The following is a 68780-nucleotide window of genomic DNA, read 5'->3' as shown; positions in this document are numbered from 1 at the left end:
CAGGCAGAGGGACAGACTCGTCCAGACCTCCCGCGGGGATGTCAGAGCCATGACCTGGAAGCTCAGCGCCGAGCAGGCATCCATGGCCCAGCCACCAAACCGCCAACGAGGAGTGTGGTGTTCACCGGGCCAGGGCGGCCCCGAGTGGCCCACAGAGCCTCAGACGAGGGTGGGGGTTCAGGAGGTCAGGCTGCGCTGGCCCGGGTTATGAAGGGTCAACACTGGGCTCCATCTTGAGGGTGACCCAGGCCCAGGACTCAGCATATTTGGGGAGGACCTGTGTGGCCACAGCGTAGAGAGGGCCGGGGGCAGAGCCAGCCCGGGGGCTAAGCAGTGAACAGACAGAGATGACCCGGCCTACATGAGGCAGGAGCTGGGGCCAGACGGGAGGAGGGCTCCTCTGGGGTCCCGGGGGTGCTGGCTCCCCTGAGGGCATCTGGGGACAAATCCTGGCAGCCACCAGGGAGATGTGTGGACAGCCATGGAGTCCTCAGCATCAGGCTGTCCTGGAGGCCGTTGGGGAGGGAGGGCTTGCCCAGGAGAGGGGCCCCCGAGGGACCAAGTGTAGCCCAGAGACCAGGCCTGGCTGCCTGCTGACCACAGGCAGCAGGGCCACAGAGGCCTCCATGTGGCCAGACAGAACGCACAGGGGTAAGCCTCCTCCATCCTCACAGATCGCAGGGCCCTCCGCTTCCTTGGGGTGCCGGTCAGAGCTCCCCAGTCCCCCAGCTGCAACCAGGGAAGGGAGTTTGGAGAGCCAGCAGACTTGTTTTGTGAGATCGAGGCCCACAGGGTTGGGGGAGGAGACCCGCTAAGCGCCGCTCGACTCCATGGCTCTGAGCCCCTGTCCGGGCCTGGGAGACTCCCACACTACGTGGTCTGACGTCGGTGAGCTGCTGTGAGGGCCCTGGGTGGGGGCTTGTCTCTGGGGAAGGACCTCGGCTGCGGGAATGCTGAGCAGGGCGGGCAGGGGGGAGCCAGCCCCCTGCCATCTCCGGGTGGGTCCTGCAGAGTCCATCCCCGCCAGCCCACCAGGCGTCCAGACACCGGAGGAAGGAACCCTCGAGTACAGGAACAGCATCCTCAGGGAGACGAGCCTCTCAGTGTCCAGGACAAGCCTGTGCAGCTGGGGGGAGGGGGCTTTCCGGAAGGTTCTGTCTGCTGTGGTCACCCCAGGGAGGCTCAAGGGGGAAGGGGGTGTCCAGTTCCTTGCCGGTGGCTCTCACCCGACCAGAGGCCACAGGGCTGCGGCATCACAAGTACCCCCAGGGCAGCGTCGCCACCGTTAGAAATTGCCTCATAAAAAGTCTAAAATGTACAGCATCTGGTCCCACAGCCACGTGTTCCTGAACCCCAGAAGCTGGCGTCCGGTAGACGGAAAGTATTTTATCCAGATCTTTTGTCTTGAACAGCTTAACAGATCTGAAAGTCATGTTACAGAGCCGGAGACCGCAAAGCGGGAAAGTACCGTTTCCCCTTCAGTTTAGGGAACAGACCGAGGCCACAGGCGACTCCAGGCCTGAGGTGTGTTAGGAAGGGGGCTTCCTGGGGTGAGGCCGGTGCTGCGAGGGGCGAGGCCCTCCCACCCCCTCCGAGGGCCGGTGGGGTCTACACTGGACACGTGATGGGCGCTGGGACTCTAGAGTTTGCTTTAATTCTAGAAGCCACGCTGAGCAACCAGGGGGCTGCTAAGGCCGGGGGTCTCGCCCCTCCCCACTGACACCAACTTCTGCAGCCTCCGTGACTGGGGTTGACATGCTGAGGGGCCCTAACACGGGTCCTGGGTCTTCTGACCCTCAGCGCCACCATAGGGACACGCCGGAGTGACCTGGGCAGCTCATCGATGGGATCGCATCCTCCACCCACAAAAGGGACACACAGAGACCCGACGCCCCAGCCCCCGGGGACATGCAGCCAGCCGTGTCCAGGAGCACCTGGCCCTGCAGCAGGCTACGATGGGGCCCCGCTGGAGTGGACTCTGCGTGTGCTGCCCGGACGCCCCTTCAGGGCCCGAGGGTGGGGAGGGACCCCAACCCCGGCCCTGGGGCTCCTGGCTGAGGGCACTGGGCTCTCTGCGGGAGGTGCCTCCCAGCAGGTGGTCTCCTTGGGAGAGGCCCTTCCCTGGCCTGGGGCCTGACCCACACACTCATCCATCCCCACCCAAGGAGGCCATGGAACCACAGAGGAAGCAGCTGTTCCCTGCACACCGCTGCCCCTTTCCCTCCCCTCTGCTCCCTGCCCTTCACTCCTGAGCCAGACCAGCTGAGCCAGGCCTTCTACAAGGCTACCCTGGCCCCAGGAGCTGCAGACACATCTGTGGGTGGGGCAGGAAGGTGCCGAGAGTACCTGCCTCTCACCCTCAAGTATGTAGGCAGGGGCGGGGCATGCTGAGCTGTCTGCCGGAAAGGACACAGAAAACGCAGTAACACAGGGCCTGGAGCAGGGGGGTGGGGCGGGGTGCAGTGGCTGCTTGGGGACTCTAGAGCTGGGACCCCAGGGACCAGCAGGAGTGGCTCTGCAGAATCCCAAAGGGGGCAGGGACGTACACAAGGGTGGGTGACCATGAGCTGGGGACGAGGCTGGCCCAGCGCAGCCCCAGCGAGGGGGCAGCAGCACCTCCTTGGGTCCAAGGCGCTGAGTGGCCTCCTGGTGGGTGGCCCTTTCATCCACCTCCGCCCAGCGCCCATCTCCGCAGTGAACCTCCCAGCTGCACAGCCAGCCCTGCCTGTTCCCTGCAGGGCGGCTCCCCTGCATGCCCGGACCCCCGTTGGCCGTCTCCCCTGGCTCCAGACCTCACACCCCGTGGCCCACAAGCCAGATACTGACCTCTGACCTCGGCTGCAGCAGGAGGCCCTTGAGCTCTCTTGCTTGGGTGGGAATCCTTGAACTCGGCTTCCAGGATTCCAGGTGAAGGCAAGGTCTCTGGGCTTTCCTCTGGCTCCAGGGGAGTTAGGGATCTTCTCGCTGCCTTGATTCTGCCCCAAACCGCCCCGAGGTCACATAGCCACCAGGGCTTGGAGAGGTGACTTACCGCTCACCCGGCAGGCAGCTTGGTCTCACATGTGACCCTCATTTCTCCATCGCTGAGCTCCTCTGAGCTGGATTGCTGTCTTCAGGCAAAGATCCTTGGTCCTGCCCGTGGTGGAGGCCACAGCCCCCACAGACAGGGGTGCAGGACAGAGGCCCGGCCCAGGCCCAGCCCTGCGGCAGACTGGGGGCTCCACAGAGCCGTCCTAGGGAGACATGAGGCCAGGGGCGCTGCCCCTCCGCAGAGGGGGCTTGGGGCCAGTTTACGAAGGTGGAGTCAGGGGAGGTTTCATCCGAAGCATGGAGGGCGTGCAGGGTTCCGGAATGTGGTTCGACAATCAAGTTTGGGGGCAGAAACGTGGTCAGAGACGGTTCACAGCCTCTCCCTCCCCTGGACATCAGCTCTGAGGAGGCCAGCCAGGGCCCGGGCCCTCAGACCTGCCGTCTCTGTCTCCGGGATCGAGGACCCTCACCCCAGAGGGACGGGCTGAGCAAACCCCGGCAGCTGATGGGGTACCCCCGCACCATACGAGCGAGAGCAGGGCTGGGCCCGCTGGACCTCGGGCACTCCCTGCTCAGCCTCGCAGCCCAGGCCTCACAGGGCCTCAGGGGAAGGAGGGGTGTGGGGCCCAGCACCCCAGGCCACGGGGGCTCAGCCCAGGCAGGCAGCACCCGGGCTCTGCGGCTCCGCCCTCACTCCTTCCAGAAGCAGGGCTGCCCGGGAGTGAGCACGCTCAGGGCCCAGCAGCAGGAGGGCCTTGGGCCAGGGCCACAGTGACAAGGTCCAGGCTGGCCCTTCCCTGCCCCGGGGCCGCACCCGCTTCCAGAAGAGACCCCCTCACCCCCCGGACACCCGCACCTTGAGGCACCCCTCCAGCGGCAGCGCCCCTAGAATTCCCCCAGGCAGGAGCTGGGGCACAAGCCTGGAGTGGTGGACAGATTTCATTAGGAAACTGGTTTTTCTTATTTCTGCCCACCTGTTCTCTCTCCTGCCTCCAGTGAGCGACGAAGGAGAGAAGGAGCTGGGGGCACTCACCCTGAAGCCCTCACCCTCCGAAGGATCTGCAGTGCTGCCCTTACCATCTTCAAGGGGGGGGTGGTGTTGAGAGCCGGCGGCAGGGTGGGGGCTGGCAGGGCCATTAGGGCACAGGGCTGTCCTCACGGGCAGTGAGAATGGACAATCCCCCGGGGGGCTCTGTGCCCGCGCCCACCCGCCTGCCCACGGCGCTATCTCTACTCTCCGTGGCGCCGTCCTGCCCAGTCCACTCGTAGGCCCGGGTCCCACCTGGGAGGGGACCCCACCTTTGTGACCGCATCAGCTCAGTGAAAGGAGGGACCACGTGTGTGTAGCTGTTGACAGCACCCGACACAAGGCGGGTTTGCTGAACTGCGGCAGAGGGGGGGCAGCTGCTGGAAGAAACTCTGGGGGCACCTCTCCTGGCAGCCCCTTCCCCACCTGGGCAGCTGGGAAGGTGACCCATCAGGAGCAAGTGCCCCAGGGCTAGCACCCTCCCGGCCTGGGTCAGGGGTGACCGTGGGAGAGGGGGCAGCTGAGGTAACTGACAGACTCTTGGGGAGACCCAGGTGCAGGTAGGGGTCTGGGAAATCATCACCAGCAGGCCCCAGGAGGGCGCCCAGAGGGTGGCCGTCGCCGCAGGGGGTGCTCCCAGCTGGCCAGGAGGGAGCGCTCTCCTGTCCGGGGCTCCCCGCCCGAAGGCCCCGCAGGGCAACGTCCCCCCTGCTGGTCCCCACCAGGCCCTTCCTGGGTGCGCAGCTCCTCCCCTGCCCTGCCCATTCCGGCTCAGAGGCCAGACAGACTCAGGGCCCTCCTCCCGCGCCCACAGTCCGTCCTTTGTTTTCACATCTTCAAAGCAAGCACAGGAAATGCCAGCCCTGCGTCCCTCCCTAACCCCCTGACATCTTGAACCACTTGGGGGATTCCAGCCCATCGCTCACATTCACTCCCTGAAGCCCCAGCTCCCCTCGAGCTGCTAAATATAGGGTGTGACCAGCCAGACCTGGATGGGTCCTGGGCTCTGTCCACCAACGCTGGGGAAGGAGCCCTCGGAGCTGTGCTGGGCCCGTCACCCACAGGAGCAGAATAAAGGAGCCTTGTCAGGGTGAAGGACCAGCGGTAAATACCCCCAAATGCCAGCCCTGCTGGTGCCAGGATGCTTGATTTTCTCTTCTGTCTTTTCCAGATGTTCTGTAGCCGTGTTTGTGTCACTTTTACAACAGGCAGGGGTACAGAAACACACACAGCGCTGCAGCGCTGAAGGGACACCACGGGTGGAGGCCTGGCATCGCCTGGGGCGCAGGAGGAGGCTGGTTGGGGAGGCTCAGAGCGCGCGGGGCCAGCTCTGCTGAGGGACGTCGGGGAGCCAGGGCCAAAAGACAGGTTCCCCGAGGGTCAGGGCCGGGCCAGCCAGGCCAGGGCATGGCCCACATCACAAAGCCCCGGGCCCGCTTCGTGCGCGCCCTGTGAGACCTCGGGCAGGCAGGCCAGGCGGGCACCCCCCCTCCACTTGTGTCCAGATGTCCTCCTGACAGGCCCTCCAGCCCCGGCCGCTCAGTCCTCCACAGACCCCTAGGAGACCCAGGCACTGTCCTCCAGCCACCTCTGCTCAGCCCCTGGGAGCCGGGAGCTCCAGCCGGGGCCTGCTCCCCAGACGCCCACCCCGCAGGGGCAGGACAGCTGGTGGCCTCAGGCCCCACCCTAGCCTGGAGTCCAGAAGGGGAGGCAGACTCACCCAATGTCCCCTCCAAGTCTGCCGAGGGGCGGGGGCAGCCAGGCTGGGACTCTGCTGAGAGCCCCTCTTCAGAGCCGTGGTCATGGTCAACTGTGGGCAGAGGGGGCAGGGAGGCTGTGGCGAGAGCTGCATGTGGTGTCAGGCCAGCTGGGGAGATGCCAGCTCATCGCTTTCCAGGTGGATCGCTCAGGCCAGAAGCTGGACCTCTCCAAACCCCGGCTGTGTCACGCAGTGGACAGCGCTGCTGGCTCTCGGGATCCAGTGAGGACTAAAGGAGTCGCTGTGTGCAAAGCCCCGCTCCCTCCCCAGCACCCGTGGCCCCGAGAAGCCACCACCATCCTGGCAGACTGCACCCACCGCGTCCCTCAGAGTCCTGACAGCCCGCCACGCCTAGCGCTGCGTGGGGCGCTTCGCAGGTGATAATAGCAGCTGTACAGACGCTGCTCGCTGCCCCCCACACCCACCCTCCCTCCACCCTCAGCATAGCACTCTGATTTTATGGGGCAGCAATGTAAAGGCAGCTCCCAGCCTCCTTGCAGCTCGAGGGACCCAACAAGATGGAAGCAAAAGTCATGCCGAAGGGCTTCCAGGAGAGCGCCAGAGAGAAGGCCAGCTCAACCCAGAAGGCCCCCATAGCCCTGGGCCTGTCCCTTCCTCTTACCTGGAATGCAGGCGTGAAGGACGGAGCCCCAGCAGCCATTTTCAACCATGGGGCAGCCATGAGCCTGGAAGCTCTGTGCTCAGGATGGCAGAGCAGCCCCACAGAGGAGCCCCGGCCGCTGATGAGACCTTGGAACTGCCACACGATCCCCAATTTCTGCTTGAGAAAATCATCCCCGAATGTTTTTGTCACCGTAGTCAGAGGTCCGTTACTAGCAGCCACGTGCAATTCCTAATGGATTCACTGTCTGAGAAGCCCTGACCCCAGGCCAGGCACGGCACCCCCTTTTCTCACGTGTACACATCATCCAATTGCCACTACCTCCCGAGACAGAGGAGGAAAGGGAAGTTCAGGTCCTGTGACTTGCCAGCGAGCCACAGCCAGGAGAGGGGCCAGCCCAGCCCGAGACTGTGGACCCCAGCTCTTGGCCGAGTGCACGCCAGGGGGAAGACGCAGCTAGAGTCGGGGTCTCAGTACCTCGGGGTCCCCCTGGCCAGGCCACACCCGGCCTTAGACACACAGGCTCCACAGGACAAGGCTGATCCTAAGTCTGAGGGACACGCAGGAGTGTGAGAATCTGTGGGTAACAGTGGAGGAAGGGGCTCGGGCTTCGGAGCCCCAGGTGGGATTCTGGGCCTGAGCCCACGTGCGATCACACCTGGCCCACAGGAGGTGCTCCCCACACGTTCCCAGGCCCTTTGGTCCACAGACTCGCAGCTCAGACGGTGCCAGGGGACAGGCGGACACACCTTGCCCCACACGCGCCCTACCTCCTTTCTCTGGTTTTAAAGCAAATACAGGAAATAAAGAAATTGCAAAAATGTATAATAGCAGAGAAAAAGATTAAAAGCCTCCAGAAATCGCCGTTAATACAATTTGGAAGATCTGTGATGATTCTAGTTAAAAATGAGACTGCACCATTTCTCACGCTGACGGCCACTGGCGCTCCTCCTGCGTGGACTCTGCCTGCGTCCGTCCCTGTTGCTGAAACACGGTGTGACTCTCCCTGTAGGACCCACTGCCTACAGTTCCTACAGGCCGCAAGTGTCCTTTCCCACTGGCAGTGACCTCATTCTGCTGACTTGTTTTCTGAAATACACGTTTATTAGAACATGTGGGTTTTCTAATCTAACTTCTTTGTCTCCCAGTTTCTTTAATTTTATGAAGTACTTTAGAAGTCCTTCCAGAAGTTTAAATGTTGCATTTCACGTCACCGCTAACACACATGTGGAAGCACAGAGACACAGAAATGGGAGGAGACTCAGACCCACCTCCCAAACCCTGAGCCATAGGAAGTGTCCCCCAACCTCCCAACACAGGGCAGCCAGGGCGTGATGAAGCGGGACCTGGCCAGGCCAGCCCTGTGTCCTGAGCTTGAGGACGGAGCCCTCGTTCACACCCTCCGAACTTCCTGCTGTGACAAAGTGGTCACGGCACATGCCGGCCTCCCACCCCCCCGAGGCTCTGGCCGCCGCGCAGCCGTGGGGCACGGCCAGCTGCACGGGCCATGGGTCTGAGACCGCTGTCCCTGCATCCTTTCAAAGGGACGTGGCTCCGAGGATGGCCCAGGTCCAAGGAGCCTGGTCTGGAAGATGAGGGGTGACCAGGCCGGTTTGGACAGCAGACACTGATGCCCGCCAACCCCCTGGGGAGGGTGGCCCCACTCAGGGGACAGTCTCACTTCCAGCACTACTCAGAGTTGGAAGCTCGACGAGACGCCAGCGCCCGCAGCTCCTCCCTCCAGAGCCCGGCACCTGGCTTCAGTGGACACCACACTCCATGAGATGCTCCCCTTCCTGGTACAAGCCGTGCTTGGGCACCACCCGGACAGCTGGCCTCGCGGACAGGAGAGGAGAGGGAGTGGCAGGAAGGACCAGGCGTGCTGTCCCCCAGCTGAGGCCACAAGAGCCGGAGACCCCTGCCCCAGGCCCCTTGCCCACTCTCCACACATGAGTTCCCTTCTTTGGCCTCCGTTTCTCCATCTGAGGACCGAGGGCAGCGGGTGGAGGGACCCGATATCAGAGGAGACGAGGGTCTGAATTGGTGGGGGCGGAGGCTAAGGCCAGGCAACGGGCAGGAGGCCCAGCCCTGGTCCCTGCGGGGCTGCACCCACACCTCTGCCCTCCAGACCCACAGCCCGAAGGTAGGGCTGTCGTGCCTGCCCAGACAGGGCCCAGCCCGGCCAGACCTAGGACGCAGGCATCTAAGGGGCCGGGCTGCGGGTGAGGGAGAAAGGCTGCAGCACGGGGGCTGAGCTGCCCTGCAAGTGCCTGGCTGCTGTCAGGCAACGAGACTGCCCCCGAGAAGGAGGGCGCCCCAGCCCCCGAGCACCACCCCTGCTCACGCCCACAGGCTGGAGGAGGTGCAGAGACCCTCCCTGGGGCGGGGGGGCGCGTGCTTCCTCAGGGCGCTGAGCCACTGCTGGGGCGGGGCAGGGGGTGGGTTGTCAGCCCGTCTGAGTGGACACTCCGAGGAGCACACACGCGGGGCCTCAAGTACACGTTTCAGGGAGTGGCCAGGGGACACTGTGTCTGCCCCAGAGGGGCCCCATGTGTGTGGATGTGGACGTCCCCCAGCCCTGAGCACACACACACACACACACACACACACACACACACACACACACACGGCTGTGTGGGGATAGCCACAGGCGCACAATATGTGCTCGTCTGACTACAGCACCCAAGGGTCTCTGAGACCCCCTGCCCACGGCCCCTCATCTGTAGACAATGACCTGAGGTGGCTGGGGTTCCTGGCTGGGTGAGTCCTGGGCCTCTGTCTGACTGCCCAGGGCAGGGCAATCACCTGCCATCTGGACGCCCTGCCTTGTGCGCAGCAGGGAGGCCAGAGGCTAACCCTGGGCGTGTGGAAGGGCTGGGAGGGAGGGGACACCAGGAGGGGCAGAGGCCTGGGCAGCAGGATGTCTGGGCGCCAGAGTCCCAGCCTCCAGCCTTAGAGAGGCTCAGGCCTGGAAGCTGAACATACACAGGCCTTTGATCCAGTCATTCTACCCACAGGGTGTTGCCAGCAGACAGCAGCACACGTGTCCCCTGTGCAGGGACAAGACGCTGGTAGCAGCCCCCGAGGGATGACAGGATACTGCCCCTGAGACACGCGTGTCCTAAGCCCCAGAACCTGTGACTGTGTCCCCTTACTGGAGAAAGGACATTGCCAATGGGATTAAGTGGAGGTCCTTGAGGTCCCACTGTTACCACGTGGGTCCTTGTAAGAGAGAGGCCGCTGGGTCAGAGAAGGAATCAGACGTGGGGTGAGGAGGCCACGAGCCAAGGGATGCAGGTGCCTCTAGAAACTGGAAACGGCCAGGAACGGATTCTCCCCTGGAGCTTCCAGAAGGAACCAGTCCTGCAGACCTCTGACCTCCAGAACTGGGAGAGAGCGAAAGTGTGTTGTTTTAGCCACTGACCTGGCGGGATTTGTCAGAGTAGGTGAGATGGAGGAGAAGCCAAAAGCCGGTGCTGTTTGTTTTTAATTAATTTATTTTTATTTATTTATTTTTGGCTGCACTGGGTCTTCGTTGCTGCGCGCGGGCTTTATCTAGTTGCAGTGAGCAGGGGCTACTCTTTGTTGAGGTGCGTGGGCTTCCCATTGCAGTGGCTTCTCTTGTTGCAGAGCACGGGCTCTAGGCGCATGGACTTCAGTAGTTGTGGCGTGTGGGCTCAGTAGTTGTGGCTCGCGGGCTCTAGAGCGCAGGCTCAGTAGTTGTGACACACAGGCTTAGTTGCTCCGCGGCATGTGGGATCTTCCCGGACCAGGGCTCAAACCCGTGTCTCCTGCATTGGCAGGTGGATTCTTAACCACTGCGCTACCAAGGAAGCCCGAGAGCTGGTGCTATTTGCTTCCCCTAAGTAAGTGCAGCCCAGAGAGCGGCGCACACCCCTGGGGGCCGGGGCGGCATCACCCGCGGGGGACAGGGCGTGCCTGGGAAGGGCTCAGCTGTGTTTAGCATCTCAATCTAGGTGCTGGTCTCACGGGTGTTTCCTGCTTGTGAAAACTCACCCACCGGACACGTCAATTTCACACCTCAGGAAAAGTGAGCGTAAGTTCAAGGCCAGAGAGGGATGGGGAGGCCGGGGGTGGGCGCAGGGGGCAGCTCAGCATGGTTTCTGACGGCCGGGAGGCTGACTAGGCACCTGGAGTCCGGGCATACCCCAGCTCCGCAAGGGCGCCCACTGCAGATGGACACAGGCTCCCACTTTGCACCTGCACGGCCTCCTGGATCACGAGGGACACATCCCCACCCTCAGTCAGGGACCCCGAGGCGCCGGCCCGCGGTACAGCCTGGAGCCCGTGGGCAGGGGTCTGGTTGCCTCCCAGAGGCTGCCCTGGGCACAGGAGTTTAATCAGAGCCGGGGGGGTCAGACGAGCCAAGTGGCTCAGGCAGAGTCTCCCCAGCAAAAGCGGACTCCACCCCTCACACCCCAGGGGCCCTCTGTGGGCAAGGCAGGGGCCCCAGGCCGAGGAGAAGGAGCTCCCCGAAGATGCGGCCCCCCCACCCCGCGCACCTGGGTCTCCCCTCTTCCAGAACCCCTCACCCTCAGCCTCACCTTTCAGCCTCACACCCGCGCGAGCCCACCTTCACCCGTCCTTCCTGGTCTCCCTGCCCTCCTGCCTCTTCGCAGCCTCTGCAGAGGGCATCCCTCATCCTGGGCTGGCTCAGCATCCCAGCCTCCGCCCCCCCTCTCGCCCCAGCTCTCAGGAAAGGGGGAGCCGGTGGGCAGCACCTGGAGGGAACGGGCAGCGTGGACGCAGCGCTATGCGTGTGAGTCCCCTGCGTGCACCACCACGGCTGGCACACGACACAGCGAGCACCTGAGATACAACTGGGGAGGGAGAAGAATCATACCATGATTTCCTTTGCTCTGTTATAAACTTCCTTCCAAAATGTGGAGCCCTCACAAGGCGGTGCACCTTGGGCACTCAGGAGCCGCGCGTCCAACTGATAAGATTTCTCTGTGCGCCGTTTTCAAGGAAGATTAAAATGACAGCTATTTCCAAAACACACAAAGTCGAAGTAACCCTGAGTAATTAAAGCGTCTGAGAGGTGGGAAACAATTCCCCATATCAAAGACGGAAAAAATTCAAGAAGAGATTTACAAAATGGCGTTTTAACACCCAATGTGATCTCTTGCTATGAAACTGCTCTTTTCCGTCAGATGCTGTGTTTTCTCTCTTGAATAAGGTAACCAAAATTCAGATTGGCTACGCACAGTTACTAATGCTTGCCCAGAGTACCTCCACACGCTGGGAGCTGTGACAGACTCTTCCTGGAGGACTTCTGGAAACGTGCGTCCAAAGTTCAAATATGCAGACCTCTGACCCTGCATTTCTGAGAATTTTTTTCTAAGGAAATAGCTGTGCAAGGATGCATATGGCAGGAACCTTTGTCATAAGGGTGAAAACCTAGCAGAAAAGCCACCAGAACCTGGCTGGTAGAGTGAATAAACGGTCCCCCCGTAGGGTGGGGTAGGTTCGGCCTGTGCACGTCTCCAGAGGAAGCTGCCCCTTGGTTCCAGAAGTTACAGCAAGATCTCAGTTGTGTCAGGACGTAGCAGCAGCTGTCAGCCAGGGACGGGTTCCCACCCGACTCACACAACCTGGGGACACGGCCACGTGTCCAGACAGCTGTGGATGTCACAATGTGACACGTGTGACTGTCACGACTCGGGTGCTCCTGGCGTCTGCTGGGCGGAGGGCAGGGGATCTGCTCACCACCCCGTGAAGCGCGGGTCGTCCCTACACAGAGAATGTCGACAGTGCCAAGGTTGAGAAACCCCAGAATGCAGCCTTCTGAGTATCTGAAAGTCTGCCCGTCACACCGTTCACGAAGTTGAAACCTGAGGTGCAGGGCTGAGGGTGGGGGATTACGATGGGTCTGACTCTCTATATATTCGTTTGAATTTTCAATAAATTATTTTACGAGATTTGTCTCCAAAACGCCACTTGGAGTCCATTTCCCTCAAGGTTCCTAGTCGGGCACAACGCACTTTGTTTCAAATGACCCGTTACGCCCTCCTGCCCCCGGCTTGTCTCCGCCTGTTAGGATGAGAACAACGTGCGCTGAGGCTGTTTACTCTCCACCCCCGCCCCCGATTTTAATGGCTTTATTGAGCTATAATTTACATACCGTAACATATCCACAGAGTTGTGCAACCAATACCACCGTGTAACTGTAGGCCACCGTCACCCTCCCCCAAAGAGACCTCATGCCCATTCGCAGCCGTTCCACACACTCCCCACCCCCCAGCCCTCGGCAGCCACAAATCCGCTCCCCGTCTCCTTCGATTTGTCTGTTGTGGATACTTCACGTAAATGGAATCACATAACATGTGGTCTCGTGCGACTGGCTTCTTTCACTTAGCGTAATGCTTTCCAGGTTCACTCATGTTGGAACGCGGATCAGAACTCCAGTCCTTTTTGTGGCTGAATGATATTCCATTGTACGGCTGTGTTCACCCATCCATCCGTCATTGGACTCTCGCGTTGTTTCCACCTTCCGGCTGCGGTGAGTAAGGCTGCTGTAATCATCCCCGTACAAGTTTCCGTAGGAACATGTGATTTCATGGCTCTTGAGTATATACTCAAGTGGAGTGGAATTGCCGGGTCACGTGGTAGCTCTATGTTTAACCTTTGAATGAACTACCGGACTTTTCCAAAGCGGCTGCAGCCGTTTCACTCCCCCACCGGCAGTGCATGAGACCCCCGTTTCCCCACCTCAGACGAGTCCTTTTACTTTTAAACAGGAACCTTCCAGGAGTGCGGCCACTTGAGAGCAGCGGCCCTGCGGTCCCAGCAAGGAGAAATCACTTGCTACCTCCTCAAGCTCTATGCAAATAAATGTGGAAAATGGATAACATGAGCCCTATCCTAGGAAACATAATTTGCTAAAACTAACAAGGGTGAGGGAGAGACCTAAACAGAACAATTGCCGAAAGAAAAGGAGAAATGTGTCAAGCAGCTATGTTCCAAAAAAGTACGAGACCCAGGCAGTGTAACCAAGAAATTCTGCCCAACCCCCCCCAAGAAAAACAGATCATTCCGACATCATTCACACAGCTTTAGAGCACAGACACAGACAGGTTCTGATTGTATCCAAGGTAAACGTGATACTGATGTCAAAAGCCAACGTATATTGTACATAAAGATGGATCTCTTCTATGAAGACCCGTGCAAAAATCCTAAGTGAGATGCAAGCAACCAGGTTCTAGCCTGTTTGCACTTTTGGAGCGTCAGACGCCATGAGAAGCAGGGCCTATTTCAGGGGGCAGTTACGGACACAACTCGTGGATTTGAGGAAGATGTTCAATGAAGTGCAACACTCATTCTCATTTAAAGTTTAAAAAGGTAACGAAATAGAAATATGTGGAAACCTCCCTCACGTGATAAAGACGCCTCCGCCCCACACAAGCCTCATGCTTGATGGGGAAATACAGATATCTTTGTCCCTAAGACCGAAGCGAGACAAATCCACCATCCGCCCTACTGTTTGGCATTGCCGCACAGGTGAGAAAAGGAGAGAAACCAGGGGCGTTCAAACTGAAAAAAGAAAGGTAAGATTAACACTATTTTCAGAGTATATGATTGCATACTTGGCAAAACAAATAAAGTCTACTAAACACTGTTACAAGCCAAAGGAGAATTCTGCATGATGACGAGGTACAAAAGTAATATATAGAAATCTGTAGCTTTCATCGATACCCCTAATAATAAATTGTAGAAGACAGAAGAGAAGATCCCACTTGAAATAGCAACAAGACCAATAAAATCCTAAGGAATGAATTCTACGTGAAGAAAATTTTTACAGGTATGTTTTGAGGGAATAAAACGTCAGACTATGCCCTTGCGTAGACAGGTTCAACATCATAAAGACGTCGGCTCTCCAGAGCTTCATCTAGAACTTTAATGCGATTCCAATAAAAACACCAAGAAGACACTTTAAATAGAAAAGGAAAAGTTTAAAGCAAAGCATCATAATTACAATCGGGTGGTACCGTCACGCGTGTAAGCAGATAAATGCTGGACGAGGCGTCCCTGGTATCAACCCAAACACGCGGACCACGTCCTGTGTGCGGAGACCTGGGTTGTTCGGTGTATGATAGGCGATGTTGGGACACCTAGAGCTGGCTGGGGGAAAGCTTAGATCTAGATCTCACATTCGACACCGGAAAAGTCAAAGACATAAATACAATGAAAGCATGAATGTTCAGAGGATCCGTGGGAGACCATTACATTTCCTTATCTCAGGGTAAGGAGGGCCTCTCTACAAAAGACAAAATCTGAAGCCGTAAAAACAAGGTACAAAGTAGCTGCTTAGGGGGACTTTTCTTCTGCTTAGGATGGAAGAAGCGACAAGAGAATGTCACTCCCAGCGTGACACGAATAAGGCTTCAGAATCATCGTTTTGGGGCCGCTGGAGGAGCTGAGGTGGAAGGACAGCCCCGGGAGCTGAAATCCAGCCGACAAGACGTACAGCTGCCCCCAAGCTGGGAAGCAGAAGTCAGCAGCATTTTGACAAGTTCTCAGGACCCCACGGGGCTGACGTGGTGGTTTGGAAGCCCCGGGAGTCCTGACACAGGGGTCATGATTGCTTAGGCCCCGCCGAGTCCTGGGAGCCGCCCAGGGGGCTTGGAGAGCCGCTATGTGGCGCAGGGCACGGGGTGCCCATCTGGTGGCGACGGAGGGGCAGGTGGGCCAGGAGAAACCACCTGTGCCCCTGATTCTGTCTGATGCCAAGCAGGTGTCCTCTGCGTCAGGGGACAGTGACCAGCCTGCCTTCGGGACACCAAAAGTGAGGCTGGGAGTGCTGCCTTTGGGAGTGGGGTGGGACTGCACGTAAACCCCGCACTGGGTACCATGGGGCGAAGGAGGGAAGGCAGCAGAGAGAACCCTGGAGGCCCAGCATGTTCCGTCCCGGGGAGCATGTCCTGTGTGTGTCGTTTAGTCAGAAGGATCCACCAGGGTAAGTGTCAGTGTGGACAAAGGTGCTGTACCTTGCAGCATGTCAGCCCCGGGGGCAGCGGGGTGAAGGGCCTCCTGGAACTCTTCAGTAAGTCTGCAATCACTTCAAGATAAAAAGTTGAAGAAAAACGACAGCAACTGAGAAGCAGTTTACGTGCTCTTTCCTTTCTGCATCCTCTATCCGGGGGTGTCACGGTGAAACTTCGGCCCAAAGTTCCACCCTGCCCGTCAGGAGGGACTCCTTCAGCCAGCCCTGTGTGCCTGTGAAATGACCTGGGGCTGAGGGCTCTGGGCCCAAAAAACGGGAACACCCGCATGTCCACACGTCTCCGTGCGCACGGGACATACTGCGCACTGGGGCGAAAGTGTGCAGGGAACCGCAACTGGGGCAGCCGTGTGCACAGCTCCACGTGTGTGTGTCCTGGCTGCAAGTCCAGGTCTAGGTGTGCCCCACTACAGACGCACAAACCCTCAAGAGGACTCCAGGAGGGGGGGACACCAGCGGAAAGAGCCGTGGCCCTGCACAAGCCCCAGCACCTCTGAACCCTGACCAAGGGATTTACTGTTTACTCAGAAACGCTACCTGTATACGTTTTAAATAATGCTTAGTGGCTCCTGGGGAGAGCAGGCTCCGGCTGGGGGACTCTCCTGGGGTTCACAGCACCTGGCACAGAGCAGGAATCAGGTAATGCTGGATGAATGGATGAAAGAAAGAGTGAACCGGTAAAGAAACAATGGAAGGTCCCCAGCTCCCCCTCGAGCTCCCCAACCTGCCCCTGCCCCGCCTCCTGCCACCCATCCTAGTGACGCTCCTGGGCTCACCTCACTGGCCCCCAGGGCAGGAACCAGCTCTCCTCATCTCCAGAGACAGAGCAGTACTCTCCCACCCACTCTTTCCTCTCCCACCCGCTTTCTTCCCTCCATGCAGCCACCTTGGGCCCGGCTGGCCCTGGGGCCACATGCACACGTTTTGCCCTTGGGCCCAGGAACCCCAGCCCGTCTCTGTTGTGGGAAGCAGAGACCTAGGAACCAGGGACCCCAATTCTGTCCAGACCATCCTCGTGGTCCCCCTGTAACCTCCTGCCCCTCCCAGGGTGCCCCTGAAGGGTCTGTTAGCTGGCATCTCCCCACCACCATCCTACCCCAGGAGAAGGCAGGGCAAGTGGGGTGCATAAGCCACGGCTTGGGGCTCAGACACTCTGGCAGGACTGGGGATGCTGAGATGCTGCCCCGTGGAGGGGAGGGATCTGTTCACCTTCTCTGGAAATGCAGCAAAGACAGGCTGTGCAGCACGAGGGGACGGCCCTGCTCAACAGTGGACACCTGTGCACAGTGATGGGACGCTGTCCCTGCTTGTTGACCTTCAGGCGCTCAGGGGCACTAGCCTGCATGACCCCCAACCCCCGGCCCTACCCCGCTGCCTCCAAGCTGCATTTCTAGCCCCCCGGCTCTGGTCCGCGCCCCTCCCCCCCCAGGTCCACCCAGAGACCTTCTCCACAGACCCCCCGCACAGCTCTACACGGTGCTCCTGGCTGGAGAAAGAGGGGTGGCCCTTCCGGGAGGGGAAGGGCAGGTCAGACCCAGGAGGGACAAAGGGCCCACGGGCCCTGCCCTGGGAGACTGTGGCCTGTTCAGACCTTCTTGTCCAGCTACAGGTCCCAGGCCAGCCGGGAGGGGTTGGGGGAGCAGGGCACTGAGCCCCACTGGAGTTCGCCATGCTCCGAGGCCACACGAGGGCCATGGCATCCCAGACCCTCCACGGTGGCCACGTGTGCCTACCTCCCCGGTCAGCACCCCACGGGGGCGCCCCTGTCCTCTCACATTTCTCCCCTTCCTCGTCCCCCGCTGGGTACGGTTCTCTGCAACCTGACGGAGGGAAGGCAGCCTGCCTCACCAGAGGTCTTCCTGGGCTGCCCACCGGAGCGCCCCTCGCCCCAGCCTCACGGCCGTCATGTATGAGACACGGGGTGGCCACTCCTTCTCTCCAGCCCGCAGGCTGTGGAGGGGAGGCCGGGCAGGCGGGAAGGTGGGTCCCAGCGGGGAGGGCGTCTCCCACAGCTGCAGCCACCCCTGAGCAGGGCTGTGGCTCATTCCCACTGAGCGCATGCCCTGGCTTTGGGGCCCAGCCTCAGACAGTCTCCTGAGGGCCCTGGCCTGCCGCCCAGCCCTTCTCCTCATGGCATGGCCACCCCCCACCTCCCACGCAGGATGTGGCCTCTATCCGCGTCTCCTGCGTGTGTGAGAGGGAGGGGGGGGGCTATCTCAGGGCCCCGCTGGAGTTCAGAGCCTTGCTGCAGCCCTTCTCCACCATCAAGTTCCCAAGGGCCCAGGAGCCACGAGGTCATAGCAGTCGTCCCCATGAGACCTCGGAGTTGCAGGCACTGTCCTCGCCCTGCAGACTCTCCCCTTCCCACCGGGGGGCAGAGAGGGCTGAGGCCCAGCTGCATCTGCTCGCCAACCCCCAGGGCAGGAGAAGCTCAGGGAGAGGCCGAGACCAGCTCACCAGGGATGGATGCCGGGGTCCAAGAGGGGAGAGGGAGGGGCCCACGAGAGCAGAGCTTGGCTCCCTCGTGGTCGGCAGGATGGGCAGCGGCTGGAAGGACTCGGGCTGAGTCTGAACGCTGCACCCCAGCCTTGCCCTCGCCTGACCAGCCATGTGACCAGGTGGTGGCCTCACGTGGAAGGTGACGACACACAGGCCTCTGCCCTGGGATGTCTGCCATGGGCAGGTTTCAAGGTTCAGAGCCTTCTGGGGGCCGTGGGCCTTTGGGTCCAGTGTGGGGTGAGCCCCAGGTCACTCCACCATGCCAGGGAGAGGCTCTCAAGACACGTCCTGGGCCAGCAGGGACTTGCATGGACCTCCACCCATCCCTTCTCTCTCTGTTATCACCAGGGACTGCTCCCCCGTGTGAGAGCTGAGGCCCCTGGAGGAGGGCCCGGTGGGGCGAGGGTCCTGGGCAGAGCCCCGAACAAGCATGGGGCCAGGGTGTGCCGAGTCCTCCCCCGGTCCTGAGGTCTCAGTCAGCGGGGACGCCATGGCTGTGGAGAGCGGAGGCACATCTGCAGGTGGGTCCTGCTGCTCCAGAGCCTGGGCATCCCGAGGGCAGTGGTCAGTTTACGGGACCCTCGGCTGAGCTTTGGTGCCAGTGACTCAATCGCACAGGAATCTAGGTGCTGCTGGGAAGCTGGTTGTAGACGGGCCAGCATCCGAGTCAGCTGGCTTCAGTAACGGAGGTGACCCCCATGACCCGGGCGGGCCCCCAGACATCTCCTGACTGATGATAAAGGTGCTGTTGGTTCCGTCTCTCTGGCACGGCGGGGCTGCAAGGGCGGGGTGAGGGCCGCCTTCCTGCAACAGCCCGAAGAGCTTCGGGCTTGTGTCCATTTTACAGACCGAGCTGGGGTCCAGGTAAGCTCTCCTTTCGATTAAGCATCTTCCGCTAAAAGTAAAGCTTGCCAACCACTGACGGAGCCAAACCTCATCCACGCCCCGAAGGAGGCAGTGCAGCCAGGGGAGGAAGAGGCCGGGCCGGTCAAGGGCAAAGCCAGTTGGGCGCAGCCCCACACACCCTGCGGCCTCAGCCTCTCCCTGTCTGGGTCTGGCGCTTTGGGCCAGGGTGGGAGAGGGACCTGGCAGGGAGCCCCCTACAGCCGGGCCAGGCAGCCCGGCCCCTCTCCCGGCATCGATCACTGGCGGGCAGCCCCAGGTCTGTCATCAATCACCCAGGGTTGATGGAACCTCACTTCTGGAAGATTCCAGAACAGTCTGCTCCACCGCTCCCATTCTTTCTCCAGAAGCGGGGTGGCGTCAGGGAGCTGTTTGTGGCCTCCTCTTCCCCCGCCCTGCGCCGACCTGGGGTGGGGCTCCAGGCCATTCTCCTGAGGCTGAGCCCCACCTCCATTGGCTGTGCACTGGGGACCCTGGGTAGGAGGGTTGGCTGTGGTGGTCTCAGGGCGTAGGGGATGCTGCCTGCCCGCCGCCCCGCTGATGCAGAGTTGGGCGCCACGGCCAGTCCTAAAGATAGGCCAACCCCAAACCAGGCCAAGGCCCCTGGGGCTTTGGAGCCCCCCGCACGCAGGCCCCCAGGGGTCTGTTCCCCACTCCCCATCCAGGGAACCCCTTGGAGGGTGGCCCCAGAGAAGGATCGGGGTGACAAGATGGAAAGACACAGGAGGCGGAGATGCCTCTGGAAAAAGCATGCTGGTCCAGACAGGAATCCCTCAGATGTGCCCCAGTGCAGGCCCGGGTAGCAGAGCATCTAACCTCGCCCAAAACGAGGTCTGGCCACGGCCCCGGCTTCCAGGAGGTGAGCCCTGAGCCCTTGGAAGGTACCACCCAGCGGGGGTGTCTTTGTTCACCTGGCGACCTCGGTGACAAATGTAATGTGAGGTGCAGTCTTGGGGTCATGTGGTGTCAGTTGACCTCAGGAGGGGCTGGACGCTGAGGGCAGCCGCTTGGCCAATCATAATCAATGGATCGTGCTCCCGTAGCGGGGCTCCCGGCGAAGCTCCAGACTCGGGCTGCAGTGAGCCCACGACTGGCTGTGCTCCGGGCCCAGATCTCACGTGGATGTGGGGAGGCCGGCCATCCTACCTCCAAGAGAGGACAGTGGAAGCTTCCTGTCTGGCGTTTCTCCCAGGTTCTGCGCTCAGCTTCTCCCCATGGCTGCCTTTAACCTGTCTCCTTTCCCGGGAAACACCATAACCCTGAGTGCTGCAGCTCGGGTGTGTTCTGAGAGTCTTTCTAGTGAATTACAGAACGTGAGGCTGGTCTCAGGGACCGCAGACTTGTCACTGATGTCAGGAACAGTCTTGTGTGGATTCTCCCCCCCGCCTGTGCCGGGTAAACTCTGGACCCCACCTCCCAGAGCTGCTGCGGGGAGACTGGTCCTACTGTCCCGGGGGGCCCCCGACATGTGGCGGAGGTGCTGGAGGTCACCCACTTGCTCCTCTGAACACAAGTGGCTGTGCTGGCAGGGCGGTGAAGATGGAGAAGGGTCTGTAAACATCTAAACAAGCTCTGGCCACTAGCCCTCTGGGACTCAGGTTCCTTAGCTGGAGAACGGCACAGCGGGGTCCGCCTACTGAGGTCACCTTCCAGGGCCACACTGCAGCCACACGGGGGGCCGGGCCAAGGCTCCACCTCCGCCCAGCGGGCCATCTGCACAGACCTCAATTTCAAACAGAATCAAAGTCTTTTTAGAGTTTGGACAAAAATCTTGTGATTTTTCTTCTTTTCAAATAGTTTGGGCTTGGCAAGTCCCAAACTATACTTTGCCAAGCTCTCCTTCCTCCTGTAATTTAAAGAAGAAAAAAAAAACAAGACGCCAAACCACTGTGCATTTCAAGGGGAACTCGGTCTGTGTGCCACTTCTGCCGCGTCATCAAAATCACGGTTTGGAGAATCGACGTCGGGTCCAACAGCCTCGCAGAGCCTTTCCCCGAGTTTGGTCATTTTCTATTTTATCGTTTTATTTTTAATCCGTCCACAAGGTGCTGTCTCTGCAGGGATTTGGGAGCCGGCCAGGCCACAGGTGGCCAGGTGATCCCTGCCGAGAACCCCTCCCCAGGGCTGCCAGGCCTGAGGGCCGGTACCCGGGAGCCGGCGGGCCAGACCCCAGATGTGGGCGGAAGTGGGACAGCCGGTGAGGGGTCCTGGGCTGTGAGCTGCTGCCCTCCGCCCTGCCCGTCCACTTCAGAGGCTAGGGACCCAATACCGTCTCCCGACTCTGTGTGCCGGGACAGACAGACTTGCTGACACCACCCACAGGGCCCAGAGGGCCTCGGGGGCCTCTGCTCCGTGCTCCGGGGGCTAACAGGGAGGGGTTGCTCTACCACGGTGGGGTCTGGGGAAGGATGAGGGCCTCGGGATCAGGGCTGGTGCTTGCCCTGCACCTTGCCCTCTGGGGGTCCCCTGGGAAAACAAAGGATAGAAGGGTGGCCTCCTGGGTGAGCAGACCCCAGGCAGGGGAGACGCCAGAGGGATAGGACCCCTGGCTGAGCTCTTGGGACAGGCAGGCGGGATCCGCTGTCTGGTCCATTTGACTTGGCTGCCAGGGCTCCCCCTGACCAAGCCCCGTATGTCCTCCATCCGTGGGTTTTCCGTGGCCCTCAGTGGAGGAGGGATCCTGCAGATGGGAGGAGGGCCTACACCATCTGCAGATGGGTGGGTGCCATGCCCCAGGGAGCCGCTGAGCCACACGCCTCTGTGTAATGACAAGGCACCAGCCCACTTACGGGGCCGGGAGCCAAGTATCCACAGCTTTGAGCAGTGGTTTCTGCTCGGATTAAGGGATGCACACCTCCACTTCCACCATGTGACCCATTCCGCAGATCTGCCCGGGGACACCAGGCCCACAAAGTCAGGCGCAGGCCAGCGTCCAGACCTCATGAGGGGCGGCTTCCGCCCTCCAGCCCTGGCACGGCGCTCAGCCGTGCGCCCCCAAGCTCAAAATTCCAAAGGACCTACGGTGGTACAAAGATGTGCGGGGAGAGGCTGCAGACCCCTGGGTCTCAGCCGCTGGGCCTGGGGGGTTCCGGGGTGGGTGACTCCACCCGTTTCCAGGCAGCCCCGGAAAGGCCACACCTGCCTCCCCAAGGCAGGACGGCGCCGCCGTGAGCACGGGCGATGATGACTGGGGACGCTAAGCACGGACAGCCCGGGGCAGGACAGGAGGGGGCCAGGGTTCTACAGGGAACTTTCCAGACTGTGGGACACACAGCACCAGAAGCTGCGTAAGGCAGGCCAGGCCCGGCAGGTGCTGTCCGTCACACCCTGGCTGAACAGCAGCCAGAGGTACACGGGGGACAGAGCCACTGATGCCCCTCTGACCCCACAGTCACAGCGATGTGGCCACCTGCCCTGAGCCCGGCAGGGAGCCCCGGGGCAGGAGAAGTCACCCAGACCAACAGAACCGGAGGGCTTGGGGGCTGACCTCAGCAAATCACAGCCAGGATGGGGTTGAAAACACCTGCATCTCATGTAGGGTTTAATCCTGGGACAGAAGGATGGCTCAGCATCAGTAAATCTATAAATATAACCCACTATGTTAAGAAGTGAGGAGAAAAAAATATGATCATCTTAAAGGTGTTGAAAGCATTTCATATCCTTTCCTACTAAAAACTTTGAAATTTCTTAACAAGTAAAGAATGGAGCAAACCTCCCTAACGTGATAAAGATTTCTTCTAGAAACCTTCAGCCAAAGTCATGATTAACGGTAAAACTTTAAAAGCATCCCCCTTACAGTCAGGAGAACAGACAAGGATCTCCATCGTTACCAATATATTTTTTTAATAAAGTTATTTATTTATTTTTATTTTTGGCTGTGCTGGGTCTTCGTTGCTGTGCACAGGCTTTCTCTAGTTGCGGCGAGCGGGGGCTACTCTTCGTCACGGTGCACGGACTTCTCCTTACGGTGGCTTCTTCTCTTGCAGAGCATGGGCTCTAGGCACACGGGCTTCAGCAGTTGTGGCTCGTGGGCTCTGGAGCGCAGGCTCAGTAGTTGTGGCACACGTGCTTAGTTGTTCTGCGGCATGTGGGATCTTCCCGGCCCAGGGATCGAACTCGTGTCCCCTGCATTGGCAGGCAGATTCTTAACCACTGCACCACCAGGAAGTCCCACCAATATTTTTGCAACATTTCATCTTTTACCAGTATTACACTAGAGATCATAGGCAAGGCAGTAATATATATACTTTTAAAAAAGAACTGAAAGCCATAAATATTTGAAAATAGAAAGATCAAGTCATGATTAACTGTAGGTGCTATCGAGAAGTCAGAAGGGGGCCAACTGAAAAGCTGAATTCCCTGGGGGTCCAGTGGTTAAGACTTGGCACTTTCACTGCCGAGGGCCCAGGTTCGATCCCTGGTCAGGGAACTAAGATCCCACAAGCAGTACAGTGCAGCCAAAAAAAAAAAAAATAATAATAATATATATATATATATATATATATAAATGTTAGAACTAGTTTTATAATTCAGGCCAGTTGTGAGGTCACAAAGCAACATTCAACAGTCACTAACCTTCCTGTACAAGTAATGACTGAGGAAAATACATTGCCAAAAATGTCACAAGAGCCAAAAAAAATCTAAAAATAAATCCAATAAAACGTAAAAGGCCTAGATCAGGGGTCCCCAACCCCCGGGCCACGGACCACTACCAGTCCATCGCCTGTTAGGAACCGGGCCGCACAGCAGGAGGTGAACAGGGGGCGGGCGAGCGAAGCTTCAAGCGCATTTACAGCCGCCCCTCATGGCTCGCATTACCGCCTGAGCTCCGCCTCCTGTCAGCATTATGGGCAGTTGTATAACTATTTCATTATGTATTACAATGTAATAATAACAGAGTACCCAACAAATGTAATGCATTTGAGTCATCCCGAAAGCATCCCGCCACCCCCAGCCCGTGGAAAAATTGTTTTCCACATAACTGGTCCCTGGTGCCAAAAAGGTTGAGGACCGCTGGCCTACATGATAAAAATTATAAAACTTCGTTGAAAAGAAATTTTTTTAAAAAACTGAATAAAGGGAGAAATTTGAAATACGTAAGATTCTCAATTTTGAGAAAAAAAATCAATTCTCCCAAAACTAGCCTACACATTCAGGGCAATTCATGAGACTTAAGGTCGAGCCCAAAGTTCTTACAGAGGAGAACATTTGAAAGAATAGCCAAGAAATTTTGAAAATTAAGAAATATGTGTCCTATTAAACTATGGTATTTGAAACAGTGAGGTTTTGGTCCAGACGGAAACCTGCGCAGAGACGGGAGGATGGGAGTCCGGAGACACACCTGCGTGGGTTGGAATTCACGTGGACTGACTCACATGGTTGCGGGCGAGGTGGAATCTGCAACGGTGACTCCAGGTGAGAGACCTGCCTTTGATCCACAGAGAACTCCTCAGATATCATTACAGAAGGACCAACAACAAAGGTGGAAGATGGCAAAGGGCTCGGAGAGATGGGCCCCAGGAAACACGCAAGGTGCCACGAACTTATGAGAACATCTCAACCTCCCAGTCCTAGGGAAGCACAGATGGAAACACTCGTGAGATTCACCTGTCGTCCGGGTGGGCACATGACAAGGGGCTTCACCTGGCCCAGTGTTTCGGGAGGACAATTTGGCCATGTTTATTTAAAATATTGAAGTGCACACCCCATAACTCAGCAGACGTGTTTCTGATCATCTGTTCTATAGAAGAACTCATGTGTGCTCACGTAGACTCACTGGTGGGTTTTAATGTCGATTTGTCTGAAATAACAGGACTCTTGAGCAGAGGCGTGGTTAAACAGAAGGAGAATGCAGCCGCTTCTCAGAATAAAGAGGAAACAAACAGAAAGGACAGGGCGATCTGGACACACGAATGTGAAATGACCACCAGGACTTAGGGTTCAGTTAAAAATGCCTGATAGACCTGAACAATTAGGGTCTCTCGGATGCCCAGATAAGACCCAGAGAAAGTTCTAGAAGGGCATGCCTGCAGTGTTAACCTCCATATTCTGGATGGAGGCTGTGAACAGGAACTTTATTTTTCATCACACACTTCTGAATTTGGAGTTATAACCACCATGTATACATACGCTACAACCACGTATACATACGCTACAACCACGTATACATACGCTACTGGAGAATTTTTTTAAGTTTTTAGGGAGCTTTAAATTCTGGCTGTTCGTCGTGCACACTGCATCTTGGCTGAGAGCAGCGGGCTTCGGCCACCTCTCACCCCAGCACCTCTGCCCACTCCAGCAGGGGCTGCAGCAGACAGTCCCCCTACCCGAGGCCCTGCGGGAGACCCTCCTTGGTTCGGACAGGTGGACCCACCTGTCCAAACCAAGCGTGTCACCTGTAAGTCCCAAGATCCCGGGCCCTCCTTCTACCCCGTACATAACTGCACTCCTGGCGCCGGGGGCACCCAACCCAGCTCCTGCCTGGTGTCCCCGGGTGTTTCTGACCACTGCGGGGGGTGGGCGGGGGGCTGGCAAGGTCTCTGGTTTTTTTTTTGTTTTTTATAATTTTCTCCTTTAAATTTGTCCTGCATCTGGCATGTAGTACAAGCTTTATTTATTTATTTATTGATAGATTGATTGATTGATTGCTGTGTTGGGTCTTCGTTTCTGTGCGTGGGCTTTCTCTAGTTGCGGCGAGCGGGGGCCACTCCTCATTGCAGTGCACAGGCCTCTCACTGTCGCGGCCTCTCTCGTTGCAGAGCACAAGCTCCAGACGCGCGCAGGCTCAGTAGTTGTGGCTCACGGGCCCAGGTGCTCCGTGGCATGTGGGATCTTCCCAGACCAGGGCTCGAACCCGTGTCCCCTGCATTGGCAGGCAGACCCCCAACCACTGCGCCACCAGGGAAGCCCAAGGTCTCTGGTTTTGAAGTGCATTTTCCACAATTGTAGTTAAGTCAGAATACCCAATCTGGACAGCTTGAAGGCGCAGACGTAGAAATGGTCATTTGGTGAGACTAGCTCCTTCCAGAGAGTCTGCAGGGTGGAAGGAGCCTGAGGCTGGGGGTCTCTCTGAGGCAACGGGAGGGTCAGCAAGCAGGCTGGCTGGCGACCACCGCTCTGAGCCTCATTCTGAGCGCGGTCCTGAGGGGCGTGTGCCATCCCCACAGGACAGGCCCCTGAGGATGAAGAAGCAGGACATCGGGGGTCTTCGTGGCCCGGACCAGGGCATGAGGGACACGTGCAGGGTGTGAACACTCAGGTGAGGGCCAGCCTGTGCTGGTCAGAGCAAAGGCGACTACCCACCCTGGGAGTCCCTGAGCCAGGGAGCCAGAGGTGGAGGGTCAGGGGAGGGGGGCGTCGGGGAGTAGCCTCACTCACCTGTGGATGAAGGATGGGTGTGCCAGTTCCCGTCGTGAGCTCTGTGGCCTGCTGTGGTTCATGACCTGGTGGTGACGAGCCGGTGGCACGCGGAGAAGCCTGTATGGGAACCTGACATTGCGACGACATTGCTCTTGTCTGCTATAAAAGGGTAGATCCGTTCCCAGTGGGTGGGAAACTAAAAACTCAGAGCTTGAGAAGCTCTGCTCTTGCCAGGCACTTCCCCTTGCCACCCCTTCCCTCCCTCCCAGGGGACCTGCCTTCGAGGTGACAAATGCAGGTCCCCACCAGGGCTGGAGTCAAAGGAGGACACGCTGCCAGCTTGCCTCCTCCCCTGGAACTCTGGTGTTCCTCGCTGTCCCCACTCTGGAAGGAACTGTCACAACAGCTTATCACAAGAACGTCCCAGGAGGATCGCTCACGCCAGGTGCGCTCCTAGGCTTCACTCAAATTAATCAGACTTACAAAGAATGACAGCCCTGGTTTGTTTTTGGTGGGGAGCGGGTTACGCAAAATTCACATAGCATACAATTAACCATTTTCTACGATTCGGTGGCATTTGGTACCTTCACTGTGTTGTACAACCACCACCTCTCTCTGGCTCTAAAACGTTCTCATCACCGCAAAAGGAAGCCTCACCTATCGGCAGTCACGCCTGCCCCAGCCCCTGGCTACTACCAACCTGTTTTCTGCCCCTATGGATTTCCCTCCTCCAGACATTTCGTATAAGAGGAATCAGACAATGCGTGGCTTTTGCGACTGGCTTCTTTCACTGAGCGTAATGATTTCCAGGTTCATCCAGGTTGTAGGCTGTGTCAGCACGTCATTCTTTTATGGATGAAAACTACTCCATTGTGTGGACGGACCACACTTGCTTCATCCACTCATTAGTTGGTGGACATTGGGGTTGTTTCCACATTTTATCTGCCGTGAACAATGCTGCTATGAACATTCGTGTACAAGTTCTTGTTTGACTACCTGTTTTCAATTCTTTGGGGTATATATACTTAGGAGTAAAATAGCTAGGTCAAATGGTAATTCTCTTTTTCTTTTTAAGGACCCACCAAACTGTTTTGCCCAGTGGCTGCACCATTTTACAGTCCCATCAGCAAAGTACGGCAGCTCCAAATTCTCCACATCCTGGCCAACATTTGTTATTTTCCATCTTTTTTATTATATCCATCCTAGTGGGTATGAAATGGTACTTCCTTGTGGTTTTTTTTTCTTTTTGCGGTATGCGCGCCTCTCACTGTTGTGACCTAAGTCCAATGTATCCATTTTTTTCTTTTGTTGCCCGTGCTTTTGGTGTCCTAGCTAAAAGCTCATCGCCAAATCCAAGGTCATGAAGATCGACCCCTGTTTTCTTCTAAGAGTTTTATAGTTTTAGCTCTTCCCATTTAGGTCTTTGATCCATTTTGAGTTAATTTTTGTGTATGGTGTGAGCTAGGGGTCTGACTTCATTATCCCAGCACTATTTGTTGAAGGGACTATTCTCTCTCTCAGTGAATGGTCTCCGCACCCTTGTTGAAAACCAATTGACCATAGACATGCACGGGCTTATTTCTATTCCATTGGTCTATGTCTTTATGCCAGTATCATGCTATCCGATTACTATAGCTTTGTAGTGGGTTTTGAAATTGAGAAATGTAACTCCTTCAACTTTGTTGTCCATTTTTAAGGTTATCTGGCTATTCAGGGAACAACCTTGTATCGCGCCCGTTTTTCCTATGCAATAAGGGTGAAAGCAAAAGATACAGTGCCCTCCTGGGGTGGCTCAGCTGTGTTGGAGGGGATGAGGGGAGAGGTCTCGGGGCGAGGCAAGGGCACTGGGGCTGCAGGCCGGGGGCTGAGGGCACAGTGGGCAGGCACCTCAGGCCACCCTCCCCGGCTCCAGCCCCAGCCTCAGGCCTGGGGAGCCCTTTGATCTGGGGCCCTCGGGAAGGACTAGGCCAGCCCGTCTGTCCCCTTCTCGGGGACACCTTTGCCAGATTCTCACTGAAGTGCAGGCACCAAGGTGACAGGCAAACTGGTCAATGTCACCATCCGGTCTAAGCCGCCAACTGCCTACGCGGAGGGGACACTTGACCTCCAGTGCCCCCTGCCTCCCAGCAAAGGTGGGCCATGGCCACGTCCTGCTCACCCAGAACTGGCCCAGGTCTGGGACACTCGGGCTGAGCTTGGCTGTAGGAACGACCCAACAGGCCAGGTCATGGCTGCGGGCTGTGGTCACCAGCCTCCCCTTTCTCACCCAACTCCTCAGCCATGTTGCTCCAGCCGGTGCCTCCTTTATCCATGGGAATGTCCCTGCTGTGCTGGGGGACGGGGGCCTGTAGCCGCCCGTGCGCAGGGCCAGGGCCAGAACCCTCCCTCACCTTGGGTTGCACCCAGGACAGCAGGGCAGGACGAGGCCGAACCGCTCCCCACGCCGTCCTTCCCAGCAGCGCAGCCCTGACTCTGGAAGCAGCCTGCCCCTTGAGTACCCCTTCCTCCCACCTTCCGCCGTTTCCAGGGGTCCCGGTTCAGCGTCAGGTGTCGCCCCACCCAGGAGGCTTTTACCCTTGCACAGAGAGTCAGAGCCCGGCAGTGTCACTGGCAGACCACGGCGGCTCGAGTCTTCTCGCAGCCCCACCTGCCAGTGCCTCCCCTCGGGGTCCGGAAGACGCGAGTTCCCACCCTGGGACCCGGTGCACCTGCCAAGCTTGCAAGACCTGCTCCTTGGACCCTGCAGGGCCCCCCAGGAGAAAGCGTCCCCTCCCTGGCTCTGTCCCGGCCCCAGCTTCACACAGCGCATGGTGGGCTGAGCGTTGGGTGGCTGGGCCGGGTCCTGACCACACAGGCTGGGGGCCTCATCCGCCCGGCGTACAGGCCCCGCCCCCAGCCCATGGGCTGCCCACCAAGGCCGCTGAGGCCAGAGCCACCTGCCCACTGTTCTCTGCTCCTCCCGGGCTGGCCGACAGGGGCCCCCAGCCTGGCCACCTCTCCCGTCCTCCCTGCCGACTCAGCCCCTTCTCTCAGGCAGACTCCCTGGGGAAGACCCTCGGACCGACGGCCCTGCAGCCCGGGGCACCTTCGTCAGGAGCAGCAAAGATTGGGACAGCCAGTCAGAGAGAGGTCCGTTCCTGGAGCACCACTCAACGGCCGCGTGGTACAGAGGACTCATCGTGTCCTGGGCATGCTGGGATCTTGGCCCACGAGGCAAGCGCGGGGTCCGCGCCTACAGGAGCTCAGGGAGCGTCTAGGTGAGTGAGCAAGGCGATGCCTTGTTGTAGATGCCCATCTGCCTCTTCCTGAAAATGACAACCGGAATCTGGGTCCTCCTTCGGCCACGTGGCGGACCCTGGTGCTTCTGGGCCAGCTCCTCCCAGGGGCGAGTCCTCCACGGGGTTCTCAGAGGATGCCTCGAGCCTGACCGAGCCCTGGAAACTGCTCTTTGCTTTGGGGACCCAGCCCGAGGGCTCCCCGGGTGATGAAGGAATGCTGGGAGGCCTCAAGTGCGGAAGACCGACTTCCCTCGAGGTTCCGCGAGGTCCCAGGTGCTGCATCTGCGGGGACACATATGTCCTCGGCCCCAAACCTCTGGGGCTGGAAGCAACCTCAGACCTGCCCCAAGACGAGTGGAAGATTCCGGGAGTGAAGAGCCAGGCTTGTCTGGGGCGGAGGGAGCGGCCTGGCTTGGTTTAATGTGATGGTCAGCGGTCAGCCGCAAAGTGCGTGGCCGGGGGCTCTCTGGCATCACCCTGCAGGCAGAGTCTTTGCGGGCTTTGGGTAGAAGCTGGTTCTAGAACCAGCAGCCCGGCCATATGGACTGGAGAGAGAAAAGATGAGAAGCCAGCGACGGTCCAGGAGGGAAGAGGTGCGGAGGGGCCCACAGAACCAGGCAGGGAGGGCCGGCCAGCCCAGCCGGAATGCAGCGAGCTCCCGGTGGCCTGGGCCTGCCAGGAGAGCTTCGCCCCAACACGTCAGATGGTGCCTGGACACCCCGGGTCCCAGCTTAGCCCTTCCCCGGGGACGGGCCAAGGAGCCGGGGCGAGGAAGGGGGCACAGGGAAGCGTGCGCCAGGCGGGCCCAGGGCTGAGGGTGGGGCCTTCTCCTCCAGTGGGTTCGCAGACCCCAGACTCAGCCGCCCTGCCCGCGCAGCTCCTCCCCAGCGAGCCCCGCGTGCACGAGAGGCCTGCCCAGGCTGCTGGCGGATCAAAGGGCCCCGCAGAGCTGAGCAGGCTGCCAACAGGTCTGCCTTAAAGTCTGAGCTGGGCAGGGGGACAGGTAGGACCACCCTTGCGGAACAAGAGAACCCATGTTTTGTCTGACCTGCTGACCCCACGGTGCTCAGCAAGGGCCTCCTCCCGAGAGGCAGCCCTTGCCCTGGCTTGGGGAGCAGGTCGGTCTCAGAGCAGAGTCAGTCTTCTGGGGGTTGGGGATGAGGCCCACGTCTGGGGGGCCTCCAGAGTCCCACTGAGTGTCTGAGCAGAGTTGGGGCCAACTTTGGGGTCTCCACACTGGGGCGATCCCGGGGTGGCCTTGGGCCGAGACTCTTTATAAGGACAAAAGATGCATTCCCAAGCTGACGAGTGAGGGACTCTAAGTGTTCTCCCACCTCCCCACAGAGGCAAGGAGCTGCAGTAAACCAGTGGCATCCACGAGGCCCACAGGGTGGCTCCCCCTCCCACCCCCAGGCTCTGGGGAACGCTGTCAGGGACCCTGATTCCGTCTGCAGACGGCCCGCCTGGCGAAGCCTCTGCTCGGCCAGTGTCACATTCCCCTCTATCAGCCACACCCCGTGGCATCTACTTCCTCTCTCAGGCTGCTGCCTGGGGCCCCCGTGCCCTACAGAGGCGGGGGGACCCTATGTCCTCCACTGACTCCCAGGGCATCACAGCACCTCCGGGGCCCCAGTGGGTCAGGGTGTGGCAGCCTAGCTGTCCTGCCCAGTGCCCTCTGACCCCGTGCCTTACTGCCAACAAGATGGGGCCCTCGTTAGGGACACGGCTGGCAGTGGCGGTCGTCAGCAGACACGTGGATGGAATTGCTCAGTCTATCTGAAAACTTGCTTTGGGGGCTCCCCTGTTGCTCCGCAATAGCTGGGGAAGGGGAGCACAGGCCCGTGGGGATCCAGAGGTGGAAGCCAGCGGGCCGGCAGCCCTAATGTGTGGATCCGGCGACCCGCTCACTCCCCGTCTTCTGAGCAGCCGGGGCCCACCGTGCCCTGACCCCTCCCTGGCCGGAGAAAGGAAGTGGGGAGCAGGGTGCTGCCCTTCAGGACTCGGGGTCACTCCTTGAGAAGACAGAAACGTGGGAGAGCACAGGCCCCCTTCCGAGATGACTCTAAATGGTCCCTTTCTTCTCAGCCCTCCCTTGGTGTAAGCAGAGGGCAAATCCATCATACACCCACTCGTTCAGGGACAATGCCACTTCCTTTTCGTGAGCAAACCACTCACTCCTTCCTCCCTTCCTTCCATTGCACGTCTGTGTCTGCACGTCTGTGCCCACACCTCTGGCAGACCAAGGCCCCAAAGCAGGAGGTGGTGGTCTTGGTTGGAGCCACAGCAGCCATGTGTGGGCTCACGAGGCCCTCCCCAGTGTAACCCAGCCCTGGCTCCCGAAGCCCAGGCTGTGTGGGGATCCCTCACCCTGGGCTGCCCCAGACAGGCACTAGATCTGAACGGCAGGGCCGGGGCGGCAAGTGGGGGCCTGGCAGAGGCAGCTGTGCCTCAGGAACAGCGGAGTCCCAGCAGCCGGCACTGGGGCAGCTCCTCTGGGCTTCATGACCTGGGATGGGGCCCCTTCCCTCGCCCAGTAACAGTGTCCACGTCTGTACAACATATGCAGCAAGGAAGGGGGCTCTGCGGGCCGGGCAACTGGATGGAAGAGGTGAAGGAACACTGCAGGTGCACAGGCATCTCCCCTCCAGGTCCCCAAAGCCCCGTGACCTGGCAGAGCCGCCTCGAGCCGTGACCACCTAGCAGTCAGCTGCCTCCACACCTGGCCTTTCAGCTCCTGGTCAGCAAGGCCCTCTGGCAGGCGCGGGCCCCATCCAGAGCCAGAAGGATGGTCCCGCCTGGCATCCCGCTGGGCCACAGGCCAACACCGTGGCAGGGCCTTCATTACTGCCTCCTCCCGGGCCCTGAGAATGGGCCCCCAGGAGCTGGGTCCACGCGGGGTCACAGCAGCAGCATCCCTCCCGCACAGGCACAGACCTCCCTCCTAGATCCTCACAGAGGAAATAAGGAAACTAAGCTGAGTGCCACATCCAGAATCACACTGCTGACAAGTGGGAGGGCCGGGATTTGAACCCAGGTCTGTTCCGTTCGCTCCAGGACAGGACCAGGGAGCCGGCCAGTGCCGGGTACTGAGACGATGCATCTCCTTTCCTCACGTTGGCTTTCTGTCACTTTCAGTCATCAAGTGTCCCGATGATGGAAGACTGGCAAGAAACTGCACCTGGTGGGGAGGCACACCTGTGCCCTGGGAAGGACCTCCGCCCCGGCCTGGCCCCTGGCCTCCCCTCGGCCCCCTCAAGTGCATAGAGGCTGGGCACCCACGAAGCTACCCAACGTGGAGGAGACCAAGAGGAACACAGCCAGAGCCCCGCACCCCCGGGGAGGGGAGGGCGCCCGGCTGCCATTCCCAGTTCTCCTTACAGCCATTCTCCAAAGGGACACTGCACCCCTCACTTAACCGCCTCCCCTCGACGTCAGAGCTCGGATCCAGCTGGGGGCGTGTCTCCTCACTAGGGGACACTAGGGGAAGGGCCCTGGCTGCGAGGCTCGTGACCTCTGAAGGGGAACAACACAGGGACCTTGCAGGCAGTGGTGAGGATTTCTCTAGGGGATGGAGTCATCGTGCACCTGGGAGGGGCGTGTGCAGGGGCCGTGCCCGTGACCACCATGTCCTGAAAACCGGCCACGCGAGCACGGCACGTGGACATTCTGGCCACACCACTGTCTGGAGGCCCAGAAACGCACTGGACGCCGACGCCACCCTGGGAAATCTCCCCGTCTGGCCAGATTAAGAGGAGGCGACAGATCCCCATAACGACGACAGTAAGTGTGTGCGACTCCATCGAGCCTCCGGCCGTCTGGCTCCTGCCCGACCCGGAAGCACGTGGCTGGAGGTGAGCTCCTAAAGAGAAGGCGGGGGCAGGGGCCCGGCGGGCACGGGGGAGGCATCCAGGCAGCTGCACCAGGCACGGGCAAGCAGGGACGGGCTGGCCTGAGCGCTGCACGGGATCTGGGAGTCACCAGCGGGACCGGGCGGCAGGCAGGTGCGTGAGCAGGGCCGGGGCCAGCACACTGGGGTAGGGGCCTCCCAGCCCCTCTCACACGATGACTCAGTGTCTCTGGGCGAGGGGGTAGAAGGCTGCAAGCCCCCTCTGAGGCTGCTGAGCCCAGCACTCTGGGAACCCCAGGGGAGGCGTGGGGCCCTCCTTCCTGCCCTGCTGTGAGGTGAAACCATTAGCCCCCAGGTTCAAGGTCTGGGCGCCCTTATTGGTACAGGGTGGTTACCCTGGGGTCCTCTTCCAAGGGTGCCTATTTACTGCATTTCCCCCCATTTCAACCAATCAGGCACCCAGGGTCATGACCTGGTGGTCTCTGGGGCCTTTGCACACGTATCAAGAGAGCAGGAACGGGGTGGGGGAGTGCAGCAGATGGGAAGAAAGAAACGGAGGCGCCCTCAGCTCCCGTCCCCCCGCCCCGGTCGCTCACCTCACTTCCCGCGGCCCGCACCCCCATCCTCTGCGGCTACCAGCACTGTCCACCCGCCCTGCACGGTCCCCCGCCGCCTCACTCACTGTCACGCTCTCCTCAGCCCCCAGCAATCTGACCTGTTGTCGGCCCGACGCCATCCCTTCCCCAAGAGGTCACCTGCCACCGCCCAGCGGCCCAAGCCAACGGACAAGCTTCTGCCCCCCTCGCTCGCTTCTCGAGCATCCAAAGCATCACGTGGAGGGGACACCAAACCCGCTGACGATCTCCAACAACTAACTCGTTGGTTTTTTGCCTCTACGCAGGAACGGGCGCGCGTGAGGTCTAGACTCTTGGCTAGTTTCCCACGTACAGCCCCCCACTCTCCTCCACAGAAAAAATCAAGTGTGAGCTGGAGCCGCGGGAGAGGTGGCTGAAATGGGCGCGGGGGCGAGGGGCCGTAAAGGGGTGCAGGCCAGGTGCGGGCGGGGGACAAAGGGGACCAAGGCTGTGGAAGCGGACGCGCGAGGCACGCGGCCAGGGTGCAGGAAGGCACGGCCTGATCCGAGGAGAGAGAAAACGGGAGGGATGCCGACTTCGGCTGGGGGCGGGGAAGCCCCTGATAGGCGCGCGGAAGGCGTGATGTCACGTCCGGCGGGGGAAGCCCTGCCTCAGCACCCCCGCCCCCGCCCCCACAGGTGGTGCCGCCGCCCCGGGCGCTGGGAGTGGAGGGCCCGCCCTCGGGGACCCCGGACACGGCCCGCGCGCTCCGGGCCACCCCGCTTCCCTCCAGCAGTCAACAGATCCGCGCGAGCCGGGCGGCCCCGGGAGCAGGAGGGGCGCCCCGTGCGCCTCGGATCGCGCCCCCGCGCCGCGCCCCGCCCCGCCCCTGCGCGCCCCGCCCCGCGCGCCCCTCCCCGCCCCTCTCCCGGGCCGCCGAGGGGCCGGGCCGGGACTGCGCGCTCGCCTGCCGCGCTCTGGGCCGCCGGAGAGAGCGGCCGGACCTCGCGCCCCGCGCGCCCCGCGCCCAACCGCCGCCGGCTTTTGTTGTCTCCGCCTCCCCTGCCGCCGGCGCCTCCGGACCGCGAGCCGAGTGCGCCGGGACCTTGGCTCTGCCCTTCGCGGGCGGGGGCTGCACGGGCCCGGCCGGGGGCGCCGCCGGCCCCGCCATGGAGCTCCGGGCCCGAGGCTGGTGGCTGCTGTGCGTGGCCGTCGCACTGGCCGCCTGCGCCCACGGGGACCCTGCCAGCAAGAGTCGGAGCTGCGGCGAAGTCCGCCACATATACGGGACCAAGGGCTTCAGCCTGAGCGACGTGCCCCAGGCGGAGATCTCGGGTGAGTGACCCGGCGCTCCCGGGTCTCCCCTGCGCCCCCTCCTCTCTCCCGTTCTGCTCTCGTCCGCCCTGCGCCTCCGCGCCCCGAGCCGCCCTCCCTCCGCCCGGGTCTCCTCTGCTCCGCTCGGCCGCCCCCCGGCCCCCAACACGCACACCGGCCCCTTCCCGGCGGAGCTCTCCTCGCCGGGCGGCGGACCGGGCGGTCCCCGGCTCGGTGCGTCCTCCGGGACAGGCAGGGCTGAGCTGCGGGGCCGGCTGTCGGGGCGCAGCCGACGGCGGCCGTGGGCTGGGGACTCCCACCGGCTGTGCGGCCCTCTCCGGGAGGCGCCTCGGGTCGGCCCGGGGATTCCCGGGGGTCCCCGGCAGAGGCAGCCTAGGGGCCCCGGGGCGGTCGGGAGCGAACTGTGCGCTCGGGGAGGGGCGGGGGCGAGGGTGGAGAGGCTCGACCTCTGCCACCGGGAAGGGAACATCACCTCGCAGGGATTCCTGCCCGGGGAACTTGTGCTCGCCTGGCACTCAGGGCCGCCTCGGGCGGGGAGTCCAGCTGCAGGTGGTCGGCGCCTTGGATCCCGCCCAGGAGCCGTGTCATTTCTTTGTAAGAGCGTCGCCGTCTCAGGCGGCCTCAGCCCTGCAGCTGCCCGCAGTCCTGCCCACACCCTCCCTGCAGGCCTCTGAGGAGCTTTGGGGACTGGAGTGAGGGTGGAGGTCCAGGGATTTCACAGACACCCCCCAGGCTCTTTCCTCCAACTGCAAACGTGTCCAGAACCACCGTGGGTCTGCGCGTCTGTTCAGGGTGCCGGGACACGGCGGATGAGAGCAGAGCAGACCAGCTTCCTGCCCTGGGGAACTCCTCCCAAACTGGGGTGGGGGTGGGGAGGGGGCATTCGAGTAGTGACACGGGGCACATGGAATGACCACAGCCACAGGAGTTCTGAGCGAGAGAGGAGTGTGAGGGGCAAGTCCATGGCTGTGTCTTGCTGGGGAATGGGAGGGGGCAGCCAGGCCCTGGACCCCGGCCCCCAGCAGGGCAGGACCCACAGAAGCCTCTGCCTTGATACCTTGACAGCCCCCTGCCCTGGGTTCAAGTCCCCCAAGGTAGGCCTTCCTGTGCCTCTGTCTGCTGGCAAAGCCCTGTCATTGTCAGGGCTGCCACCCTCCCTAGGGGACAGGTTTTGGGGGGCACATCTGGGTGCCTGGGGCCAGCACACGTCGGTTCATAAGCCCCGCCACCCGCCATGCAAACAGAGGAGCTAATGCCCGGGAATCCCTGGCCTTTCAGTTGAATCCCTTCCCCTGGACACCAGGGTCTCAGGGCAGCTGAGCAGCTGCCCTCACCCAGCCCCGATCTTAGACGGCACTCCAAGGTCCCCTCGCCCCACAGCTCTCCTTCACACGTCCACTCCCACTCGGCCACTGTGTCCTCGGGGCCATCCTAAACTTGATCGCGTCCACAGGCCTCTGTCCCAGTCAGGCTGAGAGACAGAGTGGCAGAGTCTGGGCAGCCGTCAAGGGCTGGGAGAGAGCAGGGCAGGCTGGAGAAGATGAGGCGGGGCCGGCAGGGGGCTGGGTCTTGGCCTCCTTGGGGTGGGGCTGCAGTGGGTTGGGGACCCGGGACCAGCAGAGTGCCTTGCTGCGCACGTGACGGAGGGGGGGTGTACGGCCGCCCAGCAGCTGTCCGAGTACCGTGCCAGCCAGGGCTTCAGGTGCTGCCCGCCCCCCGCCCCCCCGGGGCCTGGACTGCGCCCCCTCCCGACCAGTGCCCGTGGCTCCTCCGTCCCAGATCCAGGGGCTTCTGGGAAGCCGCTCTCCCCAACGCCCTATGGCTTCAGCCTCCCCCGTAAGCACCTGAACTGGAGAGTGCCCTGCAGGGCCCAGGCCCCGAGGAGAGTGCCGGCGCCACGTGGGGTGAAGGAAACAGGGTGACCTCCCAAGGCAGCGGCCAGTCCTGTCCTCTCCAGCTCCGAGCAACTTGGCCGGGCTCCGTGGAACGGGCGCCCTCTGGTGGCCCCGTGGTGACACGCTGCTCTCGGGGATCCGGGCCTTTGGTCTCCTGTCCTGCCAGCCGGCAGGCAGACTTCTCCAGCCTGGGGAGCCCCCGGGGTGGACGCCTGGGCTGGCTGGTGGGGTAGAGACTCAATGCTTGCTAGTCGTTGGAAGGGAGGGAGGGCGGCCCTGGGTCTTTGGGTGGGCTTTCCGGCCTGTGCCTGCCCGGGAGAGCAGAAATGGTGTGGGCTCACGAAGGAGGGACCATCAGTGCGCATGGGGCTCCCGCTTGTGGCTGTGTGTAGTGTTTTGGATGGACAGCCAGGCGTGGCCGTGATGAGGACGATGGTCACATCCCCTTTTACGGGATGCACAGCCCAGGTAGCCCTCCCTCCGGCCAGAGCACTGTATGGAAGGTGAGGGGGAGCTACCTCTCCAGCTGGCTCCCTCTGCAACACTGGGGAAAAGCCCAACCCCGTGCTGCATCTCACGCACACACATGCGTGCACACACACACGCGTGCATACAAACACGCACACACGCACGCACACGGGCCGGCCATCTTCTGTCTCTGCCTGTGGGGTTGCTTCTGGTCCCCAGCTGTCTCCTGAGCATCTGCTCGGCCTCCTGACACTTGACACGGTTTGTCGTGTCTCTCTGACCCTTCGCTGAGGCCCCAGGGGCGGAGGCCACCTCTGTCTGTACTGTTCTCTAGTAGCCACAGAGCCTGGCGCAGTTCCTGGCACAAAGTAGGTTCTCAGTCACAACTTGCCTGCTGTATGCCAGCCGTGGTGGGTGGGCAGTGGGAGACGGAGGGCCTGGGCACAGGAGAAGGGGCCTGGACTTTGGGGATGGAGGTCAGAGGGGAGCGTGGGCCTGTCAGTGCAACACGGACTGGTGGGCAGCCCCTCTTCTCCTGGACCCCGGCTGCCTGTGGATTCCCCACCGAGGACCACCCCTTAGCCTCCCAGCAGAAACCACTGCTTCTCTGTGCCGTCCTGCCCGAGGCCGAGAGAGCCCTCCGAGTCTGTCCCTCAGCCGTGCGGCTCTCGCAGGCCATCTGCATACAGCCCGGCCTCACACCAGACGGTGGTGCGCACGCTGTCCTGTTCAGAGGGCAGAGGCCCCCGTGTGCCTGGCCTGGGGCCCCAGGGTGGTCCGTGGGCTCCAGCTGCTGCTCTGTCCCTTCACCACTAGAGCAGCTGAGGTTTCGTCATCCCCAGCGTGAGGGCAGGATACGCCCGCCCCCGCGCTGTGGGGAGAACCACAGGTAGGGGGGCCACCTGCACGATGCAGCGGCCTGGCCCTTGCTGGAGCCGCAGTGCCGGACACGCTGCGTGCTCCTCCGAGGGGCGGGACGTCCTCTGTGGGCCTGGGCTCAGAGGCCAGCCCTGCTGCGTCAGCCTCCCCGCCACCCCCCCCACCCCCGACCTGGCTTCTCTGTGCCTCTGTTTCTTCACATGTGACAACGGGAATAGTCACGACCACCGGAAGGCTGCAGGAGGGGTGCATGCAGACGCCATGTACTCTGCGGCTGCCCCAGGCGTGTCTTCCCCTCTGCCCCCCGCCCTAGAGGCCCCCGGAGGGCCTGCAGGCAGCGGCGTCTGGAACTTGGGAGCCCTCAGCGTGGGTCCCTCCGCGTGACTGTCTAGCTGGTACAGCGGATGAGGAGGGCTTTTTGCAGACCTGCTTCACAGGAAAGTAACTGAGGCCGAGAAGCCCCACAGCTTTCTTCAGGGGCCTCGGCCCACGTGGAGCTCTGAGGTCTAGAGCCCAGTCTGTTGACCCCGAAGCCGGTGGCATTAACTGCTGAACAGTCCTGGGCTCTGTGTGCTCTGGAAGCCTCGTGACACCCCAGCCTGGAGGCCTGAAATGGGGCCTCGAGGGCAGGCCCTTATGAGCCACCAGCTGCCTTCTGGTCGTGGACTCCACTGCTTAGGCCGGGTTAGAGCTCCTCTTAACCGGGTCGCCTCCTGCGCCTTCTCCGGGGCCGCCCTGCCTCCACCCCGACTGCTGCCGGTGACTCGGCCTTCCATGTAGCCGGGCCTCACCCTGAGCTGGTCCCGGGAGCCTGTCCAGTGAAGGCCTGCCGCTCCTGCCCTGCTAGAGAGGGCTGTTCCAGGGGCATGAATCAGGCGACCTGCCCGGGGTGTACGCAGAGGATGGACCAGCTGTGTCCTGCTGGCCGACCCTAAGAGCAGCCCCTGGCGTGTCCCCAGCACCATGCTGGGCCAACTCCCCCAGGAGTCATGGACAGATATCCCATCCGGGGGTAGGTGAGTCCAGAAGACAAGACAGGCCGGTCTTGGTAGACTGGTTCCATGCCGGTCCTAATAAGGGACAGCGTGAGCCCGTGGTGGACAGGGCTGCAGGGCCACTGAGGCCTCCCAGGAGAGGGACTGAGGACACCCCCGCCAGGCGGCAGGTGGGCTTCGGAGCCGCGAGGAGAGCAGAGGGTGTGTGGGTGCTCCGGGCCTGTGCTAGGCCACCCACGTGCACGGGCGCAGGTGTCGGCCTGGCTGGTCCTGGACAGGGAGACAGGCCAGGAGAGGGGCTCACCCAAGGCCACGCCGGTATCAAATCGGGCCCAGGCCTGGACATGTCCAGGTGGTGAGAGGTTGGTCAGCTCTCCTATAAGCCAGACCCTCCTCCCTGAGTCCTGGCTTGGTTCAGGAAGATGTCAGACCAAGACTCAGGGCCCAGGCCTTGCCTGTCTGATGTCTCTCTGCCTGGTCCCTGGCACCAGCTGTGACCACATCTAGCCATCAGCACAGCCCTGTGGGGTCAGGTCATCACCCACATTCGGGAGAGGACACAGGCTCAGGAGGGCGAGGGCTCCAGCCCGGGGCCACCTACCGCATGCCCGCTGGCGGCATTCTTGCCACGTGTGTCTAGGAACAGGCCTGGGCAGGTGCTCTGAGCTGCCTGAAGTCTCTGGGCGGAGATGGTTCAGGCGGAGGTGCTGCAGTCCTCTCCAACCCCAGGCCCTACGCCCTGTCCCCAGCTGTGGGGTGGGGGCTGTCCTGTCCTCCCAGCCGTGACCCCTGCACTGGGGGCAGGGCCGGGGCCTCCAGCTTTCTCGACTGTTCTTGGTCTCGCCATGGGTGCAAGGGAAGCTCTGGATGTGAGGGGTGCATACTGGCTTTCCTGGCAGGAATCTTGGAATCCTGGGTAGATTTAGGAGCCCCTGAGGGGGCCAGGCCCTACCCACCCCAGCCCCTCGTCTGCCTGTGGCCTCAGCGTTGGCTCCCACCAGCTCCTGGCTGGCTCACCTTCCTGGCACACGCGCCCCCTCCTGCCAGGTCGGCCCTCCCCACACCCGCCCTCCGCACATGCCCATCACCATCCTCCCTCTGGGGCTTGGCCCTGCTGCTCAGCTTCCCAGGCATCCCCAACATACCCACTACTCTCCAGGGCTCTCCCTGTTTTCCCGGGGTGCTCCCCAAGTCTGGGCAACCTCAGCAGTAAGTACGCTGAGCACCGCCCATGTGGTGCCGGGCTGGGCTGGGTGCTGGGCTCAGGCGTGTGTCCGCTTCCCCCGGCTGCTGGCACAGATGCAGCAGGCTAGGCGGCCTCACAGCAGGAGTTGATTGTCTAGCAGTTCAGAGGCTAGAAGTCCAAGATCGAGGTGTCACTGGGCTAGTACCTCCTGAGGCCGTGAGAGAGAAGCTGTTCCGGGGCCTCTCCTGGCTCCTGGGGGTTGCAGGCGATCCTCGGGGGTCCTTGGTCTGTAGTCTCTGGGTTTGTCGTTATGAGTAGGTGTCCCTGTGCTGGTCTGCTTCTGAATTTCACTTTATGGAAATGAGGACACCAATCCTATCAAGTTAGGGGCCCAACCGGTTCCATTTGCAAAGACCCCACACTCAGATGAGCTCACCTCCTGAAGTCCTGCGGGTTAAGACTCTGACATATGAACGAGGGTCAGGGTTCAGCCCATTGCAGGCGTGGCACCTCATTCTTGGGTGCATCCTGTCCAGAGGCGGGGATCCTGGGCTCTGGGTATTTCGGTGGGTGGCTCCTCAGGACAGGGCCATGCCATAGGCTCAGGGTCTCGGCCCAGACGTGCACCAGGGCCTTGGTGCTGGAGTGAGGGTGTCAGACCATTCTCACCCCCACCAGCCTGCAAGCTTCTCAGGAAAATGGCCAGAGCTCTGCACCCTGTGGGCCTTAACTTCTCCGACTGAGTCCGAGAGGAGGGGCGGGGGCCACTCATTCTGACATTCAGAGTCTGGTAACTGCCGACCCGCTGATGCATCTCACTTGTCCCAGAACCCGGCTGGGCAATGAGGGGCCCAGCTGTAAGACCTTTGTGGGGGTGAGGGGCACCCGTCTGGGAGAGTTGTGACTCGCTGGCACCAGCTTGCAGTGGACAGGCTGGGGGTCGCCCCCACAACAAGTGCGAGGGCCCCTGAGCAGGGCACACAGCATGCGGGGCAGGGTGTGGGGAGGGGAGGTGGGCGGGCCGCTGGCTCCGTGGCCCAGCCGAGGACGCTGGCTGCCGATTTGTGCTAAGTGCTCCCCGGGTTCTAGAGGCTTGGCTGGATGACAGGGCAGGCCCGGCGGGCTCCATCCACCCTGCTCCCTCACCATCTGCCCTGACCTCGGGCCCCTGGAGGCCCAGCGCCCTGCCTGCCGCCCCTGCTGCACCTTGGAGGAGGAGAGCTGTGCGGGCTCGGACTCCGGCGGGGGGAGGCCAGGCAGTTTGCGACTTGGCCGAGTCCGGGGCTGCAGGGAGGCAGGAGATGGAAGATGGGGTCCAGCATCAGGTGAGGACCAGCCAGCAGCACCGTGAGGCAGGCCTCCCATCAGCTCGCGCGTCTGCAGTGTGGCCGAGCCCAGGGCCCTACAGGTGGACAGGATGGACAGGGTGGCCACAGCCGGGCCTGGGGCCAAGGAGAGCACCTGGGCTGGAGCAGGCCAGCAAGCGGAGGCCCTGCAGGCCCCGCCTTCCTCACCACTCCTTCCCACCCACTGAAGTGTCCAGGAGCCAGCCCCGGCCTCGGTCCAAGGCCCTGCATCCTTAAGCCGTGCCCTGGCCTCCACTGGCCCGTTGCCGCCTCCCGGAGCGGGCGGGACGGGGTGCCTGCAGGGCAGGCCGGGTGCCACCTGGCGCAAACACTTAGCGTGCAGGTGGGGAAGCTGGGTCCCAGAAAGGGGTCCCCAGTGCTCAGGGCCCTGTCCCTGGAGTAGCTTCTTCTCCGTGGCCTTGCTGCCCTGGCCCAGGTTTGTCCCAGGTATCTGGTGTGGGCACCGGGCAATGGTGCCACCCATTGAGGGGGTGCCCCAGAGAGGAGGAGGTCAGGGGCGAGCCCATGCAAGCCTGCCTCGTTGGGGCGCTGGGGGGCATCCGTGTGGCCCTGTCCATAGGTGCTGGGCGTGCGTTCCAGGCTGCAGGGGTGAGGTCGGCCAGAGGACAGAGCTGGCGGGGAGGCCACAGAGCTCCCACAGGTACAAGGAAAGACGGGCCCTGGCAGGCCCCAGAGGACTGAGCGGCTCCAAGGCTGGGACAGGTGGGCGAGCCCCAGGAGGGGCTGGGTGGGGTGTCCGGGAGAGGAGCCGGCCTGAGAGAGGTGCACGTGAGGACTCGGGCTGCAGGAGGGCCCGGCCAGCCGGCCGGCAGGAGAAGACAAGGTCAGGCTCCGCTCAACTCTAGCCCAAACTCTGCCGGCCCACCACCTCAAGGAGGGCCTCCTAAGCTCAGAGCTGGTCCTGCCGACGGGCACCAAACGGCCGCGCCCCGCCGCCCCGCCTGCTTGGAAGGGACGAGGAGAGGCTGGCCAGGCAGGAGGCAAGGCCCTTCACCCTCCTACCCGTCCATCCATTCATCCGCTCTGTGCTCACCCTCAAGCCATGGGCCCCACCCCCGGAAGGTCAGGGTCTAGTGAGAAACCCCGCAGTCCGGAGCCAGGCAGCCACTGGCCGTATCCTGAGCCGCGTCTGCGCCCCGGCTGTTGGCCCTGGGGGTGGATTAGGCTGCAGTGCTCCCAGCAGCTTGAGGGATAGGCCAGCACGTCTCCCTCTCTCAGGCGGGCAGCCAGGCCCTGGACAGGTGCACCTGGCAGTGACTGTGGCCCCGTGTCTCCCTGGCGGGGACATTTCTTGGGCCCGCCGTCAGCACCAGAACCTGTGGAGGTCTGTGGCCTGTGCACACCTTCGGACAGCATCCCCAGTGCTGAGGACCGCTCTCTGAACCTGAGGGTGGCCGTACGGGCTCGTCTGTGTGTCTAAGCGCATCCTTGGTGCCTGGGGCCACCTGTGGACATCTGGGCCCTGTGGTGAGCCATGTGTGACGTCTGTGTGCGTTCTCAAGTGTCAGGTGCTACGGAAAGTACATCCCACCCACCTGGGACCATCTGCAGGCCCTGGGGAGACAGTTATGCCCCCTGCTTCAGGACTGGCTGAGGTATTCACTCCCACCTCCCTTCATCATGGAGTTCGGGACACACTGGACCCATAGGGGTATTTTAAAGGGACGAGGCTCTTAAAACGTTAAGCCCCACCGTCCCTGACCCCCCTCCCCTGGCCTGGCAGTGGCTGCCCACAGGCCACTCCAGGCGCCTTGCCGGTCTCCCTTCCAGTGACCTAACACCCAGGGACTGCCACCTGCCTGTCACTGTATGTTTGGGAGCTGCTGCAGGTCAGACGCACAGCTAACCGCCCCAGGATAAAGTGGGTGTTCCCAACCGGGAGCCGTTCCCAGGGGGCGTTTTTGGTTGTCACAGCATTTAGGGGAGGGGACAGGGAGGCCAGGGACCCCATGAAGTGCAGGACTCTCCTGAACAGGTGGGAGGTGGCTTCCCGAAACGCCAGTCCCACCCCATGAGAAGCCCTTGAACCGAAGCTCTAGGCAGGATGGAGCCAGCGGCCGAGGGGGCAGAGGGGAGGGGGCACCCGTCTGCTTTGGGGCCAGGATGGCCTTGCAGGGATGGTGGTGGAGTCAGCTCCAGAAGGATGGGCAAACTGGGGTGGACAGACGTGGGTGTGCAGGCAGGCCATTTGAGGCTGGGGTCCTTCACCAGGGTGCACCGGAGAGGCCCAGGTTTAGGGGTCAGGGAGTTCATGAACTTGACTGAGAAAGAAATTAATCTCCTTTTTTGCTAACCTTTAGCATTTCTTGTTACTATGAACAAGGCGACGATAGCATTCTAGAGTCTGGGACTTGGTCACCAGTGGAAACTGCTGACTTTTTCATGTCCCTTTACGTTTGTAGCAAATATCTCAAAGTACCGTTTCCACTCACCACAGCTCTGAGTCTCTGGTGGGCATCAGACCTGCAGGATGTCAGAGGAAAGCGCATGGGCACCACCTCACACACCTGTTTGTAATATTCTGACGGCTGCAGCACTGCAGCTAGCTTCCTTCATGATCCTCTGCGTAATTTTTTACTTCATTACTTCTTTATTCTGGGAACGGGTCTGCAGTCTTCAGCCAGCGGCCAAGGAGGCCCAGGGCCCAGATAAGAGGAGGCCTCTGGGCGGCGGGCTGGGCCCTCAGCCAAGGCGGGAGGGCCGGTGGAGCACCACGTCTGCCCCAGGAGAGCCAGCGGGCCGTCCGGGAACTGGGGCAGAGCGGGGGCCCGGCCAGCTGCCTGCGGGTGGGGGTGATAGGGACACAGAGATCAGTCTCTCTGAGTCACTCGGTAGTGTTCCTTGAGCTCCTACTGTGTGCTGGGCGCTGTCCTCGGTGCTGAAATGCAGCTGCAATGCCATCCGCGCAGGGACTGGAAGGGTGTCAGAGGCTTCACGTGAGCTGCAGCTTTGCTGGCCACGGTGACCACGTGTTACTTTTGTAAGTTATAAGTAACGAGAAATAACGTGTGGGTTTAGACACACGCATGCGGTTTGGAACCATACATGTCCCCCTTGACCGCACAGCGAAGACCCCTCGCAGCCTGGGGCGGCCCCTGGCCCACGTGCCGCTCGGCCACTCGCTGTGAGCCGTGGCCTTCTCGCCCTGTCCTCCCTGAGGGCTTGAGGCGCTCGCTCAGCCACAGCTCCCCTCCTGGCCCGAGGGTCCCACGCTGCTCTTTCAGGGCTCTTGCCTTGGGCCCCCCACCCCAGGCATTCCTGGCCCAAGGAACCAGCCCCCACCTCCTCTGCTACCTAGAGTTTTCAAGGCCACCCCCCTGGCCCAGGGCCAGTGTCCTTTGGATCCAGTGGCCATTCCCAGTGGCGTATGTCTTAGGAGACAGGTGGAGCCCTAGCAGAAGCCAAAAGCTGGTCTCCTGGACCCGGCCATCCAGCCGCCAGGTTTCAAGTCTGGCGCCATGCTCCCTCGCTGTGTGACCTTGGGCCAATTACTGAACCTCTCTGTGCCTCAGAATCCTTTTCTGTAAAATGGGGATGGTAGCAACACCTGCTGTGTGGAGTGGTTGTGAAACTGGGTTCTCGTGTGGAGTGCTCAGCACGGGGCTGTGTCCTGGGGGGGCATCACGGCAGGCGGGGGAGCCTGTTGGAGAGACAGGCCCATCCTTTCTCCAGAGGTGGCTGTGGGGAAGAGTGCCCCCTGGTGGGGAGGGAGGCCAGCCTGCGCCGGCCAGACCCAGGGATCGACCCCACCCCCACACTGGGGGTCTGAGGGATCGGGCTGGAGAGGAGGGGCTCCCTGGTCACTACTGCTGCTTCCTGGGTGGCACTGTCTCGTGGTGTCCCGTGTTCCCCTTTGGCTGGCCCTGGTCCTGAGAAATTGGGAACTGCAAGAAGAGTTGGCTGCAGGCCTCTCCTGGAGGGGCAGCCCGCGATGAAGGAGTGCTGCCCCAGCACAGGGCCGTGCCGCCAGCCAGGAGGGCTCTTGGGGCAACCTTGGAGGGTGGCAGCTGGTATTCAGACGTGAATCCCAAGCAGAGGCCCAGAGGCCCTGCAGGCTCTGCAGAGACGTCGGAGGGTGGGGGGAAGACAGTGCCAGCAGGACCCCACTCACGGCCAGCCTAGGGGCCTGGCAGCCCGCATCAGAAGGGGCCTCTCCTTGCCCAGGTCATGTGGGGCCTGTCCCCGCCCCTTTGACCCCTCTCTGGGGATGGCGCCGTCTGCCCCAGGAATCTGACTGCCCTGGGCGGGACCGTCCCACCTCGCCTGCTGGATGTGGCTGAACAGAGCGGAGACCAAGACACTGGGTGCCTGAGGGAGCAGAATTCCCGGGCTGCTTAGGGACCTGGCCCTTCCCTGACGGATGTGTCAGCTTAAGCACCCTGGAGAAACTGAGCTGGAGAGGTCAGGAAATAGGCTGGCCCACCCATTCCCACAGGCCCCCAGGACCCACAGGAGGTCAGGGTCCATCTTTGGGGAGCCGGGAAGCGGGCAAATGCCGAGGTCACCCGGCTGCCCCAGGTTGGGAGCCCTCCGTGTGCTTGGCTGGTGGGGGCCCTTTCTGGTGGGTTTGTGCTGCTGGCGGGAGTGTCCCGGCAGGTGTCCCTCCCGTGCGGCGGGGGGAGGGGGGGGCGTGGCCGCTGGCCCCACGGGCTCCTGCCCAGCTGCCTGACGGTGTTCTAGGTCTCAGCAGCTCCTGGCCACTGACGAGGTGGTGCAGGCTAGCAGGGTGGCCAGGCCACCACTCTGCCCTCATCTTCCAGGAGACTTCATCTCCGTACCTGGGACCTCTGGGCTGCTTGTGGGCCCCCAGGTGCCCAGCACTTTCATTTCCTGCCCTTCAGTGAAGACAGGGAGGCACTCGGGCCAGTGGAAGGAGACCAGCACTAGGCAACACGTTTGAGACATTGAGCAAGTCTCAGAACCCTCCCAGCCTCAGTCTTCCCATCTGTGAGATGGGGATAACTGTATCTTCCTGTTGACTGAGACGGTGAGGCCCACCACTCTCCAAGGAGGCGGGGGGCTGTGGGAAGGCAGACCCTGCCCTCCTGCCGCTGGCATGGGCAGGGTCTGAGGCCCTTTCCCGGGGAGCCTGGAAGGCAGTGCACGTGTGTGCATGCCCACGTGTGGCGGGGAGTTGCCGGTGGGGAGCCTGAGTGACTTCGGTCAGGCTTCCCCCCACGCCCCACAGAGGCCCGGGCCGCCAGATTTAGCAGCTAAAACTACAGGAGACCCAGTTAAATGTGCCGTTTCAGATAGTTAATAATTTTGTAGCGTATGTCCTGAATGTTCAGGTTCCAAATAAACAACGGATACATTTTTAATATAAGTCTACTCCACGTATTTAGTATAAGTATGTCCCAGATACTGGGGAGGGGGACCGTGTGCGTTTTTGGTGGTGAGAGATGCATAATAGAATTTCCCGTTTTAATGACTTTTACGCGCACATTCATCGGCGTGAAGCTCGTCCTGCTATGCAGCCGCCGCTGCCACCCACCCGCAGGAGTTTCATCTTCCCCCACTTCGCACCCATGAAACACTCGCCGCCCCCCGCCACCCCGCTCTCTTCAGTGCCTGGGAATCACCATTCTACTGTCTCTGTGAATTTGACTCCTCTGGGGACCTCATTTAAGTGGAATCATAACAGTATTTGTCGTTTCGAGACGGGCTTCTCGCGTCCAGCGTCGCGTTTTCAGGGTACGTCCCCGTGGCGGCGTGTGTCGGCACTTCGTGACTCCAGGCTGAATGGCGTCCGTTGTATGGATGTGCCCCGTTGTGTTTATCTGTTCAGCCATCAGTGGACACTTGGGCTGTTTCCACCTTTTGGCTCCTGCAGATAACGCTGCTGTGAACAGGGGTGGAAAAGATTCTGTTCAAGTCCCTGTTTTCGGTTCTTTGGGGCCAGATACTTTTATTCTGAAAAATAACGCATCGTTTCTCTGAGAGGCACAGTCAGCTGTGTCCTGGCTGTATCTGCGTGCAGGCCCTCCCAATCGTGCCTTTGGGGCTGGGCTCGGTGCCCCGACACCGGCGAGCTGGGTGTGTGCTGCGCACGGAGGTGCTGCCTGGGCGGACGTGCTGAGTCAGCGGCTGGGGACCATCGCACCCGAGAACTCCCAGGGCCCTCCGGGTGGCCGTCTGCATGTCGCCTGCGGGCAGAGCGTGTCTGTTCCCGCTTCAGCCGCCACCCTCCTGCTCAGGAATTCCCCTGGGACTGGAATCAAGGGAGGTCTTGCGATGGGAGAGGCGGGGGAGGCCAGGATGCTTCTGTGTCCCTTGCAGCACTCCAAGCTGAGTCGCCTGGGCATGTCACTCTAGCTCCGTGTGTGGCGCCGGCAGCAGTAGAATGGGAGAGAGCAGTTGTCGTGAAGAGGAAAGGATTCTCAAACCCGGAAATGGCTGAGACCCTTGCAGGCACCCAGTGAGAGCTCCGTCTCATCAGGAGGTGGCCGGGGCCTCTGGAAGAATAAGGGAGTCCTTGTGGACTGTGAAATCAGCCCCGCGGGCCCCCCTCACACCGGCATGCAGATGGCTGTCATGCCGCCTCTGGGGAGGGGTCGGGTCGGGGAGGTGCTGGCTTTCCAGGGGAGGGGGAGATCTGAGGCTGCGGCTTTGGGGCAGCGCGGCTGTTAAGCCTCATTTCCCTGAATGCCAACACTGCACAGAGATCCTTTCTTTATACATATTTGTTACTCGGCACCAGGTCCAGCCTGGATGCCGGGCAGAGAGGCGAGAGGAGAGGAGGCTCCCACCGGCAGGCCGAGCAGCTCTCCTGCTGCTGCTGAGAAGGGGGGCCAGTCGGAAAGCCCCCAGGGAGGGCTGCCCATGGTCAGGGAGGCTAGAGGTTAGGCAGGGGCTTATGCCCAGAGGGACCTGGAAGACTTCCTGGAGGAAGGGAGAGGTGAGTGGGCCTTGAAAGAGAGTAGGGCAAGGGAGAAGGGTGCGTGAGAGCAAGGGGTTAGTGGTTAGCAGGTCAGAGCTGGATGCCAGCAGGGATGGCCATGACCTTGGAGATGGCTGCCAGGCTTTGTGGGGAGTGGCTCAGTTGGGGGTGAGCGGCTGAGCCCCTCTGTTCCTTCCCCTCTGCATTTATGGAGCCGGTGCTGGGCATGGGCCTGGGACTCAGCCTGCCTCCGAGGGCTCCCTCAGTGGCACTCAGGGGTCTGCTCTATATTCCGGCCCAGCTGAGAGTCTGTGCCCTCTGCCCGTTCAGCCTTCCCGGCATGGATGGATGGGCCTGCGTTGGGTCTTTGGGGGAAACTGGCTGAGAGGACCCCTGGGCCGCAGTGTCCCCTTCTGCTATTCCAGGATCTCCCCGGTGGACACGGCAGAGGCAGGCGGCATCAGTCCATCTCCTGGGCTGCCCCCCTGGCCCAGAGGTTGGGTGGACGGGCAAGCTAAATGGGAGAGCTGTACGGAGCCCAGGAGTTCCCACCCGGCCCCTGTCAGGGATGGCTGTGTAGAGTCCTGGGTGAGTGTCCTCTGCAGCCTGGCTTGGGCCAAGGATGAGAAATCAGCGCTGAGCTTGGCCTGGTGGGTGAGGCTTCCAGGGAGCATCTCGCTCCCAGGCCCCGGGAGAGAGCCTCCTGCCCTGCAACCAAGACCTGGGGTCACGGGCACAGAAGACGCCCCTTCATCCCCAGTTTGTTCTGAGGCCACGGTGTGAGCCCTGAACCCCGAACCCCTGTGGGGAGGCCAGTGGGAAGAGGCCTGGCCTCTGAGCCAGAGCTGCTTCCAGGCCCACCTCCGGGGGGCCCACCGCCTCGCCAAGGCACCCCCAAGCCCGGTGCCTGCCGGCAGGGTGGCCTGCGCAAGGAGGGGTCCCTGAGCAGGAACCAGACAGCAGAGAGCGGCCTTGCGAGTTACCGGGTGGAACCCCCTTCTTCGGGGGCCCTCAGTGTTCTGGGCCGCCTTGGAGAGGGCACTTCGTTCCAGAGCTACCTGTGCAGCACGTGTCTCCGTGTCCCTGTGCGGGCTGGCCGGGGTGGGGGCGGGGGGAGGGGGGGGGACCCGGCGCGGCGGCACTGCGGGAAGGGGGACTCAGTGGGTGGTTTCTCCAGCGGGTCTGGCAGGCACGGCGGAGGCAAGGAGCAGGGCTGGGGCTGCAGCGAGGGGAGGGGATTGGTCCTGGGTGTGGGAGGGTGAGCCAGGAGGAGGAGGTGGCTGAGCCAGAGGAGGGCGTGGCCAGGCGCGGTCTGATATTTCCTAGGGAAGCAGATCAGGACGTTAGGATGGAGGCCCAGGTCCCTGAGGCCAGAGGCTGCGGGCTGGAGAGGGCGGGGAGAGGATACGGGAGTGACCGCTGGTGGCCCTCGAGTGCCCAGACAGCAGTAGGGATCTGGTCGTTGTCATGCGGAGAGGGGACCCTCAGGCAGTGGGCTGTCACTCTCCTTCGGAGAGAGCTGACGCCCCTCCCATCACCATTCTGGGATGGGCCCTGGCTCCCCTGCGCACCAGACTCCAAATGGGGAGCAGCCCCCCGTAGGGCAGGGCGGCAGGAGCCTGGCGGGCACCGGGTGGGCCTCTGGCCGTGGGAAGCTCGGGGGCTGAGCGCGGCTGCCGAGCCGGCGGCAGGAGGGGTGCGGGGCGGCCGCGGCGGTTTCCTGGGAGACGGGGGCGGTGCCGAGCGCAGCGGGGCGGGGGCAGCGGGGGGAGGCGCGTCGCCGCGCGGGGAGCCGCCGCCCTCCACGGTGCGCGCCAGTGCGGCTGTAGTGCCGCCCTGGGAGGCGGCCGCGGAGTCCTCCAGCTGGTCCCGCTCGGCTCCGCTTCCGCGCACCTCCTCCAAGCCCTCCAGCCCGATCCTGCTCATCCGCCTTTCCACGGGCGGACCCCGAGACCCCCACGCACCCGCACCCGGCGTCGCGCGCCGCCCGCCCGGACCGCCGCCGCCGCCAACGCCACCACCGCAGCTGGGGACGCCGCCGCCGGAGCCGCCGCCGAGAAGGGGTTTCGGGCTAAGCCCGGGCGGCGTCCGCGGAGCTGGGATCCAAGCCGGTGACCCCGCCCGGGCCCAGCCGGCCGCCCGCCCTATACCCATTTCCATCTCCGCCGACCCACCGCATCTCCATCCACAGGCCCGCTACCCTCACCTCCACTCGCTCCTCCTAGCCATCTTCATCTCCAGCGCTGCCGTCCCCCATCACCACCGCCAGAACCCCACCTTCAGTCCATGCTACCCCGCCCTCACCCTCACCCTCACCACAAGCCCTCGTCTGCGCCCTCATCCATTTCTCCATCCCCTTCCCGTCATGAGCCCCCTCGCCAGTCTCCGTGTCCACCCCATCGATCCCTCATCCTCAGTGCGCCCATCACCAACCCACCTCTCCTCCCCTCAGTTCCCCACCTTCACCCCATCTTCGCGTGCCTCCCGCTGTATCCCCGCAGCGCCCCTGCCACCCCTCCCCGCCCCCATCTCTTCCTGCAGCAAGCCCCCCTTCCTCTTCCGTCAAACCCATTCCCCTCCCCTTCGCTTGCGGCAGCCCCTGCGAGCCCCCTCTCCTGCCACCCCCGCCAGGGCCTGCCGCGCCCACTGCGGCAAGCCCCTTCCCCGCCAATCGCGTCGCCCTCCTGCCCGCCCCCCTTCGCCTGCCGCAGGCCCCGGCGGCGCGGCCCCCCTGCTCTCTGCGCGGCCGCGCCCACTGCGCCAGCGCCCCCCGCTCGCTGCGCCAGGAGCCAGGAGCTCGGCAGCCGCTCCAGACCCCCGCGCGCCGGCTCCTGCGCCGCGGCGTGGGGCCCTCGGTCCTTGGCCGGCAGCGACTGGCGCCCGGGCGCTCGGTCTTTGTCCCGCCGCCAGCGACGCAGCCCCTGGGCAGCGGGACCCCTGGCGAGCCTGAGGGGCGGACCCCTCCCGCCGAGCGCAGAGGTGTCGCAGCCGAGACCCCTCAGTTTCGGTCCCCGTGCGTGACGGAGGCTCCGCAGCGGCGGCAGAGGGCCGCCTTGGTGATGCTGTCACGTGGCCGGAATGGTGGAGGGGCTTAGGGCCGGCGGAGAGGTGGCCGGTGAGGGTTAGAGAAGCGCGCTGGGAGCGGGGCAGGAGGGGTTACGGGTTTTGTTGCCGCGTTAGGAGCGGGGAGGGTGGTGGTTGAAATGTCCCGTCTGAGGTGGGTCTGAGGCTGCCCCCCTGCATGGACTCTAGGTGCTCGGGGTAACCCTGCGACAGAGACTGGCCAGGGACAAACGCTTCTTGGTCGGGGCCGGGGTGGGGGGGGCGGGGTGAGGAGATGAGGAAAGAAGGTCCGGAGCTCGGGTTGTGGGCGGTGCCCAGGGGACCTCGGGTTATTTGTCCAGTGCCCCCCCCGCAGCAGGGTCCTGCAGCGCCCACTGGAGCTGGAAGGGGTCCAGGAGCAGGAGTGGGCATGGACAGTTGTCCCAAGAAGGGTCACGTGCTTGGGGAGAGCCTTCTGCACGCCCCACCCCCTCAGCAGGCCAGCTGGGGTCCAGAGCTGAGAAGAAGGGAGGGGTAGGGACGCAGCCCCCTAACTGCTTTTCCAGACCTGGGCCTCTCCCTCGTGTTTTAGAGGCCAGGGTGCCTAGAACTGGCCACAGAGCTGCATTCCATCACCGTCCTGGGAGGCCAGGGCGGCTAACTGCCTACAACGAATTGCCGAGAGTATTCTAGGGGCGGCAGGATTTGTTGGTGCAGAGCATCTGGGATGTGGCTTTAAAGGCAAGTTGAGCAGGCGGTCTTCGTACTCCTGTGTGAGCTGCAGAAGCTCTGGAGAGACGGGCTTGGTGTGGCGCCATCTTCCCTCTGCAGCCTCCTTGGGAGGGCTCTAGGGCCACCAGTCAGGAGCGGCTGCCAGGCTGGGCCCGGACAGAGGAGGTCTGCATCCAGCATCGGTGATGGGGATCCCTGTTGGGGTGGGGTCTTGGGCTAAAGCACTGGGTCTGCAGAGCCGGTGGGGGGCCTGCTGGGTGGGAACGCCATCAGGAGGCTGCTTGCGCCTTAGGAGGGCTGGGAACTGCGGCTGTGTCAGCAGCTGGCGGGAGGTGTGAGGCTTAAAGGTGTTTAAGCCATAGGCTGATGGGACTTGCTGAGGAGAAGCCGGAATCTGGGGTGCCCCCCGGAGGTCTGAATATGGGGGGAAGAAGGCGGATACGTGGTCTGCCAGCCAGCAAGAGAAGGAACTGCCAGGGGGGTGGGGGGGCGGGGTAGGAAGCGAGTGCAGGTGTTTTGACCTGGGGAGGGCGGCTGGGGGTTTGGAGACTTGGGACCTAGGGGCCGGGCCTAGAGGAGAGGCTCTAAAGAGACTGGGGATGGGGGAGCAAACCTGCCATGAAAGAGCTTCCCCTCTTCCTCCCAAACCCTGGGATCATGAGAGGAGGAGGTGTCCCAAAGGCTGAGGGAAGGGAGAGTTCTAGAAGGATGTCGTCTGCTCTTGAGAAAGCAGCAACAGACTGAGGAAGGAAGGAGGGGCCGTCACTGGCCAGCTGGGGGAGAAGCCTCAGTGCAGATGGGAGGGGTCAGTGGGAAGAGGGGCCAGGCTGATGCCTCCCAGTGGGGAGGGGAAGGACTGGAGGGTGGGACTGGGCAGCTCTAAGATGGACAGGATGCCAGCCATGCCCTCCTGCCTGGCCCGAGTGCCCCCCTTTCTCCAGGCGTTTAGCCGAGAAGAGGTGAGGGTTTGGGGGTGGAGGCGTGAAATGACGAGAGGGGGATTTTATCAGTCTGCCTTGCACACTTCCAGGGTCAGGGAGCTCACCTCCCCTCTGGCGGGCCCCACCCCCCTCCAACCGTTCGGCTTAGATCAGGGAGCAGACTTGCTTTTTGGGAAGGTGCCCTGCAGAGCCCACCTCTGCCCGGCTGATGTCCAGGACCGACAGATGACCCGCGGGCCCAGGCCGAGCTGGGCCAGGGCCTTGCCCACCGACTAGCAGCGGCCACCGCGTCTGCCCTGCCGCGGGCTCGGGGAGCCTCAGCCCAGCCTGCCCGGGGCCTCAGGCCGGCGCCCGGGCTCTGGCTCCGTGTCTTCACTCCCGTGTGTGTCCGAGGAGGGAGGGAGGGACGGGGGCTGTGCTGGGGCGGCCGGAACAGCGCAGGTCACCGGGCTGGCTGGACGAGGTGGCCAGGCGGGGCTGAGGGGGCGCCGCAGGGAGGCGGCGGGGGTGGGGGAGGGGCGGGGAGGCCAAGGCGGGGGTTGGGGGGGCGGCTCACGGCTGTGAGCGGTGGGTGGGCCCGACACTGCCAAGGAGCCGGCCTGAGAAAAGGGGGTCCTGGGTGTTTTGTCCTCGCCTCTCTCCCTCCTGCAGGAATGGAAGGTTCGGGAAGGAGGGCGGCCAGCCGGGGAGGCCACCTCGACAGCCTGCACCCTCCTGCCTCTCCTGCCTGCCCGCCGCTGCCCCGTGACCCCTCCAGCCTGGCCTGGGTGCCTGTCACAGCTGAGCCCAGGCTGGCACCTGCAGCCGCTCCCAGCCCCAGGGCACGTCCCCAGTTCAGCCCCCGACCCCCAGCCTGGCACCACCACGGCCCGCTGGTCCCAAGCAGCAGGGGAGGGTCCTCGCCAAGGGTGCTCTCCCGGCCCCTGCCAGGGGGGAAGGCGGTCAGGGTCCAGGCCCCTCCTGGCTGGGTGCACACGGCCCTGTTGCACAGCCTCCGCCGTCAGGGAGACGGGTCCACTGTCTGCCCGGCTCTGCCAGCTGGGACGCCAGGTGGGGGACCCTCGTCCTGCTCCGTGAGCTGCCCCCTGCTGGCGAGGGTGCAGGGCCACGGGTCAGCGTCAGCAAGGGCAGCCAGAGGAAGAACTGTCTCTGGGGACGTCCCGGGTCCCAGCCCTCCCCGCCCCCCGAAGGAAGGAGGGCAGGGATGGGGGCGCTTACTCTGCCAGGCCCTGGGGAGCCAGGCTCTGTCCCTCCAGCCCAGCTGCTTCCCTGTGAGGCCCGCACGTGGCCAGAAAGGCCTGACTCAACCCGGGGCAGGGGGCAGGTCCCAGACCCCTGACTCCCCACCCCGCGGGCCTGGGGCTCTGCAGGGCATAGACACACCAGCTCCGACACCTACCCCACAGCCAGCCCTGTTCCAGGGTGGAAGCCACAGCGCCCCTTAGACAGCAGGCCCTGGGGGCAGGTTTGTGAGGCAAAAGGGGGAAGGGGCTGCGCTTCCTGCCTCTGCCCCCGCCCTCCTTCCTCCCTGCCGAGCCTCTTTCACCTCCCTCGAGTGCCCTGGAGTGTGCAGCGCCCCTCTGCCCCCTCCCACCGCGCCTGGGGCACTGCTGCCCTCTCCTGGCTGTTACACTGATGGGCACAGAGCTGCAGACAGGCCATAGGGTGACTGTCCTCTGCACCTGTCCCTGCTTCCCCGGGGCGTGTGCAGGAGAGGAAGACGCTCAGACTTAAGTGTGACCTAAGCCTCCCCCGCAGGCTCTTCAGGGTTAGTTCAGCCTGCGGAGAATGACTTAGTCTTACCCACCCCTCTCCCCCGGGCAAGGCCTCCGCTGGAGGCCGCTGCCCACCCTGCAGCCCCCCACCCCTCAGGGCAGCCTCGGGACCCAGAGAGCTCTGCCCAGGCTGCTCCACGACCCCCTGCAACCGTGCCGGGCGCACCGGGCGAGCCCTCGACTCCAGCCCCACACAGCCCCTGTCCGGGCCAGACCCCTGCGTCCACTTCCCTCCGTGCCCTGCCCCGCTTAGAGTCAGGAATTGCGGCCTGGGGGGAGTGGGCCTGGGGGGCTGTGAGGCAGCCCAGTGGCCGTGGGGGCCTGAAATCGAGCGGCCTGAGCCACTCGGCCCCTGACTGTGTGACTTCAGATAGGAACCCTCATCTCTGCCAGCCTCAGTTTCCTGGTCTGTAAAGTGGGTTCACAGCACCCACCTCAGAACTGGGACCAGCACAGTTTCAAAGGTGCGCCCTGCACCACGAGAGTGGTGGAAGCGACCTCGGTCACGTCCTAGCGCTGCTGTAAGCAGTGCTGCCGCGAGCCCGCGCCCGGGCGGTGGCACGGGGGTGATGGGGGCTTTGAGGGTACAGAGGACGGTGTACACACCTGAGGGGGCTCGGTGTGTCCTGCCAGGTGGGTGCGGGGCTCGCGGCAGGGCCCCAGCAGACTTGTGCCCGGGCTGTCCTGACGAGGTGGGCCTCGGCCTGGGGGGCCACTGCCTCTGGCCGGCCCGGAGCTGTGGGTGGGTGGCCTGCAGGGCCTGCCGTCCTCAGTGGGAGCTGGCACCCCGCACTGGGGTCGGGGAGGGGCGCCGGGCAGGCCTGGGCACTTCCGCTGTGAGCCTCGAGTCTGGCAGCCCCCCGTGCCCTTCACGCAGGACCTGAGGCCTCTCTGTGCTGAGGTCCAGGCGTGAGCTGAGCTGCTCAGGGCCCCTGGGGCGGCCCTCCTCTCACGCAGGGGGCGTGGAGGAGGGCTCAGCCTTCCGCACACCTGCTCTACACCCATCCCCACCGGGGCTTGCCCCAGGGGGCCTGGAGGTGGGATTCTGCAGAGGAAGCCCTGCTCCTGTGCCCTGTGCTGAGGGCTGCACGGCCCACCCGAGGCGCTGCCCCGAGCCAGGCCTGCCTTCCCCCCACCCTGGCAGGCAGCCCCACCTGCGTGCCGATCACGTCCCCTCTCTGCAGGAGAGCCCACCGGCCTCGAGGCCCGTTCTCCTGGTGCCCCGCCCCCTAGCCTCCCATAGCCCTCCTCTCTCTCACGCCAGCCCCTCCCCACAGGTGAGCACCTGCGGATCTGCCCCCAGGGCTACACCTGCTGCACCAGCGAGATGGAGGAGAACCTGGCCAACCGCAGCCGGGCCGAGCTGGAGACGGCGCTCCTGGACAGTGGCCGGGCCCTGCAGGCCACGCTGGCCGCCCAGCTGCGGGGCTTTGACGGTGAGGGGCTCCGGGGCCGCAGGACACTCACGGCGGGGGGCTGGGCACTTGGGGACCTCTCGCAGTGAGGCAGGGTCAGAGGGGACGTAGTAGCAGAGCACTGGCCGCGTGCAGGGGTCTGAGCAGGGATCCGTGAACTCGGGGTCACCTGCAGGTCTCCGTGCACCCCGAGGCATGCACGTTTGGGGAGAGCCAGCCTGTCCCTTCCATGAGGCCCTCAGAGGGAAGCCTCTGCCCTCCAGAGCTCTCCTAGGCACCTGCCACTGGCACTGGCCACCAGGTGGTCTGGAGCTGGGGAGCTCAGCGTGAGGACTGATATCGGGGGCCAGGCCGGGGCTGCAGGGCGCTGGGTGGAGGCACAAGGAGTTCGGGGCCCCTGCTGTGGCCCTCGAGCCTCCAGGTCAGCTGTGTGTGTCAGTCATCTATTCCCAGCCCCTCACCAGCTCGCTCGTCGTGTCTGGGCCCCTAAACAAGGGATGGCGGGATGACGTCGTGACGCTGACAGCGGGCACCTCGAAGGGGATGGCGGGCGCCGGTGGGAGGGGCCCCAGAAGTGACAGCTGACGTCAGAGCCTGCACAGCATCCATTCGGGACACTAACCTGTGTTAAAAGCGATTCCTCTTCCGCTTCCAGGCCCACTCGTGCCCCCCCACCCCGAGAGTCCTTTCCACCTGCCCCTCTGCGTGCCGCTTCCCGCCCCGCGCCTCAGCCCCACTATCGTGCCTGCTCCGGCTGCCCCCGTGCCTTGTGCCCCGGGAGCAGTCCTTACCTGGCCACCAGCGGCAGGGGTCTCAGAGCCTTGGTCTGAAGTGCGCCTGGGACCTGCGTGTAGCAGGGCCTCGGGTGGCTGTGTTCCAGGACGCGGGGCCCACGCTCACGCGCCACACCTTCTGGGCCGGCTGCCAGGGTCCTGGCTCAGAGCAGGACCCTGCTCAAAAGATGGGGCTGGGGGCTGGCCGTGGGGCTGGGGGCCCCACGACCACCCCGTGTGCTGCTGGGCTGGCGATGAGCTGCAGACTGCCCGTTTGGGCCGGAGGCTGGCGTGGGGACCAGGACCCGGAGTCCCGCGGCGGGAGCTGGATGGGAGCTTGGACCATCCGCTCCTTCCCACAGTTCCCTACTGGGGAGCTGCAGGGGCACAGCCGGAGCTGCGGGAGGGTCTTGGTGGGGTGGGTGTAGACACGGGTCCGAGAGCCAGAGGCCTAATGTCCACCACGCCTCAGAGCAAAGCCAACCTGGCCGTGTGTCCCTGGACACTCGAGTTTGGGCCTGTGTGGGGAGGGTTGGCCACAGCTCTCGAGGAAGCGTCTGAGTGGACGGTCTGTGTGCTTACGGACCCTGCTGTCTCCCTGCTGAAAGGGGCGGACGGCGTTAGGGGCCTCGTTCTCAGCACACGGGGCCCAGAGGTATTTCCCTGAAACCACAGGGGTCTGCGGCCCACGCTCATGCCCCACCTCGGCACCCCCCTCTGAGACTCTGGGTGCATCCCGAGGGCTGCGGAGACCCTCTCCAGACCCTCAGGCTGTCCAGCTTCCAAAACCAGAGAGAGGGCATCCAAGAGAGATAAGGATGGAGGGGGAGGGCAGGAAGCCCAGGAGAGCCTCAGAGGTGGGCAGGGTGGAGAGTGCAGAGGCACACCCCCGGGGCAGGGGGCCTGGCTGGGTGACAGAGAGGCTGGGGGAGGGGGAGGGACGCAAGGAGAGCTGCTGGGAGGGAAAGCAGGCGAGGGACGCCCTGGGCCTTCTTCCCCCAGTGGGTCCTAGCCCAACTCAGAGCACCCTCCTGCCCCTCCACACAGACCCTTGCCAGGTGATCTCCGGGGGCACTGAGGCACCGTGTGTCCCCTGCTCAAGGCCCAACTCAGAAATGGATTCTGGATGCCCAGGCTCCGGGCCAGGAGGGGGAGGTCTCAGAGCCCCGTGGGGGCGGGCACCCAGGGCCCTTGCAGGCTCTGATGACTCTCAGAGCACCGGGGGTCCCCGGCAGAGCCCCCTTAATTGCCGGTCGCGCTGCAACAGCACGCGGGGTGGGCAGGGGGCTCCGGGAAGGCCTGACGCCCGCCTCCCGTGCGCAGATCACTTCCAGCGCCTGCTGAACGACTCGGAGCGGGCGCTGCAGGAGGCCTTCCCGGGCGCCTTCGGGGAGCTGTACGTGCAGAACGCCAAGGCCTTCCGCGACCTGTACGCCGAGCTGCGCCTCTACTACCGCGGCGCCAACCTGCACCTGGAGGAGACGCTGGCCGAGTTCTGGGCCCGCCTGCTCGAGCGCCTCTTCCGGCAGCTGCACGGGCAGCCGCTGCTGCCCGACGACTACCTGGACTGCCTGGGCAAGCGGGCCGAGCCGCTGCGGCCCTTCGGGGAGGCGCCCCGCGAGCTGCGCCTGCGCGCCACCCGCGCCTTCGTGGCGGCGCGCGCCTTCGTGCAGGGCCTGGGCGTGGCCAGCGACGTGGTCCGGAAGGTGGCCCAGGTGCGCGCGGTGGCCCCGCCCCCTGCCGCAAGTCCCCGCGCCCGACCCCGGAGCCCTGGGCCTCCCGGTGTCCCCTTCCACCCCCCACCCAGGCGGGTGGGAGGATCCGGCACGCGAGCTCTGCTCGGGGCAGCGATGGCCAGGCCGGTCCCAGGCAGGAAGGGAAGGGAAGAGGGCTGCGGCTGAATGCTGAGCCAGCTCCAGGGGTCAGGTGGACGGGAGACGGGAGATGAGGGAGATGTGTGCTCCGAGGCCGGTGCGGGGGATGCCTGGCCCCGTCGGGCAGCTCGCTCGCGGCAGACCCGCCAGCGTCGGGTGTGGGACGGCATCGTGAGCCACCTCCACCCCCACTGGGGTCCCTGACGAGTCACCCCCCGCCCCAGCCTCCATCCATTCAGCTGCGTGGTGGGCGGTATTCCCGCTTCCCTGGGAGGGTTCGTGACCGCTGTGCCCCGGGGAGTCGCGGCGCTGGGAGTGTGTCGCTTATTAGACGGAGCCTCTCCACGGCCAGCAGACTTGCTTGGTCATCTGAGAAGGACCCGGGCGCGCCTTGTGGGGCTGCACACCTGCTGCGGGGTGGCGCTCAGGCTGCCTTGCCTCCCCAGGTACCCCTGAGCCCGGAGTGCTCACGGGCCATCATGAAGCTGGTGTACTGCGCCCACTGCCTGGGGGTGCCCGGCGCCTGGCCCTGCCCCGACTACTGCCGCAACGTGCTCAAGGGCTGCCTGGCCAACCAGGCCGACCTGGACGCCGAGTGGAGGAACCTTCTGGGTGAGCTCCCACTGCCGCCACCGCCTGCGGGAAGGGGGGTTGGGGGCGTGCAAAACCGGGCCTGTCCTCTGGAGCAGGCGGTCCCTGGGGCGAGGAACAAGATGCCCCCTGAACGTCCCGAACAGACTGCAACGCGGGCAGCTGCCCGGGAGGGAGCCCTGCGGGGTCACAGTCCTGCCCTTCTCCACTGAGCGCGTACGTGCCAACACGTGCGTGAGTTAACGTGTGCGTTGCTGCCCTGGGGTGGGCCAGCTCTGAGGTGTGCCGACGTGACGTGGGTCACCAAGCAGCTGTGCCAACACAGATGTACCACAGTGTATATACCTGCTGCTGCGAGGTGAGCCCGCGTGCATCCACATCGACACACGTGGGCTGACGGGAGGGCTCAGCGTGCCTGTATACCGAGATGTGTAAGTTCTAACGCGTGCTGACACGTGGGCCAGCCCACATTCGTGCTGAGACACGTGCTAAGGTGGACGTGTGCTGGCATGCCTCGAGCCAACGTGAAAACGTGTGAGGTAACATAGGCATGTGGTGGGCCAGGTGTACGTGTGCCGACACACACAGGCGCTAACGTGTACACGGGCTGGCCTGAAGTGAGCCGACATACAGATATATCGTCTCGTACAAGCTGCCGTGTGTGTGGTAGCACGTGGTGAGCCAGTGCGCGTGCGTACAAAGCGCCCCCTGTGTGTGTGCTCACGCCCGTGCCAGACTCCATGGTGCTCATCACAGACAAGTTCTGGGGCCCGACGGGCGCAGAGAGCGTCATCGGCGGCGTGCACTTGTGGCTGGCAGAGGCCATCAGCGCCCTACAGGACAACAGCGACACCCTCACGGCCAAGGTGCGGGCAGGGGCGTGCAGTGGGCGGGGGGGGGGGGGGCGCCCCGGATACAGCCTCGTACCCTTCCCGGACACTTGCGTTCTCCCCCCAGGTCATCCAGGGCTGCGGGAACCCCAAGGTGAACCCCCAGGGCCCCGAGCCCGAGGAGAAGCGGCGCCGGGGCAAGCTGGTGCTGCCGGAGAAGCCACCCGCGGGCACGCTTCAGAAGCTGGTGAGGGGCCCCTCATCCGGGCTGGCCCCGGGGGGAAGCGGTTGGGGGTCCAGGGCAGGCTGGGCCGGGGCGCCCAGGGGCCTGACTGCTGCCCTGCAGGTCTCCGAGGCCAAGGCCCAGCTCCGAGATGCCCAGGACTTCTGGATCAGCCTCCCGGGGACGCTGTGCAGTGAGAAGTTGGCCATGAGCGCGGCCAGCGACGACCGCTGCTGGAACGGGGTGGCCAAGGGTCGGTAGGTGCCCCCTGGCTGACACACTCCGTCCATCCTCCACGGCCCCTTGCCGGTCTGGGGCACCAGCTGTTGTGTGCATAGGGCCATACCTGACGCGGGACACCCAACGGGACCCAGAGCTGGGATGAGGGCTGAGTCCTCGCCCTGTGCCAGCTCCCCACGGCAGGCGCCGTGCTCAGCGCATCCTCACCCCACTGCAGTGGGGTCTGCACGGGCTCCCGTCGGCCCCTGGAGCCTCTGGGGGGGTCTCAGGCTTGCCACCGCCCTGACGGGGGGAGGGGAGCGGGCAGGCATGCTGGGGCAGTGCCCCTGTGCGGGGAGCAGGGCAGTGACCCAGGGCCTGCCTTCCCGGCCTCCAGGTACCTGCCTGAGGTGATGGGCGATGGCCTGGCCAACCAGATCAACAACCCCGAGGTGGAGGTGGACATCACCAAGCCCGACATGACCATCCGCCAGCAGATCATGCAGCTGAAGACCACCACCAACCGTCTGCGCGGCGCCTACGACGGCAACGACGTGGACTTCCAGGACGCCAGTGAGAGCGGGGCCCAGGGTGGGCCTGGGGGCTGAGAGCCGAGGGTTGGTGCCGGAACGCCAGGGAGCACCCCCGGCCGGGCAAGGGTGCAGCGGACGGGGCCCTCCCAGCCCCCGGGCCTCCACAGTGGCTCTGAGGACGCTGCCGCTGCCCGGTGTGGTCACAAAGTCCCCCTGCCCCTTGTCCCCAGGCACAGTTGTGACCCGGCCCGGACGTCCTCCCAGCCTCGGCAGGCCCAGGGGGTCGGGTTGCTGTGGTCAGGGTGGAGCTGGCGTCACTGGCCCGCGAGGCCCAGGCGGAGGGACGCGGCTCTCGGGGTCCCCAGGGCTGGGCGGGCCCGCTGGAGCCGCCTCTTCTTCCCAGGTGATGACGGCAGCGGCTCAGGCAGCGGCGAGGGCTGCCCCGACGACGAGTGTGGCCGGAGGGTCGGCAGGAAGAGCTCCAGCTCCCGGACGCCCCTGAGCCACGCCCTGCCCGGCCTCTCGGAGCGAGAGGGTCAGAAGGCGTCGGCCACGGGCCGCCCGCAGCCCTGCACGCGCCTCCTGCTGCTCTCCGGCCTCCCGCTGGTGCTCTCAGCAGCCAGGCCCCGGTGGCGGTAACTGCCCGGCCCCAGGGCCCGAGGCCAAGGACTGACTTCGCCAAAACTCGAACCAGACGGTACAGGAAGGGTCGGCGAGGAACCGCGGCCATGACTGTGCTGGGGGCCGGGCGAGGGGCTGTGCCAGCCACCCTGGCTTTTAGTTTTGTATGAGGCCCTCAGGTCAGCAGGGAACGGCGTCCCCAAAAGCCATGCATTTCAGGGACCTCGGGGATGCCGGTGCCGTCTCTCGCCCCCAGCTCCTGCGCCGTCGCGGCAGCACCAGGGCCTGCGAGGAGGCGGCCCGAGAGCAGAGTCCCGCCGGAGCGCGAGCCGCGCCTTCATCTCCCGCCTGCCCCGCCGAGCACCGGGGGCTCCAGGTGTCTGAAAGCCAGGCCCCCCCCCAGCGCCCAAGAATCCCTGAGAGGGCGTCGGGGTTCCCGCCGTCTAGGGTCCAACGGGGCCTTTGAGATCACGCATGAACCTTGCCCCACCCCCCCACCAGAGCCACCTCTCAGCTGCGTCTGTGCGGGGCTGGGCCGCGGCTCCTGCCCATCCACATGGGCCCGCGGCCCACACGGGGACTTCGGGCTGTGCGGACGCGCCACCTACCGTTGTCCTGCCCCCTGTCTCCGCCCAGACCCAGGGCCAGTCCCAGCTCAGGGCGACACAGGCCAGGGCTGCAGGTGACCCCTGGCTGTCACCTGGCCACAGAGTTGCTGGGTGGCTGGAGAAACTTCAGCTCAGGGCCAGCGAGACCCGGCTCTGCAGGCCGGAGGGACATCCCTTCCCTGACCCCGCCAGCTGCAGGGCCTGGGGAGCTTTGACAGTTAAGGGCTTTTCCAGCCGTGCATACTCTGCAAGCGCTTCCCTTCCTCTCACCTAGAGCTGCTTTCTCAGCTCCTCCCAAAATGCTTTTGAAGGTCCCGGGCGACCTTCCGTGGCCCTGGGAACTGGGCGCACCCTCGCTCACTCAGGCTGTCCAGGCCCGTCCGTAGACCTGTGGGCCCACCCTCCTGGGCCCTACCCTCTGCAGGGCCTGGGGAGGGGCTGGCGAGAGAGGGAGCTGGGTAAAGGAGGGTGGTCCTTGAGGGTCTGGGGGATGTTGAGCCACCATGGCCAGGGAGAGTGGTCCGAACCAGCCCCCGGGCCCTGAGAAGGCTGCTTCGCGCTGCTTTGCTTTTCCTCACGGGGCTGGGGGGGCCCCTGGCCACTGATTAGGGCTACTGGGGTCCTGCCCTCCGCCGGCAGCCCAGCTTCACAGGCACACCCACCCCATCGTAACCCTGTCGTGCCTGGGCAGGGGGCTGGGCCTGGGGCCTCCTTCCCCACGAGTGAGGGCTAGCTGAACTCTCAGGGGCTCTGGGGCAGTGACCACCCGTGTGCCAGGACGGCCGCCCTTGAGCTACACACGGACGGCCCCGGAGCGGCCTGCATTCGGCCCTGCCCTACATGCGTCTCTGGAAGGGGCGGCCCTGCCACGGGCACTGGCCAGGCGGCGGCCAGGCCTGCCGTGTCCTTGTGCTGCACGGTGTCAGCAGGTGACGTGTGTTCTTTGAGTCCTCGTATGAATAAAAGGCTGGAGACCGCGTGTGGCTGCAGTGATCCCGCTGTGCTCAGCCCGGCTGCGAGGGTATGCTGTGGGCCGTGCACAGCAGGCCGTGGCTAGTTGGGAGGTCAGGAGGGGCTCGGACACAGATCGCGCCTGGCGGTGTGCCCCACGGCTGCAGAGTGCTGTCCTGCCCCCGACCGGGGTCCCCCCTGCCGTCCACCCTCACCGCCCCTGCTGTGTACACACACATCCAGACACGTGTCCCAGGAAGGTTCCCATTACCAGTTCCTGCCAAGTAGCCTCAGAGATGCCCAGGAGGTCAGAGCACGGGGACCAGCGTCTCCTGAGGCCGAGCCTGGCGAGACATCCTGATGGTCCAGTCAGACCCCAGTGCCACAGAGAGAGCCCTGCCACACCTGGCTCCTCTCACCAGAGTGCGGACCCCTGCCCAGCCACGCTGCCCTTCCCCAGGCAGTCCCGTGGGATCCCCGAGCGAAGCTGCCAGACCCACTTTTGCCCCCGGGGGGCCCTGCAGCCCCACCTGGACACCGGCCTCTGCAGCACGGCACCGCCGAGTGCACAGCCCGGCACCTCAGCCAGAGGCTGCAACACAGAGGCGGCAGCCGCCGAGGGTCACTTTATTTGGGTGTCGCAGCCCACAGTGGCTGCCGGTCAAACGTTCCGCAAAGCTTCTCTTGTCTCCTGGGGCCCTGGACCACTGAAGGACCAGCAGCCAGGACCCTGGGCCCCGTGAGTACAGGGAGCTGGGCCCCGAGCACGGGGTCGGGGGGGCCAGGCGGCGCACCCTGGGAGGGGAATGCAGCTCCACGGAGGGAGTCCTGCAGGGGTCGCAGCTCCTGCTGGGCCTGGGCGAAGCTCAGGCCTCCCTGGACACCTGCCGGGCAGCAACTGCGTGCTCACCCGCCCACCCCTCCACGAGTCCTGGGGTGGTCCCCGTTCCTGCTGGCCCAGCTCCTCCTGGAGCCCTGTACAGGCAGGTGGGCGCCCAGACGCTCACTCGTGACTGTAGGTGCAACGTAAGCACCTCGACTTGCGTCCTCGACTTGAGTGGCAGCTTCAGGGTCTCAGACTTCTGTGGCTCGTTGCCACGTTGCTTCAAAGGTTTCCTTGTGAACAGAGCTGGATGTATTTTCCCTGTCGGGGGAAAGGAGTCCACAGGGGAGGTGACAGCCGATGGGTCAGGAGCACGAAGGGAGGGCGCCCACCTCGGGGGTCTCTGTGCCTTGTCCCTGCAGCTCTGGGCCCGGCCCCGGACCACCCGTGAGCTCCCAAGCCCTGCCCACCCCAGGCCAGGTGCTGGGCAGCGAGGGGCTCCCCCTCCTTGGCTCCTGGGCCCCGTTCATTCCTCATGGGGATCCAGGAAGCCACAGACAGCCTGACCGACCCACAGTGACGGGCAGAGATCAGCCAGCTCCACGGGGAGCTACCTGTGGGTGGCCTGGGCAAGGCCAGCGTGTCCACACGCTTGTGCGGACACCTGTCCCACCTGGGGGAGGGGCTCCTTTTACTGTTGACTTCTTAAAATTTCCAGCATTGCACTAGGTTGGATCCAGGGCCTTGAAGCTCTTATAAGGGGGTGGAGGGTGGTCTCTTTAAAAACAAGAACACAAACCACAAAGAAAACTAAGCTGGGAGCCTCCCCAGGACCCGGAGGAGGAGGAGGAGGTAGCAGGCGGGAAGGGGGAAGGGCAGGTGCCCAGCTCCCCAGGCTCCAAGGGCGGGTTGGCGGGGGCTCTGTGGCCCGGAAGGAACCTGAGGTTCCAGGCACTTGTTTTCTGCATCCTTCCTGGGACTCACCCGGCCCCCCACCCCATCTCTCCAGAGCATAGAACGCTGGCTCTGGGCAGAACCCCAGCACCCCAAATTCCAGGCCCTTTATCTCAACCACCAACATTCCCGGCCAAATGCCACTGACCTTTCCCCATCCCAAGGCCTCCTCCCAGGCTGTGCCCCTCTCGGGCTCCCCGACTCCCCATCCCAGCTTCTGGGCTGCTCCCCAGACCTTATCTGGCATCCCTCGGGGTACTACCAACCGGCCTGGTCCCTCTGGCCCAGAGGCTCCGGCCCGCCACCCCCCACTGTCCCCTCCGCTCCTGCCCTGAGAACATGGGCTCCCCTCATAGCATCCTCTTGGCCTGTCCCCCGCCCCCCTCCTCCCCCGCTCTAGGAGGGGCCCGTCAGCCCGCCCGCACCCCGCCCCCCTTCACGCACGCTCTCCGCCGTCCTCCCTCACTGCACTCCTGGCCTGCTGCTCTTCCACTGAGTCTGGACCCCGGAGGCCACGGCCGCCACCCTCGCTCTGAGGTCGCCCACGGTCCTCCTGGGCCACCGCCCCCCTGCGCCGTCCTGCCCCGCCCCACCTCAAGTGTCCCCGGTGTGGGCCTGGGGCGAGGCACGTGGCGGGGCCCCTCTTACCAGCCTGAGGGAGGACCCCAGCGTCCAGGTGGCTGGCCGAGAGGAGCCTGGAGTGGGGGGAGCTGCGAGCGAGGGTCGCAGGGGAGTCAGGGGGCATCCGGGCACACTCTTGAGCCAGAGGAAGGGTGGGCGTGGCTGGGGGGAGTGAGAAGGCAGGAGTGGGAGCATCTCGGAGCAGCCTCAGCAAACTGACCCCTCACGGCTGCCCGGCGACACGGCCCCCGGGCAGCCCGGCCCTCCACCTACTTGGCAGTGACCGCCTCTGCACACGCGGGCACACGCGGACACACACCCCCTCCGCAGCTGCCCGGGGCAGGAGAAATCCCGCCGTGCTGCCTCCCCTTCCTGAGGCCGTGGGCAGTTCGCTCTCCCCCTCAACTTCTCGGGACACGCAGGACTTGACCCTGATCCAGCCACGCGGCTCCAGTGACCGCCCACGGCTGACGCGTCCACCCCGGCAGCCCTGCCACGTGCTCCCGGCGCCAGTGTGCGCTTCTCTGCGGCTCCGCCTCCTGCAGCTGCCCAGGACACGCTGAGCGTTTCAACGTTGAGCTCTGACCCTGCACCCCTCCCGCCAAAACTTGACCCGTCACTTAGACCCGTCGATCGCTGCCTTGTGCCCCCCCCCCACCGTGGCTGGTACCCCTCCTGCCCTCGTGGCCCTGACACCCAGCATAGCCCCTGAGGGACCCAGCGCCAGGCCCTCGGAGCTCCTCCCTCTGGGGCACCGAGGTCCCGGAGAGTCACCAGGCCTCGCACACTACTCCCTGGCCTCAGCCCACCCCCCGATGGCGGTCTCACCCCCAGCGCTGCTGCCCCAGCGACCTTGGACGTTCCCCTCCCACCAGCCTCCAGCAGGCGACCGGCAGTCCCAGCGACGCCACGACCCCCCGAGGGGGTGGGACCCACGAGGGAGGGGCGGGCAGCCTCCTCCAGATCCAGGGTGTCGACGGGGGCACAGGTCGGGCCCAGAGTGCAGCCTGGACACAGCCTCCCTAGCTTCCTGGGGCCCGTCTTCCTGCCGCGGGGCCTAAGCGACCAGAACTCCACGTTCGCAGAGCGCCAAGGGGCCAGCGGCCAGCCCAGCCCACTGCGGCCGGGAGAACGGGGGTGGGATTTCGGGGCACATCCTCGCGCTCAGAGAACAGAAGCAGGCAGAGGGTCTCAGCAACATCACAGAATTTTCTGGAAAGGGAGCTTTGCTTTGCAGGAGCCCCTAGCACGGGGCCCCCCTTGCTCCACACACACTGGCAGTGGCGGGCGCCATCCTGCTCTGAGTCTGTCAAGGGGAAAGCTGACCCCAGGGACAGCCAAGAGCCCAAGCTATCCCTGTGTCTGAAATCCCGACCGGCGGCTGCCCGAGGCACTCGGGACCTGAGGGGGTGGCCACTGGCTTGGCTGTATCCCTGCTCTGGTCGGAGTCTCCGTGGACGGCAATGTGGGAGGGGAATGGCCGGCACGAAGGAGGGGTCCATGAGGCACAGCCTCCCAGACACTGCAGGGACCACCAAGGGCAAGGTGAGAGGTGATGGGTTCCCGTATATACTGGAGACGCAGCTGAATTTCCGGGTGAGAAAGGGACGGAGAGGACAGCGCTGGGCCCGTGGCCTGAGGGTGGCGCTGATGGGGAGATGCTTCACCACACAAGTAAAAATACACAGAGGCACAGCATCCATTAAATAGATCAATGGAGCAGAGAGGTAAGATTTAAGCTGGGACGACTAAAGCGCAACAACCGTAGAATGGAATGCCGCGTATCCTTTTAAGAAATCAGTGGCTGAAAGCATTCCCTTAAAGTCACAGGTGGCCTGCCGCTGTCACGTCATCCAGCACCACTGCAGCACCGGCCAGCGCGCCAGGGAAGGGGTAGAGAGCCACAGACGCCGGGGAGGGACGGACCCAGGCATGGCCATCTCCGGAGCCCGTGGCCGACCACCCAGAGAGCTGGGGGCAAGCAGCAGCCGCGGCTGCCCGATCTCATCCGTGGTGCGGGCACAGGTCACGTGTAAGACGGACGCTGGGGCCTGTGGGTGGGTCCCCCCTGGACGGTACTGAGGCACTGCTGCGGCCCCTGCGGTTCAGCTTGGCACACAGTTCCTTGTGGAGGCCGCCAGCCGTGGCCCTCCCCCACACAGCAGCTCTCGCTCCTGGAATGTGGGCCCCCCCCAGGGCAGGGAGCCGGTACCCTTGTCCTCTGCGGTGTCCTGGGTGCCCAGAGCATGCTGGGCAGCGGGGAGGCACTCAGTGCACGTGTTGGCCCAGAAAGGAGTGGACATCGCAGCACCCATCTGGGGGCGGGAG

General features: G+C 63.1%; 1 protein-coding gene across 1 annotated transcript; it reads left to right on the top strand.

Annotated features, from left to right (window-relative positions):
- Positions 1–34849: 34849 nt before the first annotated feature.
- Positions 34850–64082, top strand: GPC1 (glypican 1). The gene is made up of 9 exons (XM_032638285.1): positions 34850–35256; positions 56694–56852; positions 58928–59319; positions 59925–60090; positions 60805–60935; positions 61027–61146; positions 61246–61379; positions 61739–61914; positions 62278–64082. The coding sequence occupies exons 1-9, from the start codon at positions 35091–35093 to the stop codon at positions 62511–62513; spliced, it is 1680 nt and encodes a 559-aa protein (XP_032494176.1). The 5' UTR covers positions 34850–35090; the 3' UTR covers positions 62514–64082.
- Positions 64083–68780: the final 4698 nt, after the last annotated feature.

Source organism: Phocoena sinus, chromosome 7 (assembly GCF_008692025.1).
Source record: "Phocoena sinus isolate mPhoSin1 chromosome 7, mPhoSin1.pri, whole genome shotgun sequence".
In the NCBI taxonomy this organism is placed as follows: Eukaryota; Metazoa; Chordata; class Mammalia; order Artiodactyla; family Phocoenidae; genus Phocoena; species Phocoena sinus.
The sequence above is the reverse complement of the archived record's forward strand: the minus strand, read 5'-3'. Positions and strand labels throughout refer to the sequence as shown.

What these genes read in the sequence shown, in the direction of transcription:
- GPC1 (XM_032638285.1), top strand. Translation starts at nt 35,091, where the DNA reads ATGGAGCTCCGGGCCCGAGGCTGGTGGCTGCTGTGCGTGGCCGTCGCA. An exon ending in CGAGTGGAGGAACCTTCTGG is followed by an intron (nt 60,091 to 60,804) that starts GTGAGCTCCCAC and finishes CGCCCGTGCCAG; the next exon opens with ACTCCATGGTGCTCATCACA. An exon ending in AACGGGGTGGCCAAGGGTCG is followed by an intron (nt 61,380 to 61,738) that starts GTAGGTGCCCCC and finishes CCCGGCCTCCAG; the next exon opens with GTACCTGCCTGAGGTGATGG.